Source organism: Pagrus pagrus, assembly GCF_965226575.1.
Source record: "Pagrus pagrus genome assembly, chromosome: 20".
Lineage (NCBI taxonomy): Eukaryota > Metazoa > Chordata > Actinopteri > Spariformes > Sparidae > Pagrus > Pagrus pagrus.
The window spans coordinates 7,104,062-7,175,380 of NC_140207.1; the positions used below are offsets into that span (position 1 = coordinate 7,104,062).

General features: G+C 41.3%; 1 protein-coding gene across 1 annotated transcript; it reads left to right on the forward strand.

The window, feature by feature from the left end:
• Nucleotides 1–20,111: 20,111 nt before the first annotated feature.
• LOC311249804 (uncharacterized protein) lies at nt 20,112–48,128 on the forward strand (the record flags this gene model as incomplete). Its single annotated transcript, XM_084341120.1, has 6 exons — nt 20,112–20,147; nt 21,039–21,139; nt 21,243–21,309; nt 33,575–33,637; nt 43,815–43,970; nt 47,777–48,128. 6 exons carry the CDS (start codon nt 20,112–20,114, stop codon nt 47,870–47,872), a joined length of 519 nt encoding a protein of 172 aa, XP_084197246.1. The 3' UTR covers nt 47,873–48,128.
• Between the last annotated feature and the right edge of the window lie 23,191 nt (nt 48,129–71,319).

Genomic DNA, 71,319 nt, shown 5'->3' on the forward strand with positions numbered 1-71,319 from the left:
CCAGTGAGGAGGACATGCGTGTGCAATTTCGAGTCAATCGGTCAAAAGACGACCGTAACCCTAACCCTAGCCCCATAACCCTAACCCTAGCCCCATAACACTAACCCTAACCCTAGCCTCAGCCTTAAGCCAGCCTCGTGAAACATTGTCCCTCCCAATAAAATATTCGCCAAAAATACAAATTTCACCCGAATCCAATGGGGACTGCTGTGTCTCGTTCAGCCAGTATAGGACCACGTCTGGGAGAAATTTCCAGTCAATCGGTCCAAAGACCTGGAAGCTATTGAAAAAATCGGCCGACGTTTTCATGAAAAAGGCCATTTTTTTCTTTAAAATATTCACCAAAAATACAAATTCCACCGGAATCCAACCAAAACCGGCGAGCCTCATTCCACCAGTGAGGAGGACATGCGTGTGCAATTTCGAGTCAATCGGTCAAAAGACGACCGTAACCCTAACCCTAGCCCCATAACCCTAACCCTAGCCCCATAACACTAACCCTAACCCTAGCCTCAGCCTTAAGCCAGCCTCGTGAAACATTGTCCCTCCCACTAAAATATTCGCCAAAAATACAAATTTCACCCGAATCCAATGGGGACTGCTGTGTCTCGTTCAGCCAGTATAGGACCACGTCTGGGAGAAATTTCCAGTCAATCGGTCCAAAGACCTGGAAGCTATTGAAAAAATCGGCCGACGTTTTCATGAAAAAGGCCATTTTTTTCTTTAAAATATTCGCCAAAAATACAAATTTCACCCAAATCCAATGGGGACTGCTGTGTCTCGTTCAGCCAGTATAGGACCACGTCTGGGAGAAATTTCCAGTCAATCGGTCCAAAGACCTGGAAGCTATTGAAAAAATCGGCCGACGTTTTCATGAAAAAGGCCATTTTTTTCTTTAAAATATTCACCAAAAATACAAATTCCACCGGAATCCAACCAAAACCGGCGAGCCTCATTCCACCAGTGAGGAGGACATGCGTGTGCAATTTCGAGTCAATCGGTCAAAAGACGACCGTAACCCTAACCCTAGCCCCATAACCCTAACCCTAGCCCCATAACACTAACCCTAACCCTAACCCTAGCCTCAGCCTTAAGCCAGCCTCGTGAAACATTGTCCCTCTCACTAAAATATTCGCCAAAAATACAAATTTCACCCGAATCCAATGGGGACTGCTGTGTCTCGTTCAGCCAGTATAGGACCACGTCTGGGAGAAATTTCCAGTCAATCGGTCCAAAGACCTGGAAGCTATTGAAAAAATCGGCCGACGTTTTCATGAAAAAGGCCATTTTTTTCTTTAAAATATTCGCCAAAAATACAAATTTCACCCGAATCCAATGGGGACTGCTGTGTCTCTTTCAGCCAGTATAGGACCACGTCTGGGAGAAATTTCGAGTCAATCGGTCCAAAGACCTGGAAGTTATTGAAAAAATCGGCCGACGTTTTCATGAAAAAGGCCATTTTTTTCTTTAAAATATTCACCAAAAATACAAATTCCACCGGAATCCAACCAAAACCGGCGAGCCTCATTCCACCAGTGAGGAGGACATGCGTGTGCAATTTCGAGTCAATCGGTCAAAAGACGACCGTAGCCCTAACCCTAGCCCCATAACCCTAACCCTAGCCCCATAACACTAACCCTAACCCTAACCCTAGCCTCAGCCTTAAGCCAGCCTCGTGAAACATTGTCCCTCTCACTAAAATATTCGCCAAAAATACAAATTTCACCCGAATCCAATGGGGACTGCTGTGTCTCGTTCAGCCAGTATAGGACCACGTCTAGGAGAAATTTCCAGTCAATCGGTCCAAAGACCTGGAAGCTATTGAAAAAATCGGCCGACGTTTTCATGAAAAAGGCCATTTTTTTCTTTAAAATATTCGCCAAAAATACAAATTTCACCCGATTCCAATGGGGACTGCTGTGTCTCGTTCAGCCAGTATAGGACCACGTCTGGGAGAAATTTCGAGTCAATCGGTCCAAAGACCTGGAAGCTATTGAAAAAATCGGCCGACGTTTCCATGAAAAAGGCCATTTTTTTCTTTAAAATATTCACCAAAATACAAATTCCACCGGAATCCAACCAAAACTGGCGAGCCTCATTCCACCAGTGAGGAGGACATGCGTGTGCAATTTCGAGTCAATCGGTCAAAAGACGACCGTAACCCTAACCCTAGCCCCATAACCCTAACCCTAGCCCCATAACCCTAACCCTAACCCTAGCCTCAGCCTTAAGCCAGCCTCATGAAACATTGTCCCTCTCACTAAAATATTCGCCAAAAATACAAATTTCACCCGAATCCAATGGGGACTGCTGTGTCTCGTTCAGCCAGTATAGGACCATGTCTGGGAGAAATTTCGAGTCAATCGGTCCAAAGACCTGGAGGCTATTGAAAAAAATCGGCCGACGTTTTCATGAAAAAGGCCATTTTTTCTTTAAAATATTCGCCAAAAATACAAATTCCATCGGAATCCAAACCAAAACCGGGGAGCCTCATTCCACCAGTGAGGAGGACATGCGTGTGCAATTTCGAGTCAATCAGTCAAAAGACGACCGTAACCCTAACCCTAGCCCCATAACCCTAACCCTAGCCCCATAACCCTAACCCTAACCCTAGCCTCAGCCTTAAGCCAGCCTCATGAAACATTGTCTCTCACTAAAATATTCGCCAAAAATACAAATTCCATCGGAATCCAACCAAAACCGGGGAGCCTCATTCCACCAGTGAGGAGGACATGCGTGTGCAATTTCGAGTCAATCAGTCAAAAGACGACCGTAACCCTATCCCTAGCCCCATAACCCTAACCCTAGCCCCATAACCCTAACCCTAACCCTAACCCTAGCCTCAGCCTTAAGCCAGCCTCGTGAAACATTGTCCCTCTCACTAAAATATTCGCCAAAATACAAATTTCACCCGAATCCAATGGGGACTGCTGTGTCTCGTTCAGCCAGTATAGGACCACGTCTGGGAGAAATTTCCAGTCAATCGGTCCAAAGACCTGGAAGCTATTGAAAAAATCGGCCGACGTTTTCATGAAAAAGGCCATTTTTTTCTTTAAAATATTCGCCAAAAATACAAATTTCACCCGAATCCAATGGGGACTGCTGTGTCTCGTTCAGCCAGTATAGGACCACGTCTGGGAGAAATTTCGAGTCAATCGGTCCAAAGACCTGGAAGCTATTGAAAAAATCGGCCGACGTTTCCATGAAAAAGGCCATTTTTTTCTTTAAAATATTCACCAAAAATACAAATTCCACCGGAATCCAACCAAAACTGGCGAGCCTCATTCCACCAGTGAGGAGGACATGCGTGTGCAATTTCGAGTCAATCGGTCAAAAGACGACCGTAACCCTAACCCTAGCCCCATAACCCTAACCCTAGCCCCATAACCCTAACCCTAACCCTAACCCTAGCCTCAGCCTTAAGCCAGCCTCATGAAACATTGTCCCTCTCACTACAATATTCGCCAAAAATACAAATTTCACCCAAATCCAATGGGGACTGCTGTGTCTCGTTCAGCCAGTATAGGACCACGTCTGGGAGAAATTTCGAGTCAATCGGTCCAAAGACCTGGAAGCTATTGAAAAAATCGGCCGACGTTTCCATGAAAAAGGCCATTTTTTTCTTTAAAATATTCACCAAAAATACAAATTCCACCGGAATCCAACCAAAACTGGCGAGCCTCATTCCACCAGTGAGGAGGACATGCGTGTGCAATTTCGAGTCAATCGGTCAAAAGACGACCGTAACCCTAACCCTAGCCCCATAACCCTAACCCTAGCCCCATAACCCTAACCCTAACCCTAACCCTAGCCTCAGCCTTAAGCCAGCCTCATGAAACATTGTCCCTCTCACTACAATATTCGCCAAAAATACAAATTTCACCCAAATCCAATGGGGACTGCTGTGTCTCGTTCAGCCAGTATAGGACCACGTCTGGGAGAAATTTCGAGTCAATCGGTCCAAAGACCTGGAAGTTATTGAAAAAATCGGCCGACGTTTTCATGAAAAAGGCCATTTTTTTCTTTAAAATATTCACCAAAAATACAAATTCCACCGGAATCCAACCAAAACCGGCGAGCCTCATTCCACCAGTGAGGAGGACATGCGTGTGCAATTTCGAGTCAATCGGTCAAAAGACGACCGTAGCCCTAACCCTAGCCCCATAACCCTAACCCTAGCCCCATAACACTAACCCTAACCCTAACCCTAGCCTCAGCCTTAAGCCAGCCTCGTGAAACATTGTCCCTCTCACTAAAATATTCGCCAAAAATACAAATTTCACCCGAATCCAATGGGGACTGCTGTGTCTCGTTCAGCCAGTATAGGACCACGTCTGGGAGAAATTTCCAGTCAATCGGTCCAAAGACCTGGAAGCTATTGAAAAAATCGGCCGACGTTTTCATGAAAAAGGCCATTTTTTCTTTAAAATATTCGCCAAAAATACAAATTTCACCCGAATCCAATGGGGACTGCTGTGTCTCGTTCAGCCAGTATAGGACCACGTCTGGGAGAAATTTCGAGTCAATCGGTCCAAAGACCTGGAAGCTATTGAAAAAATCGGCCGACGTTTCCATGAAAAAGGCCATTTTTTTCTTTAAAATATTCACCAAAAATACAAATTCCACCGGAATCCAACCAAAACCGGCGAGCCTCATTCCACCAGTGAGGAGGACATGCGTGTGCAATTTCGAGTCAATCGGTCAAAAGACGACCGTAGCCCTAACCCTAGCCCCATAACCCTAACCCTAGCCCCATAACACTAACCCTAACCCTAACCCTAGCCTCAGCCTTAAGCCAGCCTCGTGAAACATTGTCCCTCTCACTAAAATATTCGCCAAAAATACAAATTTCACCCGAATCCAATGGGGACTGCTGTGTCTCGTTCAGCCAGTATAGGACCACGTCTGGGAGAAATTTCCAGTCAATTGGTCCAAAGACCTGGAAGCTATTGAAAAAATCGGCCGACGTTTTCATGAAAAAGGCCATTTTTTTCTTTAAAATATTCGCCAAAAATACAAATTTCACCCGAATCCAATGGGGACTGCTGTGTCTCGTTCAGCCAGTATAGGACCACGTCTGGGAGAAATTTCGAGTCAATCGGTCCAAAGACCTGGAAGTTATTGAAAAAATCGGCCGACGTTTTCATGAAAAAGGCCATTTTTTTCTTTAAAATATTCACCAAAAATACAAATTCCACCGGAATCCAACCAAAACCGGCGAGCCTCATTCCACCAGTGAGGAGGACATGCGTGTGCAATTTCGAGTCAATCGGTCAAAAGACGACCGTAGCCCTAACCCTAGCCCCATAACCCTAACCCTAGCCCCATAACACTAACCCTAACCCTAACCCTAGCCTCAGCCTTAAGCCAGCCTCGTGAAACATTGTCCCTCTCACTAAAATATTCGCCAAAAATACAAATTTCACCCGAATCCAATGGGGACTGCTGTGTCTCGTTCAGCCAGTATAGGACCACGTCTAGGAGAAATTTCCAGTCAATCGGTCCAAAGACCTGGAAGCTATTGAAAAAATCGGCCGACGTTTTCCTGAAAAAGGCCATTTTTTTCTTTAAAATATTCGCCAAAAATACAAATTTCACCCGATTCCAATGGGGACTGCTGTGTCTCGTTCAGCCAGTATAGGACCACGTCTGGGAGAAATTTCGAGTCAATCGGTCCAAAGACCTGGAAGCTATTGAAAAAATCGGCCGACGTTTCCATGAAAAAGGCCATTTTTTTCTTTAAAATATTCACCAAAAATACAAATTCCACCGGAATCCAACCAAAACTGGCGAGCCTCATTCCACCAGTGAGGAGGACATGCGTGTGCAATTTCGAGTCAATCGGTCAAAAGACGACCGTAACCCTAACCCTAGCCCCATAACCCTAACCCTAGCCCCATAACCCTAACCCTAACCCTAGCCTCAGCCTTAAGCCAGCCTCATGAAACATTGTCCCTCTCACTAAAATATTCGCCAAAAATACAAATTTCACCCGAATCCAATGGGGACTGCTGTGTCTCGTTCAGCCAGTATAGGACCATGTCTGGGAGAAATTTCGAGTCAATCGGTCCAAAGACCTGGAGGCTATTGAAAAAATCGGCCGACGTTTTCATGAAAAAGGCCATTTTTTCTTTAAAATATTCGCCAAAAATACAAATTCCATCGGAATCCAACCAAAACCGGGGAGCCTCATTCCACCAGTGAGGAGGACATGCGTGTGCAATTTCGAGTCAATCAGTCAAAAGACGACCGTAACCCTAACCCTAGCCCCATAACCCTAACCCTAGCCCCATAACCCTAACCCTAACCCTAGCCTCAGCCTTAAGCCAGCCTCATGAAACATTGTCTCTCACTAAAATATTCGCCAAAAATACAAATTCCATCGGAATCCAACCAAAACCGGGGAGCCTCATTCCACCAGTGAGGAGGACATGCGTGTGCAATTTCGAGTCAATCAGTCAAAAGACGACCGTAACCCTATCCCTAGCCCCATAACCCTAACCCTAGCCCCATAACCCTAACCCTAACCCTAACCCTAGCCTCAGCCTTAAGCCAGCCTCGTGAAACATTGTCCATCTCACTAAAATATTCGCCAAAAATACAAATTTCACCCGAATCCAATGGGGACTGCTGTGTCTCGTTCAGCCAGTATAGGACCACGTCTGGGAGAAATTTCCAGTCAATCGGTCCAAAGACCTGGAAGCTATTGAAAAAATCGGCCGACGTTTTCATGAAAAAGGCCATTTTTTTCTTTAAAATATTCGCCAAAAATACAAATTTCACCCGAATCCAATGGGGACTGCTGTGTCTCGTTCAGCCAGTATAGGACCACGTCTGGGAGAAATTTCGAGTCAATCGGTCCAAAGACCTGGAAGCTATTGAAAAAATCGGCCGACGTTTCCATGAAAAAGGCCATTTTTTTCTTTAAAATATTCACCAAAAATACAAATTCCACCGGAATCCAACCAAAACTGGCGAGCCTCATTCCACCAGTGAGGAGGACATGCGTGTGCAATTTCGAGTCAATCGGTCAAAAGACGACCGTAACCCTAACCCTAGCCCCATAACCCTAACCCTAGCCCCATAACCCTAACCCTAACCCTAACCCTAGCCTCAGCCTTAAGCCAGCCTCATGAAACATTGTCCCTCTCACTACAATATTCGCCAAAAATACAAATTTCACCCAAATCCAATGGGGACTGCTGTGTCTCGTTCAGCCAGTATAGGACCACGTCTGGGAGAAATTTCGAGTCAATCGGTCCAAAGACCTGGAAGCTATTGAAAAAATCGGCCGACGTTTCCATGAAAAAGGCCATTTTTTTCTTTAAAATATTCACCAAAAATACAAATTCCACCGGAATCCAACCAAAACTGGCGAGCCTCATTCCACCAGTGAGGAGGACATGCGTGTGCAATTTCGAGTCAATCGGTCAAAAGACGACCGTAACCCTAACCCTAGCCCCATAACCCTAACCCTAGCCCCATAACCCTAACCCTAACCCTAACCCTAGCCTCAGCCTTAAGCCAGCCTCATGAAACATTGTCCCTCTCACTACAATATTCGCCAAAAATACAAATTTCACCCAAATCCAATGGGGACTGCTGTGTCTCGTTCAGCCAGTATAGGACCACGTCTGGGAGAAATTTCGAGTCAATCGGTCCAAAGACCTGGAAGTTATTGAAAAAATCGGCCGACGTTTTCATGAAAAAGGCCATTTTTTTCTTTAAAATATTCACCAAAAATACAAATTCCACCGGAATCCAACCAAAACCGGCGAGCCTCATTCCACCAGTGAGGAGGACATGCGTGTGCAATTTCGAGTCAATCGGTCAAAAGACGACCGTAGCCCTAACCCTAGCCCCATAACCCTAACCCTAGCCCCATAACACTAACCCTAACCCTAACCCTAGCCTCAGCCTTAAGCCAGCCTCGTGAAACATTGTCCCTCTCACTAAAATATTCGCCAAAAATACAAATTTCACCCGAATCCAATGGGGACTGCTGTGTCTCGTTCAGCCAGTATAGGACCACGTCTGGGAGAAATTTCCAGTCAATCGGTCCAAAGACCTGGAAGCTATTGAAAAAATCGGCCGACGTTTTCATGAAAAAGGCCATTTTTTCTTTAAAATATTCGCCAAAAATACAAATTTCACCCGAATCCAATGGGGACTGCTGTGTCTCGTTCAGCCAGTATAGGACCACGTCTGGGAGAAATTTCGAGTCAATCGGTCCAAAGACCTGGAAGCTATTGAAAAAATCGGCCGACGTTTCCATGAAAAAGGCCATTTTTTTCTTTAAAATATTCACCAAAAATACAAATTCCACCGGAATCCAACCAAAACTGCCGAGCCTCATTCCACCAGTGAGGAGGACATGCGTGTGCAATTTCGAGTCAATCGGTCAAAAGACGACCGTAACCCTAACCCTAGCCCCATAACCCTAGCCCCATAACACTAACCCTAACCCTAGCCTCAGCCTTAAGCCAGCCTCATGAAACATTGTCCCTCTCACTAAAATATTCGCCAAAAATACAAATTTCACCCGAATCCAATGGGGACTGCTGTGTCTCGTTCAGCCAGTATAGGACCACGTCTGGGAGAAATTTCCAGTCAATCGGTCCAAAGACCTGGAAGCTATTGAAAAAATCGGCCGACGTTTTCATGAAAAAGGCCATTTTTTCTTTAAAATATTCGCCAAAAATACAAATTTCACCCGAATCCAATGGGGACTGCTGTGTCTCGTTCAGCCAGTATAGGACCACGTCTGGGAGAAATTTCGAGTCAATCGGTCCAAAGACCTGGAAGCTATTGAAAAAATCGGCCGACGTTTCCATGAAAAAGGCCATTTTTTTCTTTAAAATATTCACCAAAAATACAAATTCCACCGGAATCCAACCAAAACTGCCGAGCCTCATTCCACCAGTGAGGAGGACATGCGTGTGCAATTTCGAGTCAATCGGTCAAAAGACGACCGTAACCCTAACCCTAGCCCCATAACCCTAGCCCCATAACACTAACCCTAACCCTAGCCTCAGCCTTAAGCCAGCCTCATGAAACATTGTCCCTCTCACTAAAATATTCGCCAAAAATACAAATTTCACCCGAATCCAATGGGGACTGCTGTGTCTCGTTCAGCCAGTATAGGACCACGTCTGGGAGAAATTTCGAGTCAATCGGTCCAAAGACCTGGTAGCTATTGAAAAAATCGGCCGACGTTTTCATGAAAAAGGCCATTTTTTCTTTAAAATATTCGCCAAAAATACAAATTTCACCCGAATCCAATGGGGACTGCTGTGTCTCGTTCAGCCAGTATAGGACCACGTCTGGGAGAAATTTCGAGTCAATCGGTCCAAAGACCTGGAAGCTATTGAAAAAATCGGCCGACGTTTTCATGAAAAAGGCCATTTTTTTCTTTAAAATATTCACCAACAATACAAATTCCACCCGATTCCAATGGGGACTGCTGTGTCTCGTTCAGCCAGTATAGGGCCACATCTGGGAGAAATTTCGAGTCAATCGGTCCAAAGACCTGGAAGCTATTGAAAAAAATCGGCCGACGTTTTCATGAAAAAGGCAACTTTTTTCATTAAAAAATTCACCAAAAATACAAATTCCACCCGAATCCAATGGGGACTGCTGTGTCTCATTCAGCCAGTATAGGGCCACATCTGGGAGAAATTTCGAGTCAATCGGTCCAAAGACCTGGAAGCTATTGAAAAAATCGGCCGACATTTTCATGAAAAAGGCAACTTTTTTCATTAAAAAATTCACCAAAAATACAAATTTCACTAAAATCCAATAAAAACTGCTGGCCTTTCTTTCGCCAGTATGGACAACATTTGTGTGCAATTTCGAGTCAATCGGTCAATTGAAAAAATCGGACAAGGTTTTCAAGAAAAATGGCCAGTTTTCACTAAAATATTCACCAAAAATACAAATTCCACCCGAATCCAATGGGGACTGCTGTGTCTCGTTCAGCCAGTACAGGACCACGTTTTGGAGAAATTTCGAGTCAATTGGTCCGAAGACCTGGTAGCTATTGAAAAAATTGGCTGAGGTTTTCATGAAAAATTGCCCACTTTCACTAAAATATTCACCAAAAATGCAAATTCCACCCGAATCCAATGGGGACTGCTGTGTCTTGTTCATCCAGTGTAGGACCATGTTTGGGAGAAATTTCGAATCAATAGGACCAAAGACCTGGAAGCTATTGAAAAAAAATCAGCCGAGGTTTTCATGAAAAATGGCCAGTTGTCACCAAAATATTCACCAAAAATACAAATTCAACCCGAATCCAATGGGGACTGCTGTGTCTCGTTCAACCAGTATAGGAGCACGTTTGGGAGAAATTTCGAGTCAATCGGTCCAAAGACCTAGAAGCTATTGAAAAAATCGGCCAACGTTTTCATGAAAAAGGCAACTTTTTTCATTAAAAAATTCACCAAAAATACAAATTCCACCCGAATCCAATGGGGACTGCTGTGTCTCGTTCAGCTCGTATAGGGCCACATCTGGGAGAAATTTCGAGTCAATCGGTCCAAAGACCTGGAAGCTATTGAAAAAATCGGCCGGCGTTTTCATGAAAAAGGCAACTTTTTTCATTAAAAAATTCACCAAAAATACAAATTTCACTAAAATCCAATAAAAACTGCTGGCCTTTCTTTCGCCAGTATGGACAACATTTGTGTGCAATTTCGAGTCAATCGGTCAAAAGACGACCATAACCCTAACCCTAGCCCCATAACCCTTACCCTAACCCTAACCCCAGCCTTAAGCCAGCCTCATGAAACATTGTCCCTCTCACTAAAATATTCACCAAAAATACAAATTCCACCCGATTCCAATGGGGACTGCTGTGTCTCGTTCATCCAGTATAGGACCACGTTTGGGAGGAATTTCGAGTCAATCGGTCCAAAGACCTGGAAGCTATTGAAAAAATCGGACAAGGTTTTCAAGAAAAATGGCCAGTTTTCACTAAAATATTCACCAAAAATACAAATTCCACCCGAATCCAAGGGGGACTACTGTGTCTCGTTCAGCCAGTACAGGACCATGTTTGGGAGAATTTTCGAGTCAATCGGTCCAAAGACCTGGAAGCTATTGAAGAAATCAGACAAGGTTTTCAAGATAAATGGCCAGTTTTCACTAAAATATTCACCAAAAATACAAATTCCACCCGAATCCAATGGGGACTGCTGTGTCTCGTTCAGCCAGTACAGGACCACGTTTGGGAGAAATTTCGAGTCAATCGGTCCAAAGACCTGGAAGCTATTGAAAAAATCGGCCGACGTTTTCATGAAAAATGGCCCCCTTTCACTAAATATTCACCAAAAATACAAATTCCACCCAAATCCAATGGGGACTGCTGTGTCTCGTTCATCCAGTATAGGACCACGTTTGGGAGAAATTTCGAGTCAATCGGTCCAAAGACCTGGAAGCTATTGAAAAAAATCAGCCGAGGTCTTCATGAAAAATGGCCGCTTTTCTTTAAAATATTCACCAAAAATACAAATTCCACCCGAATCCAATGGGGACTGCAGTGTCTCATACTACTAGTATAACAAGACAGTTGGCCATTGATTTGGACTAAAAAGGCATTGTTTCTTTCCTCTAGTTTTGTATGTATTTTGTTTCTTTTTCAATCAAAGTCCGACCCCTTGTCGCTTCACTCTTTCAAATCTGTCCCTTCTAAAATAGTGTATGATAAGCCTGATGCAGTATGTAGGGTTGATATGACCACTAAGATACTTAAACCTTCAAAATGATGGAAGAAGATCAGTGAGTATTCCTGCGTGCTGTATAAAGTTCCTCTGTCCCTGAGGAGAATTATTAGCCTGTGTCTGACAGAATATTATAATGCTCACTGGTGCCATCTTGGAGATGAAGTTTGAATTTAACAGTCACAGAGCCACTGTAATCCTTACTTGTAAAATCATGATCCAAGACACCAAACTCAAAATATCTTTGTTTTTTAAGTCAAGGGGATTTCTACGTCGTAAGACACGTTAGAAAAGCATGACATGTCCTTTAGCAAATATGAAGAGAGTCAGTATGACTTCCTCTCACATCATACACTTCAAAATCAATTATCTAAGTAGCTGGATAAGTACGTATAAAACCCACTGGGTGTGCTAAAGGAAGACCCCAAACAAACAAATCTTACATGGGAAGCTAAGTCTGTTTACATCCAGTTTCCTCGGAAAAGGCTGATTAAATAAGTAATGCAAATGAAAGAGTTCAACAGCCTTTTACTAAACAAACGTGTTTCATCGTGCAATTATGTTGTATTAATTATCAAAGGAAGAAACCTCTCTAGGAACAGTTAACCTGCAGCACCACCTCAACTGTCACAGTGACATATTGTATAAACTTCTGATAAGTGGTATCACAAGTGAAGACTTTGCTCATTTGTGTGTTAGCGACAGTTGTCAATGCGGATTTTTGGAAAAGTCCACCTTGCACTCGCTCAGCACCAGTAACCCTAAGTTAAAATGTCACTTGAAGCCAATTATAGCCAAGATTTTAAAGGATATAGCCAATTAACCAACATGCTCCATCACCCACAACCCTGAAATTTTCCTGCTGTATATTCTTGACCCATATCCTTTCGGAATAAATTGTTTCTGTCTGTGCTAATGAATGTGACCTGGACCTGACTCCTGAACTGTGGCGGCTCCGAACAGACCGATTCTGAACGAGGAGCACTCACTGCACCAGTTTGAATCGCATATTAGTGCACTAGTTCTTATAAGTACCTTTCAGGCACTTTGATCAAAGCACCAAAGCAAGTGCATGTGTTGTATTACACATAGTAGTAGCAATTATACCACTCGTTTTACTATTGGCTCCACTGCAGAAGAGACATATGGGCTCCCTGGAAAGAGTAAATCACCTCCTGTAACGACAGTAAAATGTAAATATAAATGCAAATTCATGTACAGCAAATGTGAATTTAATTAATCACAACGTCCTCTGGCAAACACAGATCTCTGTTTATCTGTTTGCTCCCATTTAAGGGCCATACTGGACTAATTAAGTGTTTTCCTCATCTCCTTCTGTTTGTCTTTTCAGATTAACTCCAACACATCCCATTTATAGTGTGTTAATCAATCTTTTGGTTTTCCTTTTCTTTAAAAAAAGAAAAAAAGTCCAAAACAGCAAAGAAAAATCCATCCAAAACCATTCTCGAGAGTCTTCAGTTTGGACCCGATTAGGTGTTCCAGCATTGTATAAAATGTCCGTATTGTTATGTGCAATGGGCTTGCTGCTTGTGTTTGCAGTGGAGGACACAAAAGGGAAAGAGAAACTGAATGATAATCACAAGTTCTGGTAAACTTTGGTTTTACTCGGGCAGAATTGCATTTCATTGTCCTTAAGTCCTTAAAGTAATGAGAATAGCCAATCATGAGTCATTTTCTAGATACAAGCTTTTCAATGTCCAAGGTTACCTTTCTTGCAAGAGATTTTGAAAAGGAATGATGAATAATAGGGTTCTATCAAGGCAATGCTAAGGGCGATAACACAACACACTTTCATTTTATTTCATGCCAAACTACTAAAAGATCGAACAATCCCAACAACAACAACAACAACAACAAGCGGGTTTTGTTACTTACTGATCTAGTAGAAAAGAATGCGGGTTGTGCACAGTCTTGTGTCCCAGTGGTATGCGGAAACACATCAGCTGGGGAACTGAGTTTGACACAACACCTGTGCTCTCCATTGAGTGAATGCCCGTCCTTACACTCTTGTTTCACCTCAGTTTTTAATCACTCTCCCTCTTAGCATTTCTTTGCCTCCTCCACCAGCTGGGTTCTGTCTTTTGCAGCGTTGGGTTTCCGCGGCACCATGGATATCTGCGAGTAGTGGACTGAAGGATGACATCTGAGATTTCAACCTTTAAGAGAAACAAGACCCAACTTCTTATTGGAAAACCTGTTGACCAGTTTTTTTGGATTTCCCTCTGAGAAATAACCACAAATAAAAAAACACCTTTCTGGAGGGGAATGTACTTCAGTTAAAGAAAATCATGACTACAAAGCCGTAACTTCCTACCATCAAGCTTTAAATGGATAATTTGCCATTAATAAGTGTAGTTTTGCAGGCTTAATAAAGACAGTCAGTGACTAAAGGCCTATTATTACTGTAATGTTACAGTAGGCACATTGTTACACTTTGCCACAGGAGAAGAGGACCCAAACGCAGACAACACACAGGAGGCAGGATAGGGGGAACAAAAAGCGAGCTTTAATAAAAATGAGCTGAAAATACAAAAACACCAGAAATCTATACAAACCAGGAGAAACCAAAAATGAGTCACTAGAACCAAAAACAAAAAGCTTAAACAAAGTTCAACAGGAAAGCAAAGTTCAAATCAAACAAGAAACAAGAAACCAAACTCAGAAACCAAAACGGGAGGCACAAGGAAACACTGGAGGAAACACTGGATTAAACACTGGGAAGAAATGCTGGGAGGCAACACAGGGGAAGACGGACCAAGACAGAGTAACATTAAACAACACAGAACTCACGGACTTACACAGAACATGGAGGAATGACTGAGTAACAGGGACCATCACGGGTTTCACAGAACGAACTGACTAACACATGAGGGAGAACAAAGACTATATACACAGACACTAACGAGGGGATCAGGAGCAGGTGGAGTGAGGAGGGAAGAGGAACAGGTGAGGAAACGAGCAGGAAAACACTGGGAGGGAAAAAACACACAGGAGGAACTGAAAAGCAAGAAGAGACACATGAGGGCATAATATCAAAATAAAACAGGAAAAACAAGAAGACACTGAATAATGGCAGATGGCATAATATCAAAATAAATAACACAAGAACAAGACACTGAATCATGACACACATCCTTAGTTATACCTTGGTGTATTGAGCAAATCAGAATCAGAATTCCTTTAATTGTCCCGCAAATGAAGAAATTTCTTTGTCACAGCAGCCAAAGGACAGTAATTACAATAAACAATAATAAAAAGTTAAAAAATAAATAATATAATAAGAAGATAAGAACTAGAATTGACTCATATAAACATAATATTTACAATATGAACACTGTAGTAATATTTAATATGAATATGAATATAAATGATGCTTTAATGTAATTAAAGCATTGTAATTGCTTGTATATCATGTGCTAAAAGAAAAGAGGAACATATTTATACAACAAAAAAATTCAACAAACAGCAATATATCTGTCTATTTTTAAAGCAGATTGAAAATATTACCCACTTATAAAATACATTTATATATTTAGCTCATTAGACTCATGAAATATTGAGTCATACCGATGGAAAAAAAAAACAGGAGTTTAGAAATATATCTGACTGACGATGGCTGTCAGCCAATATTTTGCTGACCAACAAGCTGTTGTGCACTCAGCTAAATGAGTGGACCTCACAGTGAGAAGTTCTTATGATGAAAATTTGAATAATATTGTCTGGGCTCCCGGTCTACTTGAAGTTTGGATTTAATCCAGTCTGCTGCTTGCTTTCTTCCACATGTTTTTTTCCTCAACTGCAAACTTAGAGTAATAGTAGAAATATTGGATCTGTATGCATATGTATCTTTCTTAAGGGCAGCCAATTAGCCTTGAGCAGGGATATTTTAATCATCACTGTTAAAATCAGGAAACCTTGCGATGAAGAAACCAAATCCTGTTAAGTTGTCCATGGGGCAAAAGAAATATAAGGTATTAAAACTGTCCTAAACTATTTTTGACCACAGGGGGGCAAAAAAATCCCCCCAAAACACATTGCTTAAAGTTCCCTTGAGGTCAAAATCAATGTTTAAGGGTTATTGATCACATGTCTTGCTCTGTATCTTACCTGGATGCCAGATTCCCAATTTGTCAAATACTGACCCTTTTGGTTGGTTGCCAGCCTGACCAACAGACCCAAAGCGACAGTATTTGACGAGGTGGGAATGAGACTCAATTATCAACTGTCTTACAAACTGGACCATTAAGAATCACTTATGGTTATTGTGTTGGCCAAATATTACCTGCTAATAGTACTATTGCATCATTCTCTTGTTTGGCCAAACAACTCCTGAGAAAAATGTCTGTTTCTTTGGCTTGCAAGATCTTCAGTCTCCCCCACAGCTACATGTTCACTTTGGCTCCATACAAAGTGTTGGCAGCGTAGGGTTGTGGGAGCTCCTGAGCTTCGAGCTGCTCATGGTAAGAGCCACTGAGACTCAGCCATATGGACCCATCACACAATGAGATGAAAGCTGCAAAGAGCTGCAGACCGAGGTGTTCATTCTCAGTGGGATCGGTGGTGCTAGCAGCCATTTTACATTTGATACTTTACATATCGCGGAGCTTTCATTTCAGTAAAAGACAGTGTCAGAAACACATGGTCGTCCTTTGCTGAATACCTGCTGTGCCAGTTCATGTTTCCACCCTGATGACGTTAAAATCTTGATGCACTGATTACTCAGCAATTTCGTTTTAAATGTCAGTATGATAGGCGGCCATTTCTTTCCATGTGGACTGGATGAAATGTCAAATTTAATACTGCACTTAGAGAATCTCCACTGACTTATTGAGGCAGTTTAAGCAGCAATCAAAAGAAAACCCATCTGAATTGCAAACATTGTATTTGTCCCTTCGACGAACCTATATTTTAATTTCATGATTATCCAAATTTAATACCCACACTATAAATATTTAAGCTTGATATTTGTTTAAGTGGATTCATGCGGGCATGTTGTCAAAGGAGGTTGCACAACAGAAATCTAATATGAATACGATTAAAATGTGAAGCAACAGAGAGTGCTTACAGTGCCGTCGGCACAATGCAGTAGTCCCAGAAGCTGCTCTGGGTTGAAGAGGTAAAGATCTGCATGAAGTTGTTCAATCAATTAGTCAGGGCCTGGCCTAATAATTACAATATAACCAGATAATTTCCACCTAAAGTGCTTCCTCGACTCGCTCTCTGTCGCACTTACAGGTATCTGAAAAGGGGCCGACTCTGAAAGGGAGCGAGTGGGAGAGAACGAGTCAGACGTGTCACTGGAGCTGGAACATCAGGGCCAGTCTGTTAGGGCTGTCTCCCTCTGTCACAGTCTCAGCCACTTCTCTGTTATCTGCACTGAACACATGTCCACCCGTGCTATTACACACTGACTGCTAATGGAGCATAAGACTGAGGTGGACCTCCCATTCACTGTTGGCTTCACCACTGCCTCTCTGACTCAAAATGCTATTCTTGGCTGACAGAGAGAGAGAGAGACACAAACATGCACCCAAACAAGTTCTTGAAAATCACACATTTTCTATGAATTATAAATTTACTCCAGATTTCTTTTTTTTTCTTCTTCTTTCAAATCAATGACAAAGCGCCCTTATTTTACTGCCGGAGAAAGAAAAAGATTATTTCCACAGAGATGGACGACGGACTGCTTTGCTGGAGGCAAAATAGCTGTAATAGAAATGGTAATGTCCTCCCCTCTATCTGATCACGTTCGGTATGAGATGCATTCTCAGGGTGGCAATTTGAGTTATAGGGCTTTCCTATTTCCTTCCTCTCTGTCTTTGTGGCTGCTTCTAATAACATGGCGGGATGCTGAGAGAGGACTGTTTAGAGCCTGACAAAAAAGGCAAGTCGATGAATTTGATGTCACTCTTGATCCTTTAGACTGCGCAGGCACGCTCATGCACAGACACACGGCTCATTACACACAGGAGAGCGCGTTCATTTTCTTTTTAATCCTTTACATAGTGCTCTGAGGCTGGAAGTCTGTCCCAGTATGTACTGGGCAGAAGTTTGGGAAATACACTGGACAAAGTTGTGAGTACGCAGGAGGGCTGACACAGATAAACAGACACATTCTCATGGGCGAGTCTCTTTCTTTAAGCTTCCTCTGCTCATTGTTCTTCTTACTTATGTATTGAGTCAATCCAGGATGCTACTGTAATGTGAGGGGAAGCTGGAATATAACCGTCTTGCCAGAGCTGTATATTACGTGGAGGAAAACAAGTGTATTCACACCGCAGACAAAACCAACAGTGAACTTGTCTCCTCAAATTAAAAGCAATATTACACAAGAGGGTCTGCTTTACCGTCATGAGTGGCATGACAGTGATGCGGTCCATAATCAGTAGACTCCTAGGCCTTATGAAATTAAGTTTACAACTCCAGCATGTAGGCTGAGTACACCTTTGCAACAAAGCAAACAAAGTGATTTCTGGTCCCTGTTGAGTCAGCTTTGAGCTGACGTTAATGCTTTCTAGAGATCGTGGGATTCTCAAGACATAATAAACGCCACACATGTAAACACAAAACCGTTTAGCTAGCTCACTCTCGTTTTAACTTGAATATCTGCTGAGAAAAGGACTTTTCCATGGACAGATTTAGCTATTACATCTTGGCTCATAAAAGCAAACTGGGAGCAGCATATTAGTCCTGCCTGCTAACTGTAGCTGCCATTAGCTCGTTAGCCCAGTCAGCCGTGCAGCTAGCAGTCAGGACTGGGAGCTCAGGGAAGTGTTGGTGTTTACATCACTAGCACAGGAGCTTTGGGCTAGGACAGGTGGAAGCTAGCTGGTTAGCATGCTGATTTCAGTCGCCATCTCTGCAACACAATACACAAAGTGCTTTTTCTTCACCTTCTGTTGATTATTTTGATATATTTTTTTAATGTTTTCAACTGAAGTTCTTACACATTGCAACTTTAAGCTGATGTAGGATGCCGGAGTGTTTAATGTCAGGGCTGAACAGAGTTTCCGTGTGATCCAAACATTTCCAGTAACTCCAGAGCATCGTGAAGTCCACATGTCAAAATGAATTGAAAAAAGATTGATGTAATAATTTCCAAAATTCCCAGCCTTTTAAAAAACATTTTCACTGCGGTTACACAGTTGATTGCTCTCCGGCTTGTTGCACAAAGGAAGATTTGTTAGAAGCAATAATTCACCCACGTTCGCTTCCTACCAGGGTTTTATCAGTCTGCTTAGCATCATGACCTCCAGAGGGTTATGTTTTTACCCATGTCTGTTTGTTGGTTGGTTTGTCGTCAGGATTTCAGAAAAACGACTCAACGGATTCAATATGTGCTCTACAGAGGGCCATTCTAGTGTGTATGCTTGTTAAGACAGATGTGTATGAATGCATGACATGTACTTACATACTATATTAGTCGGATAACGCAGGCCTTTTCACCTCACCCAACTAGTTTCTTGACAAGTTCATTGAAAACACCTACCATCTTTAACCTTTCTCTTGATTGGCTGGATTGAAATCCGATACAAGTCTCTAGATTGACATGCTCTGTAAGTTGTACTCATGGTGGTCACATTCACTTTTGTCGAGTTATGTCTGTCTTTGGAGCCTCTTTCCAATGTGTTGTCCTTTATTCTATACGATGAAATGAAATGTCACCCGAGCATCCAAACCTGGCTTGTTTTTCGTCTTGGTTTTCTTGTATTCCATCGCAAGTTTTCGGTAAACATCTGATAATCACAGTGAATAAAAAAGGGGCTTGAAGAAAAGCATCGTTGGCATCACATTCATCACCCTGTTTGAGAATTATTCTGTGCCAGAGGGACCTCAGAGGGCAATTGCACTAAACAAAAGGCAGTGAGGAAAAAGAAGACTTGGTGGATGACAGTGACCAATGAGCACCACTGCACCCTCGGGCTGAACCCTGAGTCCATTTAATCTGGTCCTCCCTACTTTCTTATCACCCAAAAGTATAAGCTCAGCATCCATTCAGAGATCTAGTAAACCAGATCACTGAGTCCATGTTTTACACAAGCTGTAACTTTCCAATAGTTGTCAGACTTTATCAACAAAAAGTGGCAGAAGGGATGATTGTTTTAAAAGACAAAGCATACTGGATCTGTTTTGTGGCTGTTCAGAGATAGCAAGAGTTTGTATTGAATGTTAGACCGGGGGAAATTAGCAGTTTGGTTTTGAAAGCATGCTTTGCTGTGAATGGATAATAAGCAGGATAGTAGTGGCAAGAATAGAGACCAGTACTATGAATACTTTCAGTTGCTGTGACCCTTAATTAGTAGACTCTGCCATGGGAATGTGAGAAAAATGCAGTCTGGAGGTCTGAGGAAGGGCTCACTCTTCTGAACAATGACTGTGCCGACAAAAATCAACGTCGAGGCCCATGTCAGACATTTTTCAACGTTACTATTAGCTTACTGCAGATTATCTTCAGGCCAAACAACACAGCTCATACAATATTTATAATGATGTATAGTACAGTGTTTCTGGAGAGAGATGTGTGAGCTTCAGGCTGCTGCTTCTCTGCGCTGGCGTTAACTCAGAGCGGGAGGCTGCAGCAGAACAAAGCCCAACTGTTGGTTTTTCATTGATAAGCCTGAAGACTTCAGAACATCTGAAGTGATTTTTAAAGCAGAAAATCAAAAAATACTTAATAATTAATTTTAAATCCATCAAGTTCATGAAATATCTGCCGTTGTGTTCACTGACAGCCAGAGCTAATCTTAGCTTTGTAGAGGTGTAAGTCACCAGTTGCATCACAATATGATATTATATCGATTCTATGGACAACAATATAATATTTGCTGTAATCACAAAGGCTGATACAGTTTCGATTTGATTCATTTCAGTGGCCTACAGTTGATATGAGACAATATTATGTCCACCAAACCCAATCAGTTACTACCAGTTTCTTTTCTTTTCTGCAAAAGATAATTTTAAATAACTGTAACTGGTTAAGTGTAGTAAGGTAATTTAAATTGGCTGAACAACAAAAACATTTAACAAAAGCATGAAATTCAGCTTTATATTAACTATCAACATGACAGAACAGTTGGTTTTTGTCGCCATTATTAGCTAAACGGCTGCTTGGGGGGGGGGGGAATGATTTATTTTTTATAATTCATTTATTTTTTACTTGTGTAGCAGGTGAACAAGAGACCAAGACTGTTTTCAGACTGTTAAGACAGTGTTTTATTATTCTGTAGGGAATTATTACTGTGTTAGCAGTTTCTTTTTGTTTAGGTGACACTGTCACTTTAAGAGCAGCGCAGGTAGGTTGCGCGAGATCGCGGGAGATCAAGGGAAATCACGGCGTTCGCGTGCAGAGTTAGTTACCCGGAAGTAGCAGGAGCGGGAGTGAAAGACGGACTGCTCAGGTGTGTATTTTGATGTCGCGTGTGCAAAATATCCCCAAAGATAAAGCGCAATAATAACTGTTTGCGTAAACTGTGTCCATTTTTATGTGTTTGATGAATTTAGAGCGGAGACAGAGCGCGCGGAGGTCAAGGTGTGTGACTTGGCGCACGAGCTGCACACAGGAGTGAGGGTGAGTTTAAGACTGTTCACAAAATGTGTTTTAAGCTCATGCAAGAGTGTTTACTTGAAAGTGTATTTTGTTCATTAGTGTAATTTACAGTATGTTTTCTGCGAACTAAAGAATATGTTGTAACGTGACTATGAGTAATGTGGCTGGGAAAATGTGTTTACTTGTTTTTCTGTTTTTTATTTTATTTATTCAGAAAGAGCCACTACTGTTGTCTGGTCAAGTCTGGAGCCACTTTTAACTAGAGCACATGTCGAGGACACAGAGATAAGTGTTTGAAGTTCGTAAGCTAACTGAGGTTTACCGTCAGTTAGCTTATGAACTTCAAACACTTACCTCTGTGTCAGTTTAAACCTTCAGAGTTAAGAGTCAGCTAATACAATTGCTAGCTGCATGGTTAATTTAACTAGCTAACAATAGTTAGCAGTTACTCTGGTGGTACGCTGCCCCCTTTTTGTTTGGACTCTATTCAACAGGTGGTCATTTCTTACATATTGCACCTTTTAAGCTTCCAGCATTTAACTGTCTAAATTAGCCTAGCGGGTTGCAGAGTTTTTAATTTTCAGCCTAATATAGCTTTGTAGGTGAGGTTAAACATGGGTGTGTTACTCTCCTGGAAGAAATGGTAGCAAGAAAAGTATTTTAAAAAGTGCAGATAAGCTTGGACGAGACTGATGCAGCTATATAAGTTATTTCAACTTGAATTAATAATAACACCGAAAATGTGCTAAAATTTTTCCAAAGGCGAACATTACACTTGCTGAATACTTTTTATATTAAAAATGGATCATGAGACTATTTATGGGGTTCCTCGTAATGACTTCACAGATAATTATTAAGAATAATGACTGTTTTAAAAGCTAAAATTCTGGCCATATCTACAAATTGCTCCTTTAATAGGTCTCCAGCTATTCCTGTCACAAAAAAAAAAGCTGCTCTGTTCCTTGCTGCTGCCCGGTCGCCGTCACTATCAATGCGACTTCATTGGGAACAATTTTTACACGAACGAGTGACTCAGAGAAATCCTCCAGAGACAGTGGAAGAATAATTACCGCTTCTATTCCTGGGTGAATGGTAAAGCGGCCGTTCAGTAATTCTCAAGTGGCCCGCTGGTGCTGAGAGCTAACATGCTCCAGCTTTAAATGTGATAAGGCAGCAATTGATTTGCATGATCCACTTATGATTGTTAAACTCAAATACATTCTGCAACTCAAGTCGCTCTGAAAGCGACCGAAAAATGAACACATTTCTTCTCTCTGCAGAGGAACTAATCAAGCCTTTGTATCTGTGAGCATATGCAGAAGAGAAGAGTACTCATTTTCATTAAATCAGTCGTACATTGTGACGCTAGAAGGCACTTAATGACATGTATCTGAAGACTGAAGATAGCCCCAATCATCTATATGAAAACCATACATTCTTAGGTATTTATTCTGTGGTCTTTTCAGATGCTTGTTCCCACGAATAGCACATTTTCATCAAACTGATTAGGCCGATGGATATTAGTTCCAAGGCTTTCCTTGTGATGATTGTCCCAGACAGTTGTCGTGTTTGAATAAATTAATCAGATCAAAGTTATGTCCCTGGCGATGGGAGCAGCACACGCATCAGCCGGAGATCTGCTTTCTCCTTGGGGAGGGGAAGTGGCCATTAGTCAAGAAAATGATTTGATCACTTCTGTCAATGGCAGCGTTGTGAACAAGCTCGTTGCATCACTGAGCACCGCGAGGGGCATTGACCTCGATCACATTGCCTCTCCGCAGAGCTTTCAAGTTTACTTTGTAGCCCAAAATTAGCAGCTCTTGTGGCGATGCATTATTTGGCTGATGTTTTAGCGTGTTTCTGTCAGTGTGATGTTTTATTACTTGGCTGCAGCTCAAAGAACTGGGCTGAAAAAGCTCAACAGGACATTAGCACAGGCTTGTATTTCATTTAAACCTCAGCCTTAACCTTGTAAGTTTTTCAGTGTAATTCAGCCAACATTCCTCTCAGTCGGTCAAAAGAAAATGGTTGAAGGAACCTCTAACCTATCCGTCCCCCATTTTGTGGGGTTTGTTGTTCTGGTCTCCTGTAATTTTTTTTTTTGCAGGTCAGAGGCTTTATTTTGGTTCCTGAAGCCTGTTTGGAAATGAAAAATGCGAGTGCAGCACCGAGCGAGGTGGTGTTACAAAATTCAGAGCACAAACAGCACCATGCTGTCACAGCATTCAGAGCTGGATGGTTTCTCTGAGTGAAAAGTCAGTGTCATTTTAAAAATGCATCTTTGTTTGGTCGAAGAAGTTGCGGCTAAATGGAGAAGGTGCTGTTTGGTTTTCCATCCAGCATTTGAATCTTTGATCTTTGACCTCTCCAGCATTATTTGCAGTATACTAGTCTAGTACCGAAAAACAGTTGGATGGTGACTTTGTTACAAACAGTGCTCGCGAGCACACATGGCTATATACTGGCTTCTGTCTTTTATTCAAGCCATTTAAAGGAATATTTCATTTTGGGGGGGAAAGTCTCTGAAAACCACTCTTACTCCCTTAGTTTTACCTTGGTCACGATAATCCTGCTCCCAGTGGATTTGTTTGTTCTAGACCAGCAAAATGTTGGTTTTCCTGGCCGAGAACCGGCTCTTTGGCTGTTGAAATGCAATGAATGGCATCCAAACTGAGCCTTGGTCAAAAAGGGGCCTCTAATGTACACTTAATGTGAAACTAGAAGCCAGCAGCTCCCATAAAAAGCTTCAAACACTGTGACTGAAAAGCTTGTCCTTAAGGAAACTGTGTCAGACTCTCTGTGCAACCTTGACACACACTACAGGGCTTTGACATGACAAAAATTCAACATTGTTTCCCTGCTCAGTGGCTGAGTGGTGAGAGCATAAAGCACATGTCCGTGCTCTGGACTCCAAGGTTCAAATCCTGACAAGTGACAAGAGTGCAATTCTTTTAAGCATTCAGGCAGTTGATTTCACTCGGAGAACGAGCACTTGATGTGTCACCATCAAGATCCGTTCAACAGTAGCAATGACTTCACCTCTGCTGTGCTCCTCGGCGGCATAATAGCTGGCACATGTAGCACATGTCCACACACCTCGACTCCTGACCGGTGGCAATTAATTTCTGCTTTTCCAACAATGGGCATTTCAGCTGTCAGCATTCACACTGCATTTTCTAATGCAGTCTACTCTCTCTTGTTTGTTTAATCCATTCAAAATATGAGTAGAAAATCCTGCAAGCTACCCTGCTTACAGTCTTTGTGCTAAGCTAAATAAGCCAAACTAAGCTAACCTGACCTTATTAGATAGACATGGGAGTTGTATTTAGATATTCTCATCGAACCTTCCGCGAGAAAGGAAATAGTTATATATCAAATTCATCTTTTCAAAGCGCCTGTTAATTGCATTCATTCCTGTCTTAAAAAAGCTGAATTGAATTAACCCGAGTGTGAATTCCCTGCATGAGTATAAGCGTCCGTCATTCACATGTCACATCGCTTTACAGGACACCAAGGTTGACCTTCTCATGAGGACAGAGCCGCACAGTGCAGGACAAGAAATTGGTGTACCGTTAACACGGCCCGGGCTCTAAAGGTCCCAAATCAATGGGGGACTATGCCTTTATGATAGAGCCCCAGGTGATTTATTGTTGCCATAAACGTGCTTTCAGTGATATTGCAAAGCCTCAAAGGAATTTATATTCCAAATGAACTGTCTATCAAGGAATCACTTAACCTCGTGAGGGTTTTAACTGTGATAAAGACCGAGCTTGTGTCAGCGGGCGATGAGGAATTCCTTTTATTTCGCAATAAGTGAAACAGGCTTATTGTCACATTATTCAGAATTTACAACGAATGCATTACAGCCACAAATCTTCAGCGGCAGTTTTATTAAGATTCAGTCATACAGACGGGATGTGTTAAATATTAATAGCTGATACATACTGTAGTTGTTTGCTTCTTAACCTTGTTGGACTAAAGCAGAAACAATATCTCAATCAATATTTATGTAAACAGTGTTTTGGTCTTGTTCAATTTTATGCTACAATATTTTATAATGGATTCTTTCTTTCTTTCTTTCTTTCTTTCTTTCTTTCAGCGACAGAAAATCAAGGCTGAAAAAAGTAAAAAGACACTATAATAACTAATGATGTGTGCAATTAAATATAGGAATACAGACAGACTATTAGCACCTTTTACCGCCAAACTTTACTGTCTAATCCTCGTACTCCCTCTGGCTTTGTAGCCCCCAAAAGTTTATGAAGTGAGGTGCGTTGCAGTCTGACCCAGACTGAACCTGTGGCAGTCGGCCATCAAAAGCACCACGCTCCACTCGCCTCCTCTTTCATCCAACTTATCTCTCCTGCAGCTCGGTCAGAGATTATCAGCACACGCAAGGGGCAACAGGACATAAACCAGCACAGCAGGAAAGTGAATGTTAAGTACAGTTTGTGCAGGAGTGGGATGCTGATGATATACTGCTATCTGCTGCGTTTATATTACTGTTTCAAATGCATTACCAGGATATGGTATTAAGAGTCAGTGCAGCTTCTCGGGGTCCAGAGAAGTCTCCTTCCTCCCTCTCTGCTCCTGTCTGTAGCGCAGCATGTAACCAGCCTCCCCTCTGCAGGACCTGCACACACAGAGGAAGGAGGTTTGGGCGGTTGGGAGCCGGTGTTTTCTCCCTCAACGAGAACATGACTAAGAATAATAGCGCTCAGTGATGCGTTGCGGCTGTCTGCACTGTTGTGCACAACAACATTGATTAGATTACTTCCCTGACTAATGGCCACTTCCCCTCCCTTAGAGGAGAAAGTGAATCTCTATCTGATAGTCACTCTTCCATTCAGCCCTGGCTCTTTCCACCACTTCTTTATCTACAGTGCATCCATCTTAGCTGACTCAGAAATGCATGAATCATTAAAACTTAATTTGACATCCTAATTTTTATGTCACATCCAGCAAAAATGGGCACGCACGAAACATGTCCGTGTACCTGTACCAGAGGAAGATGTGGAGGAGGGAGCAGGCTTCGTTATCTTTGCAGCTGAGGAGAAGGTTTTAAAATACAGTGCTCTGTTTGCCCCTTCCATAATGGCTTTAAATGCTCTCATGAGATCAGTATTCCCCGCTGAGTCTGAAGAGTCTCATTCCCCTTGCACTCTAACCTTTATTCTTCATTCCCGAGTTTCTCTTTGCCACACCGTAACCCTGACCGTATCCCTTGGGGCACCTTTTCAACACGTCTAGTTTGCACTTCAATTGCAATTCCTTACCCTGCTCAAATACAACAAGTGCAGAATTTTAACAGCATGCATAAACAAACCTTGAGGATATAAAATAACAAACGGGGGCCAGAGATGAGATGAAAGACGTGAAAGACTGAGGTTCAGTGCTTAACTCCAATTAAAAGTGATGAGTGCAGACGGGTGGAAATGTGAAATCTTACCTTGAATTCTCAGATTCAACAAGAATGAGAGGCTACAACCATGCTAATGACATTGTTCTCACTTAAAGCTGGATGCTAACATGCTCACACTGACAACACTGAATCTGTTTACCAGATATGTCTACCACGTTTATTATCTTACAGTAGTTTAGCGTGTTTAACATGCTTACATTTTCTAACTACCCCTAAACACAAATTACAGCTGAGTACTGGGAAATTTAAAGTCATTAAGGTTCATCCTCTGGGGAACATGGATGTCTGTACCAAATAAAACAGCAGTACAGTCCCTTTCATTTTTCATCTTTTTCACTTAAAACCACAAATGTCAACCTGATGGTGGTTTCGATGAAAAGTCAGGGGATCGCTTAAGTTATTGAGGTGCATCTTCTGGGAACCATTAATGTCTAAAAACCATTCAGTACATGTAATTTGACTGGATTGGTGGAAAAAAAATTGCCCTGCTGGTGGTGCTAGATGTAAACCAAAGTCATTATGGTTCATCTTTTGGTGACATGAATGGCTGCACAACCAAGCTACTAGCTTAGCTAAAAATCTGTGAATTGCATAAAATCATTCAGTTTTGGCAACACCAGCCCCTCTGTTGTGCGCACATTGCTAATTGTCTGCAACAGCTTTGAAGCCGTGTACTGTCTGGGAGTCAACAACATTTGGTAATTACAAGGGTGTTGTGAATCCAAATTGTTCTACACATAAAGCATACACAGTCAGGACATTTGGCCCCCGGGCAGGCAACAGTCCTCTCCCCCAACACCCCTGACAGATTACTCCCTATTTGTCTATTCTCTTCTGTAATCCCACTCTCACTGCTCACATGGACAAATAAGCATTACAGCGTTTACACACACAACGACTTAGTCCAAACACACATGGCTCCCGTCGGCACGACAGATGGATGCCTCGTCTCTGCAAAGCGACGCGGTTTTAATCAGAAAAAGAGTCGACATGATCAATGAGGTGCGATGGCGGGGTGCCTCCCAAATCTGGGGAATCATTGATCAAAATTTGATCAGGTATTGTCAACAGGTGTAAGGTCTGGTTTGAAAATGAAACGCTCGCCCTCGCAATCATTGCTTGTTACGGTCGTCTGGGGTTCTAATTTTCACTCCATTATGAATGAGTTGGTAGTTTGATGAGAGACATCTGTCTCAGTTCCAATGTATTATCACCAGCAGCCTGTTGGTAGAGTGGACAGACAGCGCCGGTTTGGCAGGAAATATGCCTGACGAAAATGAACCCATTTACTATATCTGAGTCTATCTGACCACCATCTGCCATAGCCCAGAATAGCAGGCAGCGTGTGTGTGTGTGTGTGTGTGTACATTTCTGTGTAAATGTTTGGTGTCTCCATCTGATGTTTGCTCGGTTAATCAATAGCGGTGATGCTGTTCTCAGATGACATATAGTCCAGGCATCCCTATCTCCTCACCCTAATCAGATTAACAGTGAATACCATCTATGTACACACCGGCCTCCTGGCCAGGATTTGGAGCTCTGAGACGCTGCCAGCCATCGCCACAGAGGAAGAGCAAGAACACTGTCTGAAAATTGCCAGTCTATCGGGAGCTTTGTCAGAATAACACCAGATTTCAGTGATAAGAATGCAATTACACGACCTTTTAAACAGCGAATTCATGTTTGCTGTAAGTCAAGCGAACCTGCATGGTCAACATTACGCGTCCGCGGCAGGCAGGTGTGTGATATCTCGCGGCAATCTCGAATCTAGAAATGCATAAATGTGCAGCGGAGATTATATTCAAACTGGCAAGCAGCTCAATGCAAACATTAGCTGCAATCATGAAAGCCATTTCTTTGATGATTTCTATCAGCGAGAGCCCATTCTGCACAGGGTAGTGGCATCGGCGCTGAGCATTATTTTCCAACGGGTAAGAGAAAACACTTCTCTACATTTGGAATTGTTTCATATTTCTATTCCTGCCTCCTCATGCATGTAATACCATTCTCTCATAATCAGCTGAGGATTTAATTTCACAGAAAGGATTCAAAACAAATGCATCCGGCAGCCGTTTGCCATTCACCATATTCATCCATCTCCTTCTTATTGGAAATCATTCTGTGAGGCCTCCCCGCTCTCCATAAATCCATTTAATTTACTGAACAGGTTCCTCGGAGCTTTTGTTTTTTTTTTTGGTCCTTTTGTCTTAACTTGCATTCCTGACAGTTTGTCCCCGCGACCGAGTGTTCATTTTGAGAGGCAACAGAATCAAATCAATCAAAGTTCTGCTCGTCTCAGCCTCTTCACCTCGCTGTGATTTTAGCTGTCGTCGTCTCCCTGATTGGTCGGGATCCTCGCCGACGCCCGCTGAGAGGGAACAGACAGGGGGACAGAGGTAAAAACAGCCGAGTGTCGAATCGAATGAAAAGGTGGGGCCGCGCGCAATCATCAAGTCATTACAATGCCAGTCGTCTCTCGAAGAAGTGGAAACATGCAATGTCTGTTTTTCTTTTGTCAAGGGCTCTCAGAAATCCCATTGACCCCTGCCTCTGTGTGTGAGATGATTTTTTATGTCTTTCTTTTTAGACTAGCTTAAGTTTTCAGCTGCAAAATACTGATTTATAGGCTGACTGTAGCTCTGTATGTCAACCATACAATTAGGTGAATGACAGCTGCAGTATTAATTCACACACAGATGTATTTAAATTAGGGCTGTCAAAGCTAATGCGAATTTGACGCGCGACTAACCCACGCACGTTATGACCCTCGGCCCGCTCCATAGTTTGGGAAGTCGGGAAGCGATGCAGCAGTCACGTTGTGGATGGCGAGCAGAAACAAACCTCCTTGAGTAGAAATAGATAAAGAAAAGGGTCTTTTGAATGGCAAGTTAAGCCTCAAAGCCCTGCCAGATGGTTCTCACGACAAGAACAAAGTTATTTGCATTCACTGTCGATGTGACCTGAGTTACCACCGGAGTACGTTGAGTCTCAAATTCCACTTACTGGCAAAGCACACAGCTGATGCTGAGAACCCTCGCCAAAGGCAGACCACGCGGTATAGTTTGAAACTGAGACGCCTGGACGACTCTACATGAGACAAACTTTCAACAGCGATAGCTCATTGGGTTGTTGCAGCTCGCAGGCCGATTAACATTGTTTAGTTAACCTTTACAAGTGTAAAGCTGGACACTACATTGTGTTAGTATGCCCATCTGTTGTTGCTTGTTGGGCTTGAGTTTGCCATGTTATGCAGCACCTTTGAGGTTATTGTGGAGAATATTCTGGACAGTATCTGTCATTGCTTTGGATTGTTGCAATAATAATAAACATACATTTGCATAAAGCAAGCATATCTGTCCACTCCCATGTTGATAAGAGTATAAAAAACTTGAAAAACATCCCTTTAAGGTACATTTACAACAGATACAAAATGTGCGATTCATTTGCAATCGATCCGACAGCCCTTATGTAAATGGATGAAACTCTGCTCATTGCCTTATTCTTCTTTTGTAGTATTACATTTAAAAAATGTGAATACAGAAAGTCTTCTCTGTTGTATAGAATCTGACATTCACCTTTGCCACTGATTGAAATAGAAAAGAGGCATTGAATTACACAACTGAGACAATTTCTCAGAAAGTTCATTTTTTTCCACAGATAAGTGCCTCGTTCTCTGTTCTAATCACACATCAAGAGTTGGCAATGACTTTTTCTCGCTCCTCTACATTAATTATGGATTCTCTGGTAATTTTCATTAATTACAGAAATGCCTGCAGTTAATCATCATTATTCTCTTTTGGTATTTGGGTTATTCTCCGCATTCAAAGGTCGAGGAACTTGTGCATGTTGATAAGGAATCATCACAGAGATCGCGCCGACACTGTGGGCATGAATAGAAAACAGACTTTGGAGGAGAAAAAAGGGAGAGCCCGCTGGCAGTTTAGATGACTATTAATTTGACCTCTCTGCATTAATGTCAGTGTGTATAAGAGTGTGTGAGCGAGCTGATTCATAATAGCGTTTGCTAATGTTTGCTCCTCGCGGTTACATTCTCAGATGAACAGAGCGTGCGCTGTATTAAAGCAATTTGGTGCTCAAAATGAATCTCACAGTAAAAACACTTCTATCTCAGAGTAGTAATAGAAAGTTATTTATTTTAGCTTTCTCGCTTACTTTCAACAGAGCCCCAGCCATCTCTCAATGTAACAGGGTTTGTATAGTGCGTCGTTTCACTTCCCATAAATCTGCTTCTGTAGGTTTAGTGTCTGGTGTTTGCTCACAGTAGCTTCATTTCACTGAACTATATCAGTTCATGAGAGATATGGAGGTTGTTTCAACATGTTCTCGCTCCCCAACTCGTCAAATATGTCAACTTGGTCAGTGGCCCAACACTTCAAAGTATGAACTTTCGAGACTTTTCAAGCCTTTCAAAATAAAGCTTGCCGAGAAACATTGTGCTTTTTATGACGTATCCCTTTTTCAGTTTAACATGACAAACATCTGAAGTAAACATAATTTTGGATTGTTTGATTTAGTGTCTTGAAAAACACAGTAATCAAAAAAATACTTAGAATATTTAATTTTCTTGAGGAGTACAGATTATGTTTTGGAGCATTTATCCTGTAATCATCAGTGGAATATGTACTGAGAGTAACCATCACAACCCTTTTTTTTTTCTTTTCACTCTGTCTGACTCCAGATTGTGTTTAATGTAACGAGAAAAAGGATAATCAAAGCAGCAGTCTTTGAGCCCTAAATCTGGTGACGATGCTGTGGCTGGACAGGAAATTGATATGGAGAGAAACGGCTCAGTGGCAAACCTTTACCATTAACTCAGCCATGTATTGTAGAGCTGGGTGCAGTCAGCAAAAACTGGCCTCCACACAGGCAGTTTTGGGTTTTTCCAGACTGTGCTTAAGTGGTAACTACAGCATCAAACTAGGGCCTGTCCAGGCTGCCGTATTTGACGTGTTGGAGTTAAGAACAGACTGGTTGTTTACCTCAGCCCTTTGCACAAATGTGGCAATAAATTGCTAATTGCACCTGTGGAAACTAAACCAAGCCTTTAATACATTGCTAAATCAGTCAGAACGTAAAATATAGGACTCGCCAAACAAGTTAGTCCTGCCGTTATGCCGGACTAACTTGATGCTGAGTCTGAGCCACCTGGTGGACTGATCGGTACACTATCTCTTCCAACCCAGACAACAAAAAGGCAGCAAAGTAATAGATAAATTCCTCCCGTCGATGCAGTCAAGTGGGGTCTGGATGAGCTCAGTTACAGAGCTCAACTGCTAAATGTTTTGTAATTTCCCTTAATCCATCAATTAGGGTTAGGGAGTAAATTGAGATTACGGTCTCTATTTTACAAGAGACACAGGAGTATAAAAGACATAGTCAGACACCAAAGAGGCTGGACAATCAACAATCAAGCAACAATTAGAATTAATAATAAAAAAAAACTACAAGAATCATATAAAACATCAGATATTAAATCTTCAAGGAGAATAAAATAATCTATCTTGAGGTCAGTTTGAAGTTCACAACATTTAAAAGGTGCATAATACCTGAAAACAGCTCTGCCATGGGGGACTATTTCTTGCATATTATACAAAGAATCACACCCAAATGAATAAATAGCTTGAATCTAATAATGATATTTACCATTCCACTGCGAGTCAACACTGGCAAACAACTCATGTGTCCCAAACATTTAAATTAATAACTCTGCTGCGTGATAAAGTGCCAGTTGGATATGAAACCGTCACTAGTGTAAGCAACATGTCCCCTGACGCTGTAGAGTCCTGAGGACCTTGGTTACTCCAAAAAAAGCATAATAATTTTTAATATAGTCAAAGTATATCTCACTTCTGACAGAACACACCACATGTCTGATCTCCACCTCCATAACATTTATTTTCCAAGTAAATAAACTGATCAAATGTTTAATTTTTAATGCTTGACGTGAAATCATTCTTTACGGTTCTTACCCAGCCGTGACTGATAGGTACAGCTCTGTTTTCCGTTTGATTTAACATGGTAATACATGCTAAAAAAACACATCTCATAATGCAAATACAGGTCTACATTTGTGTGCAACGACTCTTTACAGATGCATACATTTGCATAAAGAACAAACGTGGCCCGTGTCAATAAGCATCGACCGTACAATGGCACACTCTGGCATCTCCCACCCTATTGTTCTCCTGCACTAATCTAGGGCTCGGTCTACGGCTGCAGATTAATTCCACTTTCCTTCTGATTAGCATATTTGATTATGCAGAGGATTTCTCTTGACTTTGCCGGGCTTTCTGAGAGCCTCGATTAATTTCCAACAACGAGCAATACTCCGATCACAATTAAATGATAAACGGTTAAGTGTTGCATATTGAAATCTCAGTCGGTCTTATTTAGATGCAAGTGTGTTTTTTTTTTTTTCCCCTTTTAATGAATGGTTTTGAATTAGCATGAAAGGTCACATCCACACTGGGTCGAGGATTTTGGCGCTCTCCGATGCATGGTGATTGCTGCTTTACATAAATCATGCAGTCCTTCAAACTGTGTTGGGATGAAACAATATTCTCTTCTAAATGATTTTGTCCGTAAACAAACTTTTCCTCGCAATTTGTGAATCTGCACCTCTATTATCTATTTGTGTCTAATGCTAATTAGCCCTTTTTAAAATGCTCAGTGTCTCCTAACCTATGGGCGGTAGTTGCCAAGTTTTCGTGTTTCATAAGATGGGGGAGTTAAAGTAGTTGGAAGAACCAGCTAGATTACCTTTTTTTAAAAAGTTAAAAATGTAAACTTAATCCCCAAAAATGTGTATAATGAAATTCCCTTTCTCTTTTTTATTGTTCTCAGTGTATTTACACAGGACTAAACATAACCGCTAATAAAAAGGACAACAAAGCTGAACAAACACAGGTAAAGACGACAGGATTATTACTGCTATTGTACCAGGATACATGTTACAATACTTCTGTATACACACATCTTCATTTAAATATATTTATATGTTCTTACACTTGAGTAACATATCTATTTAGTTGCTCTTCTGCAAAAACTATCAACCACATGTGATGCTATTGTGCCAGGACTGATACACCCAAAGTGCATCTTCTATATACACACAAATCCTCATTTGACTTATATAGTGTTATATTTCATTCATATCATTTTGTTTTTATATATACATTTCTTTGTTAAGTGACTGCCAGTGGTAACACATAAACAAATAACTAACATGTTAGTTTTGCGACTCAAGTCACCCATTATTTGGTGATGTCTTCAAAAGAGTATTATTGTGACAATTTCACTGTATTTCCCCCTCTGTTCCTTTTGTTTCCACAAAAAACATAATGTACTCCAGGCTATCAGAGTCCGTGGTTTCTGTTTACTTTCATTTCACTGCAGTTGAAAAAATAATTACACATTGTGTGAACTTTTTGGACAATATGCACCTCTGTATCCACTCAATTATATTTTTTGTAGTCAAACACAAAAGGGGGAATATTGAAGGGGATATTGCATCTTTTGTTCCTTTTTATTACAGTCCTGCAGAGTTACATATTTTGGATTGTAGAATATGGCTTTTTAATGTCTGTACAGTCAATACATTTAAAGAAAGATGTGCATCTTCTTGATAGTATAAGCAGCAACATGATCAAGAAATCGCAAAGGGGTTTTCAGTGTTGGTAATGCAAAAGCCCTCTAATGGGTTACTTTTCTCAGCAGGTATTGCTCTAACATGAGTTAGTTTTTGATGGCAGTGATCATGTGATGTAGCAAGTTACCTTCAAATGTAACACAATCGAACACTGATCATTAGTGCAGTTATTGTGAATCTTAATGCTGAGCCGAACAAAACATTGTACCGTTGACACAGTGCTAACCCACTAATGAAACTGAAAACTGATTGTGTTTATGAGAAAATATCCATTTATATAAATATATATGAAAAGAACCAATAACCATCAATACAAGTCAAGTGTTGTGTAGGTTTTAAACAATACAAATAGTGCAAAGAATTATAGGTATTGATTTGAAAGCTAATGGCGTCCAATAACCAGTTTGAATGAGATCTCATCTTAAAATTAATAAAAATCATTTAAAGAGACAATTTTCTTCAACGCATGTGAAAAATACCAGACTTTTGCTGCGAGAATGAGAAAGAATGAAGCCCCAAAAACCTTCAGAATCAATTTTGGTTTGATTTAAAAAAAATAAATAAATAAAACTGCTGCAACAGAAATGCTTTGTCAGAGCGTAAACAGGCCTCAATGAGTTTCAGTTTTCAAAGCTGCCTGTGCTTAAAGCTGTCAAATCCCTTTGTCACATTCACGATTGAAATCATAAAAGGGCATAATTATGCATATGTCATCTATGGCAGGCGCCAGCACAACATGGATTTTGTCTTATACAAACGACAAGATTTCAGTTGTACAGCCTTCCTAAAGCTCATTTGTTTGTGTGTGGTTCAGCCAGAGGTTGCAGTAATCCCCCAGTAGGCCGGAGACTCTGATCTTCCATTACACATTGTATTGAACAGCCTGTGGGTAGGAAATACAGTCGCTCGTCGCCCCCCCACCCAGACAGCGTTTTGTGCTTTGAACACGTCTTTGTGGTTTATTGGAGAATGAGCACAATGCAGAAGTATCTCGTGTTGTGTAAGAAATGTTCTCCATTGTTTCATTAATCAGCTGCTTGTAATCTTTATTCCTCATTCAAGGCTGGCGAGTTACAAATGAGAGGACGGCTGCGGGCAATACCCAAAGAAAAACAAGATGCAAAGATAAGAGCCTATAGGTGAAACAGCAGCCAGACAAATAGTCCTTAAGTGAGCTAAAGGAGCAGTTTGGGACACAATGAGGAAAACACTGCAGCGTCTGTACTTTATTAAAACATTATGTGAGTCTGTTCCATCTCGTAAATAAGTGAGTGTTGGTTTTAACCAACAGCAAGGTACCAGTCTAACCTTAACCACACCTTGTGCTGTGCTCCCAATAATTAACAATTTAGAAAACCACCTCCCCACAAGGGACATTTAGTGTGTTGGCTCATATTACGTAATCTTCACCAGCAGAGTGAGTACTTTTCTCACATTTGTTAAAGGCCTTGGCAGTAAACCTTTTGGAAATGGCATGAATGTAAGCTTTTTTTTATACAGTATATGACATTTAATAAGATATAATATGCAAGAAAACTGCATTAAATGACTAAAACTGACTTGACTAAATCTACAAGTTTACTCAAGGTAGTGGTGCATTTTACGTAGTCGCATGTCGCTATAACCTCAGGGATAGAGTCAGAGGTTGAGGATGGAAGTCAGCGAACACAACTAAACATAAGATGAATAAAACTTTAAACATTACCTGGGCTCTTTAACATCTTTGCCTGAGTCACTTTAATAGATTTGCATTTATTCCTGTTGCTCAAGTAAGTTGTATTCATTCCAAACAAGCAGATTACCTTGAATTTTCAGTATGCTCGCAAAGCATTAGTAGACACCGAGGTTGTGTTTGTCAGTGTTTTTTAAATCAGGTCAACTCTTACTAAACTAAGCACTTGCCAGAGACCCTGGTTCTCTTTTCTCTTTTTCCTTCACCTCTCTGTAAGTACCTGATAGTGGAGATCACCTCTGTGGATAGCTGCTGCAGTTAGGTTGATAAACGGGAGTTAAGATAAATCCCAAAAGTTTGAAAGTAATCTCTGAGCTCTCCTTCCACCTGTAAACATCTCTGAATCAGAGCAGAATCCGATGAGACTTGGGTGTTTATTCCTCCAGCAGGTCTAGCTCTGCGTCCGACTCTCAGCTAGCTGGCTCTGAGCAGCAGCTGTGCCACACACCCCACCCCATGATGCCAAGCCATCTAAATACAACACTCAGCATGCAACTTGTGTTTTCTTTTGGTAGAGAGATCCCTAGTGGCAGAAATTACATACTGTATTTTGATTTGTAACTGGAAGGCGAGAAGATTGCTTTAAAGTTAAGCATATGTTAGCACTGCAAGTCCAACAACTCTTGGGGTGGCAAACACTCCTTGAGCAGCTAGTTTGTCAAAAATACATCAGAAAAGCAGCTGGTGTGACTGTGTACAGTGCAGCCAAACACATTCCTGCTGTTTTGCTCAAGAAGTCAGTCAATAATTGACCAACAATGACTGCTTCACAATAACAACCACTACTTACATGGCCAGTTCAACTTTTTTATGTGAAGCAACGACAGTGGGAAATGTTGAGTTTGCATTCAATACACCTTTGACACGGTAGCAAACCGCAATGAAGCTAATATCCTCTACAAGTGCTACATAAATGTATGTCTTCCTCTGCCTGATAAGCCATAATTTTTAATTTCTATAAATGGCCCCTCCCTGTGTCCTTCCCTGCCCTAGCATCCTGTATAATTAAGACACAGTGTACATCAATTTAAGAAACTACATGCTCTCAAAATGTCATCGCACTGAGTCTGTAACCCAAAACATTAGAGTATCACCAGGACTGAAAATGGGTTGGGTAGCAACAAAGCACCACATTGAAAGTGAAACACCACAGGGGACAGCGTTTGAAAGAAAAACACTTGAGTTTTTTCCACTATTAAAATGACTACATTTCTTATTGAAAACAGATTGCTGTGTAGTAGCACAATTTGCTTCTTGATTGACCCGAAAACTCAACCAGTCACACAAGCATGTTGTTGTTTGTAGCGATTGTAAATATTGTAATTGTAAATGAAATGTTAGTGTATGTGAGTTGTCGCTTGTACATGTGCATGAACAATATAGGGTACATTAACAGAATGGGACAGGAGACAGAGCTGGGATAAATGGCAGTCTGGTCCCTGTTAATTTAACTGTATGGACTAAATAGGAAATGATGGTGAAGGTGACTGAGAGAGAGCACTCAGTGAGCATTTTACAAACGATGAGCGTGCATTACAAGTGCAGAACTAAAGGCTGTTATGTAAAACAAGCTCATTTGGGCATAAAAACTGAAACATCCCGTGCATCCACAAAATCTCTCCTCCATTCAGACAGTTCTGTCTGGATCGCATCCAGACCGAAGAGGGAGTTTGAACGTCTGAAAACTGTGAATGTAGTCACCGTGCCAGCTGTGGGTGGAGGAGGATGACATTACTTTGGCATGTGCCTAGTGCCATAAAATACATTCAATTACTGTGAATGTACTTTAGTCTGCAGGATGATATTTAAATTAAATGGGTCAAGGCCATAAGACGATGAATTTTAGCATTACTCAGAACCACACAAATGAGATTTAATATTGTTAATTTAGTTGATTATCCCCTAATGTTGGTTTTTGAGACTCCCTAGCCTTTTTTTAACAGCTCAGTATTGTTTTATCAGCTTGATACATGACTTTTCCCAATCGTGATTTGGATGAGGGAATCCAGCCCAAATATTTCCATTGGATGCTTGAAATGGTCTAAATAAAAACAGAAAACCAACATAAATTATTTTTTTTGTAGTATCAAACACTGAACTTCATCAGAGAATGGCTTTTTGGCTAAGTAAAGGAATATGCTGTATATTTAATGTTCTGGAGCCAATATAACGTATAAATCATGAAGTAGATCCCTGTTTGGTGAAATAACAAGGCTGGCATTACCATTAACAAAACATTTCATTGGTTAACAGTTAAATAACTATTAACTAAAGTTTAATTATCTTATATATAAATATACCATTTATTGATGATATTTTTATATAAGTGTTGCCCTTTCATCAAATGTGATGAGTAAAAGATGTACTAGGCTTTTAAAGGTCAGAAGAGAAAGAAACTGAGAAAGTAAAGCCACATTTTAAAAAGGATTGAAATGGTTCAAGCAAAGTAAATACACAGTGGACCACTGAAGAGTCCAACACAAAATAAATCTTTGGCAAAAGTTCAAGAATGAAAATCTTTCACATTTTGTATTTTTTCCCTTTTCCTTTCTGCTCTTATCTCGTCCATCACTTCTCCAGATGGTCAAATTCTGAATCGATGATGTTTATTGACTGTATATATTAAAAACAGAACATCTGACCGATGATTTTTCAGCCCTTGGTTGCAGAGTTGGTATTGTTGAACCTTTCCCATTACCACCATCACCCCTAAGATGTTCAGGATGACTCAGCAGAGATATTTTAACTTCCACCTGCCGGCAACCGCCGCCATCATCTATAGCTTCTACTCGCCAATCTCTCTCTACTATTGCTAACATTAACAAATGTCGTTATGTACTTCAAACTGCTCTCATTGAAATTGTATTTAACCATAATAACTAAAATAATTCACTTGGTATAAATAATTTACTCGAGCTGTAGACAGAAGATTCAAAGTTTGCAGTGTGTAGTAGGTACATAATGAGACCCCATTAACTTAAGTCATTAAGTTAGATTATTTTAAATTGAATATATTAAACTATACTAAATAATGTATACAGAGACTCTTGGCTGTGTTTGTTGGACTGTCCTGTTATCTAAGCCCTTTTTGAATGAAAGAGGCATACTCTGTGATATCGTCCGTGCCTTAAGTTTCATTTTCTGGGTATGTTTTTGGACTAGATGAAAAACTAGGAAACAGAACAACAAATCAAAATGCACAGGGACATTTCAGTCTTCTCAAAATACCCACATAGACCAACTCTCTTTAGGAAATACTAGACAGTGAGAGTTCACTCATCGTTTTCTCCCTCGAGGATTAACTGACACAGGAAATGGGGGCATTTTGTGCATTTATTGGACGTCTAACAGGAAATATGGGTAGAGAAAAAGGTAGGATGTGCAACAAAAGTTCAGCTCAACCACGAATGTTTCAGCATTAAACATTTTTCTTTTGGATTGTGTTTTTGTGCATCTGTTGCTACAAAAAAACGAATGAATGGGAAGACACACTATAATTGCCTTTTATCGAGCCAAAATTTTTGTCTGCTTCCAAGCAGATGACAACTCCTGGAGGGTAGAAAGAGGTCTGTGGTATTGATAATGTTCTACAGCCTACAGATATTGGAAAAATGAGAGGTGGCCTCCCGTGAACCCCGTCTGGTCACGACCTGAGGGAGGACATGTTTGAGCTGCAGAAAAAAAACATTAGTTATGATCTGTGGTTTTGTGCTTGTGAGCCAAAAACTGTGGGTAACTGCATTATTATTTCAGTAGATATGATTTATTGCACGTGTGTTGAAGGGAAAGAAAGTTTTCCAAAACCTCACTGAAAGTCTTTATTTAAATCGTAACTTGGAAGTAATTTCAAAGAGTTCTGTGGGCTGAATTAATTCTGCAGCTGCCTTTGAGTAATTTGTTAAAAGCTCAAGGCTATTTAGAAAGTATCCCATGCAACTCTTCTCTGCTGGAGGTTCAGTTTGTACAGAGTCAAGTAGTACGACTCAAAAACCTTATTGATTTCTCCGAGCTTATACAGCATTGTAAGAGCAGAACTCCATCTGAGGGATCAGACCACAAGCAGCCTCGCACTTGAGGAGACAAAAGGACTACAATAATAGACATATTCATGTGCAGAGATCTAATGCACCACTTCATGGACTGTAAATGGGCTGCAATAATATAGCTTATAATTTCCTAGCCTAGTGTCAACTGAGGTTTCCATGCAATGTGCTCACCTGCTCATCGGGAGCCATACAGCACTTTCCCTCCAAAGACGCCTCAAGATATTTATATGTCGTATTAAGTGTGACCCTTTGACAAGCAGCAGAAGCTGGGGATCGCACCTCTGATCTTTCAGTGAGTGGGCGAAACAAGTCCAGGTTATCCTAACCAAAACAAGTTCATGTTTTAGTTGCTATTCTAAAGATATAACACACTAAAATGATGCATTCAGACCTTTGTTATATATTCTGTGGTTGTGCACTTACATTATCACAAATGATTCCAACAATTTTCAAACCCAGAGAAATCCTCAATTTTACTCAAGTTAATGGTGTGTTTCATTTGGTCGCCTGTTGCTCGAGCCTTACTTTTGAGGGAGAGTCAAAGAGTGAGAAAGGAAAGGAGCAAGTGAATATTTGTGCCTGATAGATTTTTTTTTTAACAGTGTTTATTGTGTTTATTTGAGTTAGTCGCGTGATTGTTTACTCACCCGAAACAGCTAGCAGGAAACGACACACGAGGGTACATATTAGCACTGCCTGCTGCAGTCAGGTTGATAAACGGGAGCGAAGACAAATCCACTCTTTGAGCCAAAAGGTTTAAAAGTCATCTCTGAGCTCTCCTCCTGTCAGTAAACAGCTTCAGATCAGAGCAAAATCTGATGTGACCCCAGGTGTTTATTCCTCTAGGAGGTCTGGCTCTGCACCCGACTCCTCTGTTTTGAAGATCTGTTCTGTGTTTTTTTCAAGTTGGCAGATTTCAGATGACATGACGCTTCCCTCGAAATACCATTGAAGATTAGCAGCATATAAATGTGATGTAGAATATAAAACAAAAGCCTGTACCTCCACCCTTTACCCCTCCATCATCTGCACAAACATCCCCAATTGTTTTCTAACGACTTCAACAAGTAGGAATTCAAACATGGAAAAGGTCAAAGGTTAAGTCCCAGCATGGCTGCGTCATGCACTGTTTATTCTTGAGGTGTACTGAACCCATTTCTTAACACGTCATGTTCCTATTTTCAGCAATAAAGCAGGAAACCAACTTGAACAGACAAGCAGTACCACTCCTAAATATAAGTCATCTAGGTTTGCCGGTCGCCCTGAATTGCATGTCTGCAGAGTCTGGGAGGAAACTGGAGAACGAGGGCGACATGGAGAATATGTGACCTCCACAGAGAAAGCACCGTGGCGACAAGCACTAGTCTTTCTTGATGCGAGGTGACAGTCCAACCACTTAGCCACAGCAATGCCCAAATAGATCTGGGTTACACGGCCTGATGTCTTCCACTTTATCCTCTCTGGGTTTGTTTATGATTCTTTTAATATATGATTTACACTTCTGTTTAGAAATCTTACTCCGGCTTATGACCCATCACTTTTTTGTAGCTCAGAAGTTATTGGAAATATGAAAAGTATTAAAATTGATTAGCTCAAATATCTTTGAAACCCTGAACAAAACATAAGCATTCGTCAGTACAAACAGTTACAATGAAAGACAGAGAAAATGAGGAATCACTTCTACACTGTTCAATGACTCGTACATATATTCTGTATTGCCTGAGAGGAAATTCAAGCTGGATGAATTTTCATGAGACCGGACCAACGTGAATAGTTGTAAAGCTGATGTGCTAACGCTCAGAAGTAATAATAAGGCAAAAGAAGAACGTGGCAGACAGAACAGACTGCAGGCGAGCGGCTTCGAAATAAAAGGAAATGATGCTGAGGCAGAGAAGAAAGAGGACGTGATAAAAATAAGAGGGGGTAGGAAGAAAGGGGTACCGAAGCAGTAGGCGATCCTGACAAGAAAGAATCCTGCCTGATCACAAGAGTTGTTCTCAGATCGGATGCTGAAGTCAGCGCATTTGAAGCAGCAGAGGCCACCATGGGAATACGTTTCTCCAAACCGAGGGAAGACCAGAAAAAAACTGAGAGATATGGAGATCGAGAGAGAGAGAGAGGACAGAAAGCAGATGTTCACCGCCTGCTGGGCTTTTCCATCCAGTGTGGGAATGTTTTCTGGTGAGTTACAACAGGGATAACTCGAAGAACTGAAAGAACAACAGAAAAGAAAGTACAACTAAAATTCATGTCTAACTAGAACCGTGGCTTCTTTTAATGCCTGTTAGCGAGAGCTAGCTAATGATGGTAATGTCTTTGCATTTTTATAGTTCAGACCTTTTGCACAAAGATACTAAAAATATAATGGTAGGTTGTGTTAAGTCTAATACAGGTTGCAAATATGGACAATTTAAGGCTAATTTCAAGCTTAAAGAGGTTGCGAAGCACGCATTTTCATGCCCCACACGCTTCAAACAAGCTGTCGGTTGCTGATACTCTTCAGGCATACAGGCCAAACAGATGATGAAAGGGGATGAAATTTAATTCTAAAGATTATGTAACATTAATATAACATGGGATGGATGGTAGAGATGGGAAAGACACCCATGTTTATGACTGCCTACACTATCTTGAGACACGTCCACATATAACATATGTCCTACATAACTTTTTTGGGTTAAAAAAAGTTGATTCATGGTCGGGGAAATGGAACCAATGTTTTGTTGATCTATGCGCTTCAACCTCCTCTCTACAGGGACTTTGTCGTGCTTTGTCACATAACTACCTCATTTATTGCTGTTAAACTAATTACAGCCATTAGAGGGCTTTGTCACTTGGACTTAAATATACTGTATGTCGGCACTTACTCAAAAGACTGATGCTTGATACGTTTTTTCTCAGGAAGACAGTCTCCCATAGGCACCATCCTTTAAATTTGGGTGTAATTACATTGGAAGATTGTTCATTTCATAGTTGGCAGTTAATTTAAAACAACAAAACTGTTAAACCTGTTGGTGCAGCACAGATAAAAGGTATGAAATGTGTTTTAATTAAGAAGCTCGGTCCTCTGAGCGCTGAAAAAACCTGTCCGGTTCAAAAGAACGTGCAGCCTTCTCGTGCCCAAACTCAGAGGATACAACTCGCAACCTTGATCTGTTCTTCATCATGATGCATTACAGAGAAACATTAATAGAACTGGATAACATTCACCTGTCAGTTGGTTTGTTAACAATCAGAGCTTGTACTTAATGTAATTAAGGTGGAGGCCGTCCCCGTCAGCTCTGCCACAAGGACTCTACAACCCACATCTTCCTTCAGGTCGGCCAAATGGCCAACTTGGCCCGGGGAGAGACACAATTAAAAGAAATTACTCTTTTATGTACAGAATACCTGGGCAGCAGACCGCAGGGCCTCCCCACAGTGTCATAAAAATCATTCAACAGGATATTTGAACAGCTGAATCGAGTGCAAATAGTGTGAAGTACTGCACAGAGACTTTGTCAAAAAAAGAAGTGCTTCTCCTCCATACAGTTGCGGAGCAAGTGGCAAGTTAGGAGACCTCCGTGCCCTTTCAGCAGAAAATTATTGAAGTGTGCATGCTTGCATTGAAGCCCAGTTAATGGAACAGCTTGATTAAAAGATTTATGTGGTTCACAGGAAGCTCAGACTGCAAAAAGCACATATCAGCCGCTGGATAAGGAGGATGTGAGTGGCAGGATGAGGACACGGCGGGCGTTGACAGGAGAAGCGCGAAGTGTCAGAGGAGAGAGAGCCGGATGTCAAGCGGCGGATGAAATGGCCTGTGCAGCTGAAGTATTTTTACATTTTACTCAATGAACTGAGGGTTTATTTAGGGCAAACCAGAGGTGATTGTGGAAAGACAAACCAACACTGTTTTGGGGAGTTATGTTTTGTTTATGTCAAGTTTGAATGAAATGTGTTTTATGATGAATTAACGAGGCGGTAAAGCTCGTCTGAGTTTGGTAAACGAGAAATACTTGTGTTCAGTTCCACGAAGTAGAAAACTTGCTGCTCTCGAACTCGGCTATCACCTCTTGTGGTATTATGAGACAGGACAGGACCGTGCTAGCTGGCTAGCCTGCTAACTTCAGTAGCATCTCTGCAACACAATACATAGACATATTTGACATAATGTCGGCATTGTTGTGTCTTCGTGCACTGTTGATGATGTCATTTTTGAATGCTTAAAATTAAAATGCGGTCATGCAAATTGCCCCTTTAACAGATTATATTCCTTCTACCCTAAAAAGACTATGATTGCATGACATTCAGTCTAAAAAAAACATTCATCCCCTTGTTAAACTGCCACCCCCCCTCTCCATCCCCTAGTAGCAGAGAAAGTCCAGGGGCAGACGGGTTTAGTTGAATATGTTAGTCTAATCTGCCCGACTCATTGATCCTTTATCTGACTGAGGTTTGTGCAAATTAGAAACTATGGCCCCGACCATGGCTCTAATCCAAAAGAACCGAAAAAGTTTCATGCAGCGGGTGAATGAAACAAACCGGCTCCATCCCCTGTTGTCATGTACATTGTTTGTGATTTACATGTCCGCCAGCTCCTCCTCCCTAATACCCATATTGAGATATGATCACCGTACGGGCAGGATCATGATAACGATCTTATTAATATCAGATAGACATGCAAGGATAAGCCAGTAATCAGATCCGGATAGCACATCTAGATGCAGAAGTTAATACCGCATCTGATTATAATCAGATGATTACGCTGGCAGACACATGTTCAGTAAAGCTAAAGAGGGAAGTCATACACCTGACAGAGAAAGAGAGAGAGACAGACCGGACCCGACTGCATAATGTCAGCAGCGTCACACTCCTGATCAAGATGTTTAGCTTCACATCCAGAGGGAAAAGGAATGGCCTAAGTGTTTTAATACCCTGCCATTATAAGTCAAACTGTTGTGAACATCGGTCCCCAACAGTAAATGTCAAGGGCAGAGGCAAAGTCAGAGGGATGAGCCTATATACTGTAAAAGAAACCATTTGTCACTGTTCTGCATCCCATTACAGAGGCTCCAATTTGTAGCCACAGCACAGCAGCATACAGGAAGAAGAGGGGGAGAAGAAAAGTATCCTCTATCACCTTTTACAGGCCGGATAATCTCTACAAAGCCGCCGCGCAATACACCTCCAGTCGTCTTTTGCATTTCGGAAGCATCCTCGGGAGGCAGAGTGGAAAATACTGTTAGGTTTTTGATTTGAATCGATGATTCGTTCAAACGGCCAACATCATAACAGATTAACTTTGTTCTTTTTTTTTTTTTTTTAACTCACCTGCAGGAAATCGTCCGTCTGGAGGAATCAGATAAACCGGTTTTCGCTGCCACATTTTTAATGAAAAAGTCCCGCAAATGGCAATTTTATAACCCACAGAAGGATAATATATCCCTCGCAATTTGATCTACTGTTGCTGAAGTGGCCTTACATCCAAGCTGTTACTTATGCTACAATGTAGTCCTCTATATTTAGTCCGTCGTGATCAATGCTCGATGATAGAGCCATTTTCTGGCTGCAGGCATTAGTGCAGCCATTAAACTTTGTCTGATGCAGCACTTTCTGTGTAAGTGGACAATTTTGCTGACTTTCCCATTGCAGGTCGATGATAAATTGGATTCTAAGTAAACAGTGATGAAGCACCTTAAGCAGTCAGTATTGGCATTCATAAAACCCTGCTCTATAGCCCGGCGATTCCTAATCATCAGTGACAAATATACTTAGGAGCACCTTTGGGGCACCTTTGACAGAGGCATTGTGTGCACCCGAGATGAAACCCTCTCCCTCTCGGTTGATCACCCAGCAATCCTGACCTTCCTGCCTCCTGTCGCCATTTTTTGACTGTATTTTCACAGTAATCCACTCATCTGACAGTATCTCCAAGCCCTTTCATAATAATCTTTAATAAGGACGACCTTTGATGCCACAGACAGCTTCACTGGGCCGTCTGATTTCTCCTCAGCATGTCGACAGGCTACTAATCCTCCTCTCTTATCTCGGCTCCCTCTGATATCAAGGCTTAGTTTTCTTCGGGCTGTGGCAGCTGTTAGTAATGAACTTGGCATTTTTATTTTACCCCGGCACGTCGGCAGTCAGAGTTGGGATTGATTGTCAAACCATTAAAAGGAAATTTCTGTTTTGATGATACGATACCGTGTCACACAAATTGTGTTAACCGTCTTCGAATCACAAGCAGTTCTGCGGCACCGTCGCGTCACAAAGAAGGCAGTCGTGTTTGTGGGCGTACCAAGCGATATTGCAACGTTCGAGCGTTCACCAAGTCACTTTTATAAGAAGAATATGAGGCTATTTCAGCAGAATGCTTCCTGTAGGGAAATAAAACTTAACATGTACAAGAGTTATATGTCCCTGAATCTCCCGTCAGGGCAGTACGTGTCAGCCTGAGCAGTGGAAGCCGCCTAAGCTGAGCTGATAGATGGTGGAGCTGCAGGCGTCTAGGACTGCCAAGCATCAGTGCTCAGCTCACACCGGTCTCATGCTTGCAGCCTTGGGACACGCCAAGGAGGAGAGCTATTGGAGCACTATCAGTATTCTCAGAGATTATAATGTCATTACAAGCTAGTACCATTGAGAATAGTACTTGGAAACACACTTCCAGAAGGTGCACTCGAAATGAAAATATATGCAGCTGAATTCAGACACAGTGCCAGTTGCTGTGGGAAAGACAGACAGGTGACGCATTAATATTTCCATCGAGGCAGTCATAGTCATGCTGGCCTCATTGTGAGCCAACACAATACCCTTGTGTCCAGCGATAGCCTTATGAACGGGCATTAGTCTTGGCTCATTAAGGACATCACAGTCTGGAGGGCATTGCGAATTCTGTGCATTAGACATTATTGATATTAAGATAGAAATGACAACAAGCTGCTGGAAAAAAGGAAGTCAACACTCAGTGACACACCACAGGGCAACAAGGTGACCATACTCGCACTGCAGCCATTTTCCTTTGGCATCACGCTCAGGGTTGTACTGCTGTGTGACGGGTTTCAAGTTGTGTAAACGTAGGAAATCTGACAAATTGTTATCATTTCACCTATCCCAGCATTTGAGCTTCCACCCTGAGCGGGACGTTAGAAGAAAATGGCCGCCATGTGACTATGGTCTGTAACAGCCATGCGGGGACAAAAACAAAAGTTCTGGCAAGGCGTTTCAAGGCCGTTCCCTGTAATCAGCACCCACAGCTGTTTGCTCCAGAGAAGACACCGAGTGGCACTAACAACAAGCCAGCACCATATGTGCGAGCCATTAGTTCCCAATGTTTCAATTACAGTACAAATCAGCAGCGTTTCTATGTTGGAATGGGAAACGTGGATCACTAATAGCTCACCTTTAACAGATGGAGATACATCTAAATTGAGCTGTTTATGTCTTTTTGACAGATCCTGCATGGTGGTGTAACCTTAAAGGACCTGGGGAAAAAAAAAATTGAACTGAAACAATCCCCAAAATAATCAGCGCTCGACTCTGTGTCTAGTGGTTGAAACATTGCATGGTATCTTTTCTTTTGCTCCCCTCCTGCCAATTGAAGCGATGCCAACCTGTAATTCTCTTCTCTCCTCCAGATCCCCACACTGACATCAAGTGAAACAAGTCCATCCCTCCTGCCTCCGGAGGCAAGCTGCCAAATACTTCCATTAGCATGCCTCCAGAGGAACTAGGCCAGGCAATAACGTTGCTCATTCTCTGCAAGTCTGATGGGACGGTGCTACTGCAACAAGGCACCACGGAGAGTCACTTTAGCGGCGCGATTCAATTGCAGAAGGTGTGAACAAATGATACACGGCCATATACTGATGAGACCATTGTAGAAGTTCCACTTTTAATACAATCTCACTGAACTACTTCTGCCCTTTTGACTCTACCCTGAGAGGAACTCAGACAGGGCGAAAATAAAAGTCTTTGCAGCTTTCCGAATTTTTGGGTAACGAGTCAGCTGAGAGATATTGGAGCTTGTGTGCATGGGGCCTGAAATCAGTGCCACTGTGTTGCCTAATATGTGGGAAATACTAGACTTTGGAAAGCGCCCACACACACTTTTGAATTTGTTTAATGCTATCAGGCGGTTTGTCTCTGATTATGAAGTCAGATGTGTAACTTTTTAACGAAGAAGCAGCAGAAACTCTAAAGAGTTAAAAGCTGAATTCATCTATAAAAGCCAGTAGCTAATGGTGGATATGTTGGCTAATACCAGCAAACTTTAGGCAGACATTTCCCTCTGAGTAACAAAGTACATTTGCTCAAGTACTGTAAATCAATACAATTAATGTACTTCTACTTGAATATTTTAGTTTTTTTTCTACTTTCTACTTCCACTCCACTATATAGTAAAAATAAGCCCCACCCTTACCAGCTGTAACGTTAAAGTGATGTAGATATTAATGCATCGATAATTGCCATTCTTCACAGTGAGTACTTTTTTTGTAGAATATATCTTCTTGTGAATATTAGTTCATTAATTAATCTATCTTTTTTCTGACATGTATATGTGTACGTACAAGTCACATGCTTACACTTGTAAGCAAAGCAAAACACAAATGTATCTTGTGTTTTCAGCACAACAGTGTCTTTTCTTCCTCCTAATTGGTATGGCTGTTCACTTCAAGTGAAGTGACTCATTTAATTAATCTTTACTTTGTGTGACTAGCTAGGTTAGTGTGATATTTAGTCCACATTGAGTTGATGAGGATAAACAGCAGTGATAGTGTCAACTATAAAAGTGGGACCTGACAAACCTGATCTCAGTAGCGGTGAGAGCTTCTCCATCCACAGTAAATTAACCACACTCCACGCAGACTGACATAATTGGGACTTTTTAATGAAAAGGAGATATAATTATAGATTTCAGCTTTAAGTTAATGTCACACAAATGTCACATATCCTCCTCCGCCACCTGCTCCTCCTTGCCATCAGGAATTTCACCACTGACTCTGCTCAGGAACTTAACACTTAAGCGTTGAAGGATAATTCTGGTTATTTTCCACGTTTTTGTCATGATGAATGTGTGTGCTGCCGGGCCGTAGCACGCTCCAACTGCCAAATTCAAAAAGCGATTGAGGCACCTGCTTTCAACACGCAGTAATAACAGCCTTGCTGCATGCGGATTTCGACACGAAGGCATTTGTGAGCATTGATAAGGAGTCTGGAGAACTGAACAACACTGAAACAACTCAGTGACTCGAACCGCTGTACATGGAGCTAACGCCTTCTGGCTGCTGTGATATTCTCTCTAATGCTGGCTTGCAAACCAAATCAGTAGCACACACACTGCAGTCATGCAACTTTAAATATCTGTGGTGAAACAATTACTACAGAATTTCAAATGGTACTCATACACTTCACTGTTTAAGATAGTGGTAATTAAGCTGCACTGAGGTCGTGGAGTTGAATTTTAAGATGTGGGCAATGAAGCGAATGAATAAAAGCTGAGCAAGCCTCTCCACCCCTGCTCATCAATAATGTCAAGCATTCATATCTATGTAAGATGAATGCACAATCTTCATCTTCATTCTCATGCACAACCCAGTCGAGCTTGTTGAAGATGCAGAGATTGTTTGTGGCCAAGTACATTTTATGTTTTAGCCTAAACCTAACCAAGTAATACTGTATATACCAATAAATATACAAAGGGATATTTGGAGTTTTAGACTGTTTGTTATACAAAACAAGCAATTTAAGGGCATCAACTTGGGCCGTGGGGAGGTGTAACATTTTGTTTTTTGACATTTTGATCGATTTGATTCGCTGAATCAAAACGTAATCAGATTAATTAGTAATGCAGATGTACTCTTTGCATATAAAGGATGGAGCAGTAGAGTAGTTTATTTCAGTCGACATTTTGCAGTGTTTTCTGCACGGTGTAAACTGGTCAATATCAGAATCCATTGTAACCAGGCTTCACAGCTGCCATGCAGTGTGAAGGACAAACCTACTAACTTTACACAGCTGCCTTTAAAGCCTGCCAGGGGGTGTGTTTGATGGATACAGGGCGGAGTATCACTTTAATCAAGGGCACAAACAGTGTCTCCTTCACACTGAGTGAATATCTTCTCAATTAAATATGCTTGACAGACACACGGATGGATGGATGGATGGATGGATGGATGGATAGATAGATAGATAGATAGATAGATAGACATTCTAATATTCAACAATTGTTGACGGTGAAGTCTGATTTTGTCTCTTTCCTGAGGCAAGCCTCGGAGGGAAGAATTGCACATTAGCTGCTCTCTCATCTCCTCGCCTGCATTTCCACCAGTGGCAAACTGTGTCTGCTGGTGCATGCCTTTAAGCCATTTTTGCATACATTTAAATGAAAGGGAGTTTTTTTTTTTTTTGTCAGGAAAAAGCGTAGCAGTGAGTGAAGGTTGGTGCGAAGGTGGTGGGAGAGTCCTTTTGTGCCCTGCTGAGAATCTCATCAGACACAACAGAAAAACACATCAGGCTGTATGCGGCTGTTATGTCGGTAAGTGGTAACGTGCTATACACTGTGAGTGCAAATAGAAAACACTTGTATTTGCATGTACTGTAAGCTGCATGTCAACTAAGGAAGACTACATTTAGATGTATTTTAATCACATTATTTTACGCACTATCCTTTTTTTCAATTGGAAACAGGATTTTCTTGCACAAAACATGTTGTGTAACACTCTTGATTCAATTTGTAGGACATACAGTACAGTAAAGTGTTTTGAAGTGGACATGTCAGTGTCATCAGTGATGCACAAATCCCACCAGTTGAGAGCAGATAAAGAATAGGGAGAAGAGAGATGTCTAATATTAGCCAGGGAAGACTCTTGACTCTCTGGTGACAGAAGGACAGATGAACCTCTCCACAGTCCTTGACACCTTATTTAAATGTCAAAGAGGAACATCTCTGAACATTAGCATTAAACTATTTCTTTGCTATGCTCCATCGCTACATCAGTCTGTCACTCAGCATTCACAGAGTGAGACAAAAGACTCTGTCTCAGTCCCCAGTCCATTGCAATATGAGTGTACGGTTTTGTAGAGAGTGAATTCAAAAATATGTAAGTTAGTGTGAATCTGACATCAAAACTGAACATCAGACACAGACAGATCATACACAAACAAACCTGGAAGTCGAGCTGAGCAGACTCTTCATCTGTGCCCTATTTACATACTAATATAGCTTCGTATATGTAGTTTGCATATGAGTGAGTGCAGTCTATCATTACACCGTTGCATTATCGTTACACCAGTATAAGCCTGAATTGATGTTATGCATATACTACAGTCAGTGCAGTAATAAATGTAATAAGTTTCAAGTTGGTAAAACACATACAGATTCCCCGAAAGTGCAGCAGATATGAACTAAAACTACCCTGAAGTGACATGAAGGGGCCACTTGCTGAGTGTTGTGTCGGGATGGCCAGGCGATGAGAGAGTCGGGTGCAGAGCCAGACCTGCTCTGATCTGGAGTGTTTACCAACAGGAGGACAGCTCCTTCCTTTGCTTTTGGGATTGAAAAGTGGATTTATCTTCACTCCTGTTTATCAACCTGACTGCAGCAGCGATCTGTGGAGATGACCTCCGTCGTCAGGTGTTTATCTACAGTAATGTGGACTGCTGACATTAACGTTACAAAGAGGAAAGGGGAAAATAAGAGAAAGAACCGGATAGTTTCCTCTGACAACTTCGTTCCTCACTCTCTGACTCTGACTATGAAACGTACCATCAAGCAAACCTGTGTAAACCTCTCGATTTAAACATTGTTGGAAGATGTGAGGTGGAGAAAACTAGGAAAAATCTTGGCAGAGGAGATCACGAGGACGTGAGCTGGGCAGACTGGCAGGCTTGGTGGATTGGCAAGACGGGCTGGCAGGCAGGCAATCCTGGAGATAACAGGTGTAAGGCAAAGCTGGCAGCTGGGCAAACAAACTATCAGCTCTAGTGGTGGCTCTTGTTTCGCTAGGTCCCCGAAAATGTCAGAATCCTTCTTCCGTGTTTGGCTCACTGGGCTTGGCAGAGGCGGAGCTTGCCAAGAGGCTGAATTGTGAGGAAGGTGGCGTTGTTTCTATCTTCCTCACTGAGGGAGGCAGTTTCCCACATGTTCAAGTTTCATGGAGATCAGGATATGACATTTATTAGTCTTTTATCAACTCAGCTTGGAGCTGACAACGCCGCAGACAACGCTCCAAACTCGATTCAGCACCACCAGAGGACAGAATTTCTCCCCAAAACAGTAAATACTAAGTAAATGAAGCTTTAAGTTAAACTTGAGGGGGAAAAAACATCCTTACATACTATAAATTAACGTCTTAGCGGTCAAAATCTGTTAACCAGTGAGGTTTGGTTGAAAATATACCCTATAGGGTACAATTTTCATTGGATTTCGATTGAAGTATTGCTAAATCCTGATCGGTGCACAGAAATACATGACATCACAGAGCTCCACACACTTTTAAACAGCGAGATGAATATGAAAGACATATATCTCCTGTGAAGTAGTCAAAAATTATGCAATTTGGCAGAAAATCACCCAAAGTTAGAATATGATTGAGAAAATGGATTTTCAGGGCCTTTCATGTAAACAGTAAAAGACCATATTACACTCCTGGACACATACAAACACATTGCTTAAATGCTGATTAAAAGCTGTTTGAGCCACATTGTCACACCCACTCATAAGAACCCCTGCACTTCTTTCTACAACAGATTTTGACAAAAATCTAAATAAAAGTCTGCAGGGAATCTTGCACTGAAGCTGGCGGGTCTAACTTCAGTGCAGCAATTTCTGCACTGCCTCACAACAAAGTAATTAAGTTACAGGGCGCCTCATAAAATTATTGGAAAAACATTTCATACAGTCTGAAATTGGGTTAGCTCAGACAGCCAGGGGAGAATAACATTATACAAGGTGAACATAAATTGACTAGAAAGTCATCCACATTATTGCTCCATTTTCTCTCTGCGAAAAAAAAGGTTACACGAGGGCGTGGATCCACTCAGCTGTCCTGCATTTCCCTTCAGCCCATGTCATGAAAGTCGAGACTCTCCGAGAAGTGACTGAATTACCACTCGACTTGTGAATAATGCAGGCAGGATGTGAGTAACATAGGGTGGAGAGGGGTTTCTGCTGAGAACAGCAGGTGCCTTTCATCATCATGACACAAGAAACAAGTGAGACACAGCAGGGTGTTTGCTCAGCACAAAGATAAATAAAGCACATAAGCATGCGTGCATGCATGTACCGCGCGTTTGCATGGGCGTATTTCTGGAAGTGTGTGTTTGAGAGCGAGACGAGGAGGGAAAGAGAATCTCATCCTTTGGGAAATTACCTCCAGAATGTGGTATTGAGTGCACTTTAGTGATGGAAACAGCAGCATTTTTGAGTGTCCTGCCTCGCAGTGGAAATGAAGGGCAAATTGTTGTTGGAAGTGTGCAAATCAGTACAGATAACTGCAGTAAAGTAAACTTGTAAAGCAAGACTATTGTGTTTCCACACCCGAGAATAAGCAGCTGCCCCACTGAGAATCTCCAAAAAAACTGACTGTGGATTTCTTTTCCGTGGACTTGTTTTTATCCAACGAATCTGACAATCATTTCAAAAATGAGTCATCCCTGATTCCTTTCAAAACATTCATGCCCTTTTCTCTTCCAATGCATTACTAATGGAGCACGGGCGTTAAATAACTGTTAGCTCACGTCACATGCACAGTTTATCTGTGTATTCGCTCTCATCCCTGGCGATTGGTGGCCGTAGCACACAATGCGCTAATGAACCGAGCCACCGCAGGGGCACCTAAGTGAAACACATGAAGCTGAAAAGCACCGGCATTCCCCTTTAAGGATGCAGTTTAACTTTTAATCACCCTTGAAATTCCCTTTGATATGTGTTACCAAGAGGAGAAGGAGAGAGGAGATGAGACAAACGCAGGCTTTCAACAGCCCCGTACTGTATGATGATGCCTGCTGTAGATAGCTCCTCTTTCTAATTACCTAAACTTCAGCTGCGATTTCCTTTGAAGACGGCTGCCTCACAGCCATGATCAGACTGTGACCGTGGGCTAAACCGCTCTAACATTCACTTCATGTGCCCGGGACTGTTGGGTGAAAAGCTGCAGGAGATTTCCAGCGATGATTTGTCATTTCTATGGTAATTGTAAAGCTGAAGTTTTGGGATTGAGCTCTTTGAAGCTGGATTTGAGAAGGGGTCACATCATCCGAGCGCAGCACAATTCGTGTAATCAAAAAGTGTTGTCGAAACACTGATTGTAATTCAGATAAAGAGTTTTTGTTGTCGCTGTTGTTCTGTTCTGCTGCCTGAGGTTCATCTTTATAGATCTCTTTGTACAGCTGTAGATTTGGCAGTATATTTTTCAGCTCAGTATCCCTGAGATAACGTCCACATTGTGGCGAGGCAGAAAGTAAAGTGGAGCTTAGAGTGGTGAGTGGGCATGTAGCACATCAGACTTTCATTCATGAGGCTGGAGCTCACAAACACGATCTTGACCTTGAATCTGTGGGTTTTGCGTAATCATCCAATCGCTCTGTGTTGGTTGAGAAATATCATTGATTGTTCAGAATCTCATCTCTAACATTTATTTCACAGATCTCAATTCAGATAAGTAATGACGTTAAGAAGTATAACTAATGAACACACACAAATTTGTCTCGCCACAATGGTTTGGAAAAATAATGAAGATAATGACGCTCATTTTAGTTTTCTACCTCCGACTGCATAATACCAATATCACTGTAGATAATCGCTTAATCTCTACCATTCCTTCACTAATTACTGTTAATCAGCCTGAAATTTCCGTAGTGTGTTAACGACTTGCTGAGATTCTATGTTTGCAGTGCATTTAGCAGATGGCTCGAATGTGTTCAAGGGCATCATTCGCATTTAATTGAGAGAGCGAGATTTAAACTGTATGAAATCTAAATATTTTCAGAATGATTTCTGTTTTCATTTGTGAAAAATAAAAAATTGTGATAATGTGCTACATTCCTGGTAAATACAACCCCCCCCCCTCTGGACAGCCTACTTGGTTCCTTCCATCTGCCACACTGAAGGCTCAAGTCTATTTTTAATAGACTTCATTTTAAATTGTTACCCCTATCCCCCAGAATAGTGATGAAATGTCCTCCCATGAAATAGGACAGCACTTCAAGCCCCTCATACCTTATCAGTAGTCGTCAATGGCATTTTTGTAAACAAACACCACATCACATTTCCAATATGTCGTCTCCAGCTGTGGAGATTTCTCTTGCGTTACTGTCTTAATCCTGTTATTATCACTATGCTATTAACCATTTATCTGACGGTGACAGAAAAGCATGGACACTGGCCAGCAAATACAATCTAACACTTCTCCATTACCTGACCACTAGCAGTGCTTCATAAGCTAACATTAGCAGCCCATGCTCCTACCCTGCCAGTCTGCAACATCACTGTTGGACTTTAGCTAAATCTTGGGCGTCATATTCCATCAAAGTCGGTGTATGCATCATTGAAATACATCAAATTAGAGACAGTCATGCAGAAATTAGCAGTAATAGTGTGACGTAACCAAGCTGGCTTGTTAGCTGCAGAGACATAAACATTAGCAAACTGGTAGCGATTGCTTTATGCTTGTTATAAAGAAAAAGGACCACAATGTTCTCATAACCTACATTTGGAGGTCCATGTCGCTCTAACGCTTCACCCTCCCATTCCAAGAAGAACTGCAAAATCCTACTCCTATCGTGTGACCACGCAAAATGTAGAGGTAAGGCTAAGTGGTAGGTGCAAGGGGTGTATTGAGATTGGAGCATTAGCAGTGTTCACAGTTTACCAGGTGTAATTCAGAGTTTGAGGTATGAATTATTTATTACAACAGATTGATTTATTGGACTTAATTTAACATGACATTAGCATTACTGCGAGTGATTTCAGTTATAATCCATATCTAAGGTTCAGCTTGTTGTCCTTGTATGCTTTTATCCCAGCAGACAGTTTGACTTATCATAATGGGTCAAACACAGGTGTGACTAATAACATTAACACTGGCGCCTTTTTCCATTCAGGAGTCCCAGTAAGCCGTGACATTGTGACAGCGAGGCAGCGGGAACAACCAGGACCTAAACTGAAGCAGCTACTTATTTTTTAACACCTGCGCTTTTCACCATTGTGACATGTCAAAATGTCTTCTGCTGAAAATGCCTGTTAGTATCAACCCACGGCGCTAAAATGCCTCCTGGAAAAAAGTGATTTATTTTAAAAAACATGTGTTGAGGTTTTCTTCACTTGCTCTCTCTGACCGTCGGTGATAATACTTCACTTCAGTAGGACCATTTCATTAAACCCAAATATATTTTATAGCTTCTTAATTAAACCCGGTGTACATAAAGAGCTACAATGACACACTTGTGGTGTTCGGCGCTAAATAAATATATTAACTCGATATCATTCCCGTGTGTACACAGGCTCATCAATTACTCCTCCCTTATCTCCGCGCATCAAACACAGATAGAAGTCTAATTTTATACTATCAAATATTGAACAGATGCTGTTCAATAATTTATTGAATTATAAACCAATATTTGTCCCCTCGGTGACAACGATGAAGTTAAGTCGGCTCCGCCTACATCATCCCGGCTACTTCATACGAGGTTCCCACCTTCTCTTCCCAGTGGAGTTCATGCTATGTCTATATTAATCTTCAGCAAATCAAATCAATGACTCTGCCCTCATATTAGCTCCTCCGCCTGTTACCATGGAAACCTAAAGGCCAGTGAATATTATGAGGGGGAGGGGGAGAGGACTGGCTGCTTAAAGCAGAAAAAAACAGGAGGAGAACGTGGCTTTGACGCCCAGGAGGGGTATGAGGTGGTGGAGACAGAGGTTAGAGCTGCTCATACATCACATGTGCTGTCATCTTCATAGCGTCACATTGAGGAACGGAGGACGAGAAAATCCGGTCAGGGGTGTAAAATGTCACCGATGTCCTACTGTACATCATCCGGGGTCTGTCTCTGCTGCTGCACTCTGCTCCTCCGCTGCACTCTTCTTTATTTTTTTTTTGTGAGCGTTTCAATGTCAAACACCATCTTTGTCATATCCCGCTTACTAAAAACACCTGCTGCGACAGTTTCCTTTTTCCTGAGGGTGTATTCTCAAGTGCTTAGAATAACTCTGTGTGATATTTACATACATTTTCTTGGGATTTTTAGAAATAAAGATAGCAAAGACAAAAAGTATTAGAGATACAAAAAAACTGAAGAAACCCCTGAAAGACGTACAGTACACCTACATGAAGACGATCAGTGCGACAAATACTAAACATAACCGCCTCATTGATGCTTTTTTTTTACTTCAGTGTTTGGTTTTAGGCGAGGATTAAAAAGCGGGTGAGGGTGAGGTCTAATCTTAAATAGGTTTTATTTTGAAAATTTGTGGCAGCACAATACAATATGATGTTGGTATCAGATAAATGATTTAAAGCCGATGTGGCAAACTGTTTGCAGTGGCATTTCTGTCCACCTGCTAAATGCAAAGTCCAATATTTACTTCTGTTCTGTGCAAACATTCGAGGGAAATACCTGGCTGTCTAGCTTCTAAATGCTGCGCTGCTGTATATTCACCAGATTGTTGTTCATTTTGTCATTTGGTGCTGGACAGGTAGCCAGCCTGTCCTCATCAGAACCACATAAGCTGACTGTGAAAGCAGCTTATTACGGGCCATACTGATGTTCCTTGTTGGGACGCGACCTCTAGTGGCTGCAGTTATTATTACAGTAGTAAAGGAGGAAGTCAGTATTAATAGTGAGAAAGTCCACATAGGGAGGAGGTCAAGGATGAATGGTTGGGTCAGACAAATCACAATGTTTTTCTAAACCTAAACAACTAGTTTTAGTACCTAGACATAACCAGTAATTGAATGTAGCTAAGCAAATTTACTTTTACTTGTATTTCTGTTAGTTAAGTACATTTATTGCCAGAAAGATCGACACTGATGACAGCAGGAAGAGTGAACCAAAACAGTAAAATCAGGTTCCAGGCGTTAGGATTTATAATTTATTATCATTATCAGTTTTATGTAATGGTTATATAAGAGTAGTCAACAGAATAAAAGATATTAACTTATCCTTAAGTAGGCGAGAAAGGGTACAGTAAAAGATCCTGGGTGAAAGAAAGTGGAAAAAAGTTTTACCTTTTAAAAGTTAAAGAAGACAAGTGCACATCCTCAAATCTGCAGGGAGGCTGTTTCAGAGTCTGGGAGCATGAGAACTAAATGCGGCATCACCGTAAGGCTTTAGCACTGCAGCGAGGAACAGTGAGAGCTCAGCTGAACACAGTGATCTGTGAGGAGGTCATTGATGTTATCGGGCTGTGCAGTGATACAATTACAAGCACATTGAAATCAATCCTGGAGTTTACAGGCTGCCAATCAAGAGATTTCACTTCGTGTATGCTGTATGATTACACAACTGATCTAGAAAGTTTGTATTGTTGAAGGTTAAAGATACACTTTTAAAGCCTTTTAATTGTGCATCCAATGTTGCAGATTTCCTGCCAGCTCACTGTGTGCAAGTGCGTGTGTGTTTTCCGATTAGAAAGTAAAACATTACATTAAATTATTCATCTTGTGTTGGCAAAAACTGGAAACTGCCGGAGGCCTTCTTGCAGCCAATGACTCCCACAAAAGAATACAATTAAAATTAAATTAATTTCCATCAAACTGAAATAATTGTAGTTAATGACCAGCCTTTACAAGCACACTCACAGTTTTGTTTGGAATAAAAGTTATTTTAATCTCAAAGTTGTAGCCACCCACAAAAAAGCACACAAACTGAGGCTACAGCACGCTAAAATAAATATTGCCATTTGCCTTAAAGCAAATCTTCCTTGACATTGCATCAGTCGCGCCTCAGGCAAAAGAAAAACTGGCAAAGAAGTGCCGAAAAAACACAAAGAGAGGAAATAGAAGTTTAGCTGACAGCTTTTTTTCAAAGGATCAGTTGCTGCTTGATATATCACGGCCGTCTCCGAACTCCAGTTACACAAACGGTGGGTCTTTTGTCTGCACCGACAGCACAATAACGCTTTATCTTACCGCACGTATATTCAGATATTTTCTCAGTCAGTGAATAACTTTTCTCATGACACAACAGACCTGGCTACTGTACACACATCATGTCGTACAACGGGGGCTGAAGAGAGAGACGGTTCAGGATTCAGGGGGCAGTGATCTAGCGGTTCTTGGCTAGGTAGCTTCATCACTTATCCAGTGCTTGAGTGGGCGGCTGAAGATGCAGTATGTTGTGAGGAAAGCTGCTCTCATCGTCTAGCATGTCCAGTGCATTGACTGATGATGTAAGTCCACGGTAACTTTCTTTTTTTAAAGGAGACAACGGTTGAAAAAATAGACCACAGATTGCAAAAATGCAATCAGTTTTTGGATTGCGGCTGTAAAATAATCCAACCTGCTGCGTGCACACAGTCTCTGTCAACCAACAGATGAGAAATCCATCCGTCCTCGGGACTTGTGCCATCAAATAGATTCACTCGTGGGAAGAGGTTTTTTTTTTCCTTCAATAATGAAAAAAGTGCAAAGAAATGGTATCGAAGACATCTGAACTTGTGATGTGACAGACTGTGACAAGAAGCAATAGAATTAATTCCATCCTTTCACTGTATCATTCATATCTCTTGAGCTATCTGTTAGGATTGTTAAAGGATTACACTGCTCTGTCTCCCTGAAATCCTTTGTCAGAGAAGGAGAGCCTGCCCGGTGGTGAAGCCTCGGATTCAAGAGTAGAAAATGTAGATTTCGTCCTGGTCACGGAAGAACAGACCAGACTTTAAGAGATAAAATAAGGGCCAAGGGAGTTTGTTAATCCTGTCTATACTTTATGTGCTATGTGGATTGGGAAAAGAACTAAGACAGTATTACCAGGTTTTCTCTGGGAATACTGGGGTCTATATCGACTTCTGCAAGCCATTTAAAGGTCATGCGCTCGTAGTGCTATCTTCAAACTCTTGGAATTGAGTCAGGGTGGCTGGAGTTGTTACTTCTGTGTTGCTAATTCTTGCTAATCTGCATGCACCAGATATTTTTTTTAAAATAAATATATTTTGGGAAAGGTGCTTATTCACTTTCTTTGCAAATGTTAGACGAGAAAATTGACACCACTCTCAAATCTGTATGCTAAATATGAAGCTAGAGCCATGAGATGGTTAGCATAGCGTAGCATAAAGGGAAGAAGGTGAAACAGCTAGCTTGGTTTCTTCTAAAGATTATCGGCATGTGTTTTATTAAACCTTTTTAAGTTTAAAACCATCAAACATGTATTAAATTTATCAACAGAATGTAAAGAAAGCTAACCTGTTCCTAAACCAGCTAGCTAACTGGCTACTTGCTGTAGCTTAATATTGTAAAGATGTGACAATGGTATCAATCTTCTCACATAACTCTTGACAAGAAAGTGTACAAGAGCAAACATTTTCCAAAATCTCAAACCATTTTTTTTTTTAAAGATATTACACAGCAAATGTTAAGTTAGCTGTTATACTCTGACAGGCCTGTTCATTGTCCCTTTTCCTCTTTGTGAAGTACACTGGCAGGATATTAAAGCAACACTGAAATCTAAAGACCGTGACACATGGTGTGAAAATGATGTTGTCCCTTTTGGCTTCGTTGGACAGTAGTCATGAATCATGTAAAAACGGACCCTGGGATTGGGCTCAGCGGCTGTAGTCCTCCAAGATTAGTCACAAAAGCACAAGTCACTTTTTTTGGTCACGATGTTTGAGCAGGAGGGGAAAGAATTAGACTCCTAATACAAGAGGACGAATTTGGGCTTTTTCCATACGGCAGCTTGACTCAATGACCCATGAGGACCTGTGAGTCAAACTGCTGCTTCTCTGCATGCAGTGAGGATCCCCCCGAGGGCTGACTGGGAGGAAACCCTCGGGGCAGACCCAGGACAGAATAGCTCACAGCTGGCCTGGAAATTCAACAAGGAGGCTGGAAAATGACAGTTTGCATGCCCAGCTTCGCCTTTTACACTGTAATAAGCAGCAAGCAAACAGATGGATTAATGGAGGATTGAAATAAAGATCACATACCCGCACATTAAAGATGTTAATGCACTTCTGTCAATATTACAGCTCTGAATTACTCAACCTTGTCATAAAAATGAGAGTCCCGGAGGATGTATTTAATAGTGTACGTGTGCGTTGGCAGTCATTTGTGTGGATTCATCAGTTCAGCAGGTATAAAATGAGACCTGTGATTGAACACCCACTTAGTGTTTTTTATGGCGGTGTAAGTTTTAAAAGAGACTGGTTTTCATCAGTGGAGTACCTGCTACAGTTCGACCTCATGCTATACCATTGCAATTCAAAACTAAATTACTTTAAAGTGTCAGTCATGTGGAATAATTTGTTTCTAGAGACTTGTATTCATGTTAATTCCTAAACTATTGAGCGAGGAATCTCTGTAAATTATTCGCATATCTCAAGAACCGTTCATCAGATCTACCGCACACTCGGCAGGTTTGTTGCTGAGGAGCTGAGGAAAAGAAGTTTTGACATTTTGAATAAACAGTGAACGCTACTCTGAGCCGTGGCTTTTCGGCGCTCTGGCCTCGTGGATGTGCAGACCGAAGCTGGGCTCACACGTGATCCCTCTCACGTGACCTCATGGGGAAGCAGACATAAACGACATGGAGATTAGTGTGGTGCATTGCGCTGCAGTGAGAACAACACAAAAGCAGAAAGTCAAACAAGTCTGGATGAGTAAGAAGACGCCGCCAAGATTAGGTGAGAGTTGAGGTTTTTGTCAACAGCAGTATGCTAGCTAACGTTAGCCTCGAAGGCAAGAATGTTTACCGTTTAGTAATGAACATAATAACGGTGTCCCCCATGGTCGTTGATTGTTGTTGATATATTAGCCTTCCCTATCCTCTGCCTCAGCCACCAGTAAGAGCAAATATCAGCATCAGTAGAGTTTTCACACCACAAATTGTATTATTTTAAGGACTCGAGAAAAATCCCAGTTTTGATAAAAGACACTTAAAGGCAAAAGTATACACAACAATGATGAAGGAAAGGAATATGAGACAGATTTCAACTGTCTTTTTATTAAAAGGAGTCAGAGGGAGCCTGACAGTAATGAGTCTGGATTGGGGAGAGGATGATACCTCACCGCTTTGTGCCCACTGAAGGTTACAGGCTGGAAGTGCAAATCTAAAGAGCGTCTCTGTGGAGCAAAAATCAAAGCTTTGAGACCAAAGCGCTGCACCTTCTCGTGTCACCCATCACTGAGTTTCTAGCTCGGCTTATGCTCATTTTATTCTGCTAAAGGTGTCTTTTTTTTCCCCCACCTCTCAGCCCACTGAGTGAGCGCTTAAAATAAAAAATCTGAAGCAGGTAACAGCGTGTATGACTGGCTTACCTCCATTTTCCTGCTGTGAACAAGCATTTGCAGCAGCTCGTGGTTGTTAAATCAAACGGAGACTCTGACAGTTAAATCTCAAGGCTTTTCATTATCTATGTACCGACATGCTAGGCGAACAAACTACTGTAAGAGCGGCCTTGGCGCTGTCAAAAATAAGCCAATTAAATGTGTGGACTGATAAAATGCATACATCAGAATAGGTGCACACTTAATCAAACATGTGAAAGTGTTTCTTTGAAATTACAAAAGATAAGGTGTGATAAATTGCTAGTACCTAACAAAGGAGGGTTTATCTGTGAATATTAGAAATTAAGGAAATTTAATTATAAGCTCCTGCAGGATTAATTATCATTATCATTAAACTGAGCCTCTAACTACCACATAATATTTTTGGCCTGCCTACGCTAATGTGCTGTAACATTGTGTGTCGTTCTTTCTGGAGGAATGAAGATTGTAAATCATGCTGTGTTACATAACCATTAAATAATTCATTGTATTTTATCCACAATAGTCTACATATTGCATATGCAGGTGTATCTGCATTGTTTATTTGGGAGTTTTGGCCTAATATGGAACAAGAGGTTGCACCAAAATCATATATGCATCCAAAAAAAGTGGATGCTTTAATATAACGTACAGTATCTTATAGGATACAGCCAGCAATATTCTGCATTTCTGTTATCGTCAATACATCCCATGAGTCTGTCTCTCAGCATTACCTCAGCCTGAAGCTGGCATTTAGCCCCGAACCCACTGGTTCCTTCTGAAAAAGTGGGTCACGAAGATACTTTTCGAAGCTAAATAATTTTCTCAAGCCACTGGGCACTGTAGTTTTTAACCACTCTGGCTGGATGCCTCTTGCAATGCCATGACTTTGAGGGAAATGTAAAATCGCATTGACATTCCCGCATTTAATTTGCCCAAACACTTGTTTATTAAGGTCAAAGGTTCATTTATTTGTCTTTTTTCTGGACCCTCACCAGTATGCTTTCAGAACCAACAGATCCATAGTGGAAGTCGTATCCACTGCCCTCCACTCAGTCTCCCCACACATCCTTGTTCAAATAAATTGGGACTTGACTTGCCTTAACTAACGACTGGACTTGACTCAACACAACCTGTCACTTGACCTGACTTGCCCAAGAAAGAGTTACTTGGGAGCCGTTTAAGACTTGGACAAATTGACTTGCGTCACATGTTGCTTGTTAGTTGGATCAATTAACTGTTGACTTTGGTCTGGTAAAAGACCAAAGAAGATCTATAATGTCATCAGACATACAACAAACACTATCCCCCTTACAATGACAGTTTAAGCGTAACTTGCACTTGAAGAAAGCAGATTTAAACAGACGTGGTGTCGTAGTTGTGCTGTTTATTCCTAATGAACTTCACTGAAGGTATCTGTAAATGAATGGGCTAAGTTGACTTCAGACTTGATAAGGTGCAATCTTTTAAAGCAGCATACTGTGCTGTTACATATAAAATATTCAATGTACTGTATAAAACATCAACCCAATTTTATTTATAGCATCTATAGTTAAATATCTCAAGAGAGACATAGCCACTGGTTTTATAGGTCAGCAGTCGATATAAATATCAGTTAGTAAAGGGCTTGAAGAGATTTATGCTCAGGCCTGTCATCATGTGATTGGCTGTCACGTTCCTTACTCTTACCTTGCTGCTCCCTGAAGGAACGAGCGGTCCCAGCAGAAGGACATGTCCTTCTGTTTATGTCTGAGTAGCTTGCAAATGTTAGGAGACTATAAAACACTAATGCAGACGTACTGTCCCCGCGTCTGGAAGTTTCTGATGATTTAATAATGTATTCCCTTTCATTCATCCAACAAGATGAATTTTTTAAAAGATGTCTAACAAATCAATTCAGATGCAAATAAAAAAAAAACTTAGCACTGATGGAGTTTCAAAAGACTTCAGAGAGATTCAGCTTTCATCAGGGACGAGACAATAAAAAAAGACATAAAATATCCACGCTATCAGAAGCTTTTTTATTTCCCTGTTTGTTTGTAACTTGTTTATTTGTTCGTTTAATCAAAGCAGCTTCTGCAGCTTATTATTCCTGGCTGTGTTGTGTTAGTTTGTACATCTGTTCATTTGTAGCTCAATTGCCAAGATTAGAGGGTTGATAACCACTAGAAGCATCCAAACGTGGACATGTAAGGTTTCAAGTAAACAGTCCATGTTGACCTCCAGTGTTTGTTTGTGTTTGTGTGTCATATGTAGTACATCTTCCCCAGTTCAATTTCACTTAGTTAGGCGATACTTCTTTTAACAAAGTGGCCTTGCCTGATATTTTGAAAGGTATTCTGATCAATAAAGCCCGGCATCACATTTATTTTATCTCATGATGATTCACTTGAATTCTTTTAGCACCTTGTTTGTCTGTTTCAAACTCATTATCCTCAGGAAAACTTGGTAAATAAAGGAAAAGGACCTTCATTCTCCACCTCTTGGCCCAGACTACTGCTATTTCCCAATGATATAATTTAATTAACAGCATTCACTTTCACTTTATTCGTTTATATGGCCAGAATGAAAACACTAGAGCTCAAGGTGGGGTGAGTGTGTCCTCCATCAAAGGCACATTTCTACAACTTCTGAGAAATGATGTTCTGTAGAGTATTCTCAGTCCCCTCTCAAACATTATTACTGAGTTGTACATGTTCAGCTGATGGCTGTGATGGATTTCTTTAAGATCTTTGAAAGCGACACACAATGGAGTTATGAAACTGCTTCTGAATGGCGAGTGAGGTTGAAGGATTAAATATTCCGGCCTTTTGTACGAACGCAGCTGAAGATCCTTGGACATTGAGGCTGCGAGTGGAGTCTGAATGGTTTGTGGGTTACATAACTGTACGCTATTGTGAACTCTGGCAAGCGTCAAAGCTGCTCCTCCACAACTACTTCAAAAGTCAGTACAGACTAATGCTTTCCAGTGTGAGGGACAAATGCAGACATAATGAGACCCAATATTTTAATGGAGTAACTTTCTTGCAACTGATGGCTGAAAAAGTTATCACATTTTACAGCACTAGCATGCACAATCAAAAACTAGAGATCCAAGCATTTCAATCGATAAACTTGATATGACAACATACTCCCAACTTCATGGCAGCTTCAAAATATGATGCACTACCTACCCCTCTAGTGTCAGTGTAGTGTAGTGGCTCCACAGTCAAGTTAGCAATAATACGTTATAAGCTTTGTCTGGTTAGACCAAAATAAAGCTAAAGCTTGCTGACAAACAGTTCACATGTTATGACTTGGTTTGTACTTGGTTAGGTTCAGGCACCAAAAGTATTTGGTTAGGTTTAGGCTTCAAAACTTCTTGATTAGGTTTAGTTTTTTGTCATAAAATTAGGATTGTACAGACAAAACCTCAAGAGGCAAAGGGTTAGAGTTTGTGGATACAATGCATCACCTGGGAATCACACTGTCTATACAAATTCTGTGCCAATCCATCTAGATGTTGAGATGAATCAGTGTATTAGCAAACATTTGTACCTGCTGGTGATAGAGGAACAATGTCGAGTCCATGGTGCCGCCAAAGGTAAAAATCAAGTGATCCCCAAAGTCAGTGGACATTATCCTCTAGGGACTGTGGATGCCTGTGCATTTTTTTCTATTTCATGGAAATAGTTGCTGATTTGTGGTCCGCAAATCGTGGACTGACTGACAAACATTACCATGTCCTCAGGCTGCTAAGATGACCAAGTACATTTTCTTTCCTAAATAAAAGGACATTCACATGAAAAAGTTGACCTCGTGGCCAGAAACATGAGGATTATGTAGTTATAAAGTCATAACAGTTGTAATACAGTCTGTTGCAGTGGCTTTCTCATTTATTTGCCTTCCTGGGCAACGTCTTTGTAACTTGATTAATAATCTGGAGCTTTGTTAGGGAACACTTGTGTTTTTTAATGCTCAGTAATCACTGCTTTAAAATGTTACTCTTCATCCATCTCTTGTCCTTGTTAACTCTTGATGTATTTGATGTTGTTTTCTAAAAACTATACATCAGAGTAACGTATGTATAATTAAAATAAGACATTTGTTCATGTTATTTTCATGTCCAAAATGACTGACGTACCCCTGATATTCATGTCCGTATGCGCATAGTGAGGAAGATAAACAGCAGCCTTGAATGTGATGCTGACAGCATGCTCTCTGTCAGCAGATGATGCCATTCAATCTAATGAGAGACAAGCTTAGGCCAAGACTTGACTTTGTTTCCTGTCTCCAGTTTGAATTTTGATGGGCAGCTCTGCTGTCTCATGGATATTCGGAAGCTGCCACGGAAAGCTGTCTTGAGAGTCTTTCGATCGGGAAGTGATGCCAGCTCAATTGGAACTGTAGACATCGAGACACTCCCTCATTTGCCCCTGGCTGACTGCCCTCAGGGCCTGTCTGAGGCTTTCTCAGACCTAACTGTGTCTCATATGAAGTGGCATGGAGATTTAGTTGGGTAAACACATTTTTCTAAGGTGAGCTGCTTTAGTTATTTAAGGGATGCGGTTCAAGAAACTGAAGTCTTGTAGATGAAATACTTAAGGACCCCAGATACACCCTGGTGTAAACACAGGTTATCTTATCTAGATATAGAAAATTGCATGTTAATTCTAGATGCAAATACACGAGGAACGCATTCCTATCAGATTGGACGGATCACATTTCACTGTAATGTATTCAGCCCGTCCTTTCTAGGACTTAGATTCCTGCTGGATGATTGTGCAGAGCAAAACATGACTTCTAATGCTGACATTCAATGCAGAGGAGGTGTGCCCTTTATGTCACAAAAAAACTTAAAGGTTAGCAATGAACATTAGCCATGCTAGCGGCTCTGTGACGCTGTACAGATGGAGATGGATAAAGCGGATACAGCGGGAGGAAAAGTCAGGGAATCACCGAAGTCGTTCACATTCATCATGCAATCCATCTTGGACCTTGAATATCTGTAAAAGTTAATCCATACAACAGCTGTTGAGATATTTTCTGGACCAAAATGACAACCGTCATTGATATGTGTAGAGCAACACTGCCAGTGTGGGTAAAAATGTTGGCACCGAATTTAATCGGTGGTTCAGCATCAACATCCTGCCCAGTGATAAAGTCGCCATCCTGTACGAGTTGTAAATCTTTCACATCTTCCCCCGTCCACTCCGCCTCCCCTTTCTCGTCCCTCTTAACAGTAAATGGTCAGATGGAGGCTAAAAATCTGAACACTGGGGACCAGCTGTTGAGATGTGAAAGTGTGGGGGTGTCATTTACTGCTGGCAGCGAGCCACATGACAACAACATTAAATTCATGTGAGCTGCAATGCAGTTTCCTGCTTCTTAAACTAGTGCATGAAGGCAGCTGAGATGAGAGCTGGACTAAAATGATGCCAGGGGGAAACTCACCTGTGATTAAAAAGCTGGCAGCGGTGACCTTTCCCAGGGTATTGTAAATTGGTGATGTCTTCAGGAGGTGACCTGCCGTTTGAGTTAAATAATAATAACAATATATCACATTATATACAGTTTCCTCATTTCCCTTGTGTTAATTTGCCTTCCTTGAAACTCTTTAATCAATGATCTCTCTGCGAAACTAATGTGTCTGTACAGCCAGAAGGAGGCAACACAGGCAGATGGTTCAGGCGTTATGAGACATTTTGACTGATTGTTTTTTGATCCTCATGATATTCAAACTTAAATAATACCTACCTTTTATCTGAGTGCCTTTCCATATGGCAACTCTAACAGCTTGTTTTAATTAATCATTGACATTAGCTTCAGTTTAAAATCTCTTTGTACAGAAGAGAGATCTGTACAGGAAACTAAACCACAGTAATCGTATCAGATATTCTTTTTATGAACTGTTTAAATTAGGTTGTTCGTAGTCCTACGTCAGTATTGTCCAGCCCTGGCACCAGGTTGAAATGTTGGTAGTTAACGTTTTTGTGTTTAGGCACAAAAACCCATTGGTTATATTGAGGAAAACATCATGGATTGGCTTATAATAACACCAATTTTGGTGGCTAGAAATACTGCTGGAAATCCCCATGGTCTCCTTCAAAACTCTGGCTTATGTAGCCACAAACACGGTTGAAGATGGCCTGATTTCCCTTGAAAAATACCCTGTTTTCTCACCACAAACAAAGCTGAAGATGACCAGACTTCCCATCAATAATATCCACTTTAATAGCCATGGCTTGCCGTTTGTACTTTGTCGTTCCAGCCATGGAACGAAAAAAAATATCTTTTCCTAATCCTAACCAAGTCTTTCTTTTTGGTCCTAAACCTAACCAGACCATAAGCACAGTGCTGTTTGTACATTGCCAACATGGTGAGTCAAAGGTGATGGTGTCGCTCTCTTCTGTACAGCTTGATCAACACAAAGCACACGAGGTGAACGAGGACGGTCCAGAAACCCATGGAAGGTTTCTTTTTTTTCATTGAACACGTCTTTGTCAATAACAAATAGCTTACTGGCCTTTATTTGCCACAGTCAGACCACACCATTACATCTAATAATGGCCCACATGCAACAGAAAGGAGCGAGAGAGTGTACGAAATGACAGTTGGTCGTTTTATTCAGTGTACTGTGACATAATAGAAGACAATCGATGGTACATCTCGAAGCACGCTCGCATGTCAGATTTGTTTTTTGCCCTTGTTATCTCAGTGTGACAGCGTTCCCTCCTCCTCCCTTACACTGTAAATACAATCCATCCCTTTTCCTTCCTACTGAATGTGTCCCCTTTGTAGATGAAGACACACCAAGCTGGATGTCGGGCATGATCTCGGGAAGAAGCATCAAATCCAGAGTGATTATTTTCCAAATATTATTCACTATGAAAGTGAGCCGCGAGCTTTCTTTTATAGCGAATATGCAGTTGACTCAGTCAGACCCCGTACAGTTGACAAGGTGCCAAGAGACAACTAACGAACCAGCTGTCCTAACGTGCACCTGAAAGGAGAAGGCAAAAAAAAGAATGAAGAGATAGTGCTGGGTTCATTTCCCTGTTCGCTCAGATAATAGATTTTTTTTTTTAACCTGCGAGCTGCTGCTTAGATAATCGCGTCACCTCAGCCTTTTATCTTAGTCATATCTGTGGCCTGCAAACTCATATCCACACAGAGTGATACCTCTGCATTAAAACCACCACGAATTAAAAGCTTTTGGTGAGTTCGTGACGATGAGGTGCTCATGCTCATAATGCCACATCCCTTTCTAACTCAGGGACTGCATATTTGGAGAGCATTAACATACTAATTCGTATTATAACTCAACCTTTTTTTTAAAAAAGCATAACCCCTCAAAAATGGTTCCCACTATTCATTTCTGCAAACCACAATATGTTGCATTTGTGGGTGGTTTAGATATCATATCAACATGTCTACAATACGTGTCAGGTCACGGTCAGACGTGTACGTACATGTATGAGCTGACGTCCTTATCAGCATGAGGAGGGGACGGCGGTGGTGTGACGCCGAGCCGAGATAGCTGCCAGGTGAGAGACCACCTCAGCTGAAAACCAGGTCTTGGCAACAAAACTGATTATTTTTAACGAGACTTTGTTGGTGGTGACAGAACCAGGCGAGCATATGATCTTTTCCGGACCCTTACCCAGTGGTTTTTGTGCCTAAACCTGACCGGACCATAAGCCCAGCTTTGTCAAAAAGAAAATGATTTCCCTAAATTTCGTTTCAAATTTCATTAATAAGAAATCTTTCACTAAGGTTAGGTGAGGTTGGAGACCTAATTTTCCTGTTGGGTCAGAGAAATGACAGCTTGTATTTACCAAAAACTGGAGGTCATTCTGAGATGTCCTTGACTATTTAAATAAAAATGCTTTCCCCACAACAAATTCTTTGACACCGAGTTTGAAAAAATAATTGTATGAAATGTTAATTTTATTAAGTTATTCCGCCACAGTTCCAGTAAAGCATTTCTATCATGTGTGTGTGAAAAATAACAAGCAGAGGAAAGTGAGGAAAAGATTGTTTTGCTTCTTCTTGAGGCATCACTCCTTGGAGAGGAAAACTCTTGCTTACACTCCCGGCCTCACTGTTGATGCTTTGCACCCAAATCAGACTGAGCGAGAGGAAACCAAATCCTTGTATCCATTAAAACTGTGACACTGAGGGGTCTGCAACAACTTCAGACGCACAATTCCTCCAAGATAGATGACTTTGGGACAACCCACTGGGCAGACTTTGCCCTGGGCATTACAGCGTCCAAATGACCACTCTGTCAAACAGTTATCTCTCTTAACATATGGTTCCTCATATTAAGAAGAGATTAGCGGCTGCCTTGAATCACTGTCGGGGCACGCAATGGGGACAGAATGCAAATATGTTAGGATGAATATTATTTGTACATATTTGCAAGTTGATTCTCAAGGTCAAATCAGAGTCAGACTTTCTGTAAGCTGGTCAAACAGAGGAGTGTTATCTGTGCTAATGCCGGAGCATTTTGATCTGTGATTACCTCCAGGGGTCTGAAAAAAGTCTCTGAGTGTGAAAATATGGAAATTGCACTGTCAAGCAAAAACCTGACCGCCTGTGCCCTCATTGCTCTGAGTGCCAAAGTGTCCCATTTTTAGAAACTTCATTTTCACCCTGATGTCACATCATAGAGGCATGTGGGCAGCCTAATGCACCCCTGGTCACCATTAGTGCCCCCCTGGTTGGTACAA